General features: G+C 44.5%; 4 protein-coding genes across 10 annotated transcripts in view; 3 read left to right on the top strand and 1 right to left on the bottom strand.

Annotated features, from left to right (window-relative positions):
• The window catches only part of LRP8 (LDL receptor related protein 8), a 74639-nt gene extending 65509 nt beyond the window's left edge, over window positions 1–9130 (top strand). For 2 of the 3 annotated variants that reach the window (XM_044914032.1, XM_021683916.1), the window contains 3 exons: window positions 1557–1625; window positions 5372–5544; window positions 9010–9130. In XM_044914032.1, coding sequence (XP_044769967.1) covers window positions 1557–1625; window positions 5372–5544; window positions 9010–9048 — 281 coding nt within the window. In that variant the 3' untranslated portion in view covers window positions 9049–9130. Of the gene's footprint in view, window positions 1–1556; window positions 1626–5371; window positions 5545–6518; window positions 6696–9009 lie in introns of all 3 variants that reach the window. The other variant, XM_021683915.1, reaches the window with a different exon arrangement.
• Window positions 9131–17152: 8022 nt separating this feature from the next.
• Window positions 17153–28133, top strand: MAGOH (mago homolog, exon junction complex subunit). The gene is made up of 5 exons (XM_021683914.1): window positions 17153–17338; window positions 19246–19304; window positions 20496–20606; window positions 26015–26097; window positions 27891–28133. Exons 1-5 carry the CDS (start codon window positions 17251–17253, stop codon window positions 27988–27990), a joined length of 441 nt encoding a protein of 146 aa, XP_021539589.1. The 5' UTR covers window positions 17153–17250; the 3' UTR covers window positions 27991–28133.
• Window positions 28134–29843: 1710 nt separating this feature from the next.
• Window positions 29844–36981, top strand: CZIB (CXXC motif containing zinc binding protein). Of its 2 annotated transcripts, none has more exons than XM_021684325.1 (8): window positions 29844–29913; window positions 30127–30210; window positions 31528–31584; window positions 31936–32017; window positions 32228–32259; window positions 33767–33844; window positions 34530–34595; window positions 35470–36981. In XM_021684325.1, the coding sequence occupies exons 1-8, from the start codon at window positions 29908–29910 to the stop codon at window positions 35545–35547; spliced, it is 483 nt and encodes a 160-aa protein (XP_021540000.1). In that variant the 5' UTR covers window positions 29844–29907; the 3' UTR covers window positions 35548–36981. The 2 variants fall into 2 exon arrangements, with proteins under 2 accessions (XP_021540000.1, XP_021540001.1); XM_021684326.1 differs by having other exon boundaries at window positions 29857–29913; window positions 30127–30184.
• On the bottom strand, window positions 35960–62661 carry CPT2 (carnitine palmitoyltransferase 2). Of its 4 annotated transcripts, XM_021684323.2 has the most exons (6): window positions 62402–62613; window positions 55808–55888; window positions 54181–54287; window positions 49189–50493; window positions 47896–48234; window positions 36364–36388 (listed from the first exon to the last, which is right to left on the bottom strand). In XM_021684323.2, exons 1-5 carry the CDS (start codon window positions 62554–62556, stop codon window positions 47903–47905), a joined length of 1980 nt encoding a protein of 659 aa, XP_021539998.1. In that variant the 5' UTR covers window positions 62557–62613; the 3' UTR covers window positions 36364–36388; window positions 47896–47902. The 4 variants fall into 4 exon arrangements, with proteins under 4 accessions (XP_021539999.1, XP_021539998.1, XP_021539997.1 ...); XM_021684324.2 differs by lacking the exon at window positions 47896–48234 and having other exon boundaries at window positions 35960–36388; XM_021684322.2 differs by lacking the exon at window positions 36364–36388 and having other exon boundaries at window positions 47348–48234; window positions 62402–62661.
• Window positions 62662–64968: the final 2307 nt, after the last annotated feature.

Below are 64968 nucleotides of genomic sequence, written 5' to 3'. Positions count from 1 at the left end.
GGGGAGGGGGGGGGGGGGGGGGGGGGGGGTGGGATATGTGGAAGAAGAGATCATACCAGAGCAGAAACTTGGACCTCTCTGAGGAAGCAGGTAGAGGTGCCCACCTATGATTTAGGAGTCTCAGGTGCCCCTACCTTGTAGAGGGTCCTGTGGGAAGCCACCTCCCTATCTCTGAGCCTCAGTTTCTTCACCTACGAAGTGGGAATGATAATTACCCTTCCCCCTCCTGCTTCATGAGATTGCCTGGAGAGACAGAGGAGGTGGTGTAAACAGAAGGGCTCGCATGCAGAGCCTCTGCTCTCTCTGGGCGTGTGCCTGGCTTCACGTGGTACTGACCTGTGGATGTGGGGGTGTCCCTCTGGTCTGGAAACCTCAGAAGCTCTGGTCTCTCTTCTTAGCCCTCTCAGCCAGTTCCCCAGATGGTAATACCGTCACTATGGTCTGCTTGTGCCTCTTTCCAAACCCTGGCATGAAAATAATTATGTTCAGCACTTACGAAGTCATCGGGAGCAGTAACTGTCACGGCCAGAAATGTTCTGTCTCATTAGCCAGCAAATACCTTTTTAATTGAGTCACCTGCCAGGGCGAGTTCACTTAAGAAGATAAACCATCTTTAAAACTTCTTCCCACATGTGGCCCAGAAACCAAGCAGCTTGGTGGCACCTTTCTCATCGGGCCCATCCTGCTGGCAGACGCTGCCTTTGCAGAGTTGAGCGCTCACCCTGAAGTTCAGAGAGGCAGGTGGCGTGAGTTCCAGGCCCTCGCGGCTGGGGCAGAGCTTCGGGAGCTCAGGGTCTCCCCTCCGGCTTCCTGCCGCTCTGGGCCTGCCCCTCGCCGTCCGGGGCTTGCTCAGGCGCAGTGAGCGGGCGGCACTGTTGCTGCAGGCTTCCCAGGCAGGGCCCCCGCTTTGAAGCAGGCAAGGCTGTGCCAGGCACCGGGCGCAGGAAGCTCTCTACGTGAATTATCTCATTTGACCCTCACAGTGTCCCCAGGAGGTGGGTAACGTGCCCACACAAGCAGGAGCGCTGGGATTTGAACCCAGGATGTCTGACCCCGGGAGCCTGTGCTTTTGGTGTATCCCATTGAACTACTTATTGAAAATAAGCTGGTAATGCAGACGGACAGACAGACCGCCCAAGCAACGAGACAGAGCAATAGATATGGGCTGGAGAAGACCGTTGCCTCGGTCAGTCAGCAACATAGAGACCTAAGTGTTTAGTCCGCCAAGCGCCACCCGCACACACAGCTTCCTGGCACGTGGTACTGTGGGAAGGGTAAGGGACTCGGGGCACACGTCCCGGGTTTGGGTCCCAGCTCTGCAGCTTCTCTGTGAGTCCCCAGAACCCCAGTAAGACTCTGTTTCCCCGTGTGTGAAATGAAGATAACCTCTGTCCGAGTTTCGATAGGATCTGGAAAGACTGAATTGTTAGGCCTTAGCCAGGATCCTCACCTTGGAATGAGGGCAAGAAGCAGTTGGGTAGTTCTTACAGCTTGAAGTCAGCAAGGACTTGGGCTCACGGTGATGGAGCGTCATTCTGCACGTTTGTGTTTTGCAGATGGGAATGAAGGCGGCAAGATGGGCTCAACAGTCACTGCTGCGGTCATTGGGATCCTCGTGCCCATGGGTGAGTGTGGCCCCAAGTCTCTAGGGAGATGAGAAAACCCGAGCTCGGGCTCTCGGGAAAAGCACTAGCACGAAACACTTAGCACACTACCTGTCCCATTGAGGAAACTGTGGCTCAGACTTTTTCTGCCCCGGCAGCCTTCTTGCCCACTTCCCAGTGCTGTCATTTGGTTTCTTAGCTTGGCACTTAAGGCCCTTCTGGACCTGGCCCCAGGCAACCGTCCCAATGCTTGTGTAGCTTGTGTACTCTGAAGGGCTTGTGTACTCTGTTTCCCTGATAGAACCCCCTCCGCATGCCGGCCATGTGAAGGTGAACTGCTGGCTCCGTGGGGACAGGGCTGGCGCCTCTCTTGCTCGCCCCTCTCCCCAGCTCCTAGCAGTGGCTGGCACATGGTAGGAAATAAAATATTTGTTGAATTAATGAGGAGCGCTGCTTGCCATTCCTTTAGTAAATTGTGCTGTCTTGCTTCCTTTCTGTTTGGTTTTCAACAAACATTTATCAAGCAGCTGCGATGTAGCAGACTGTGATAAGTGGAGAAAAGGTGGTTAAAAACGAATAACACGGTTCCTGTCCTCCAGAAGTTTAGTCTTGTTGGAGAGACACGCATAACAGATAATTAATTGGACGATGACATGGGAAGTCTAAAATTAAGCCACAGGCAGTGGAAGCGCTGAGGAAGTACTTAACTTGGAATCGGAAGAGAAGGGAAGTGGGCAGGGAAGGTTTCCGAGTGGAAATGACGGGTAATGACTCACGCCAAGTCAGCCCAATGAAGAAGAACCCAGAGCAATCCAAGCAGTGAAAACAGCAGGAAGCAAAGCCAGGAAGGGGAAATAGCATGGGAGAGCGGGTGCGGGTGGGTTTGGAACTAGAAGTTTGATATGGCCAAAATACAACATTTGGTTAAAGCTCACAGAGAACCACAGAGGCTGATTTATTCTCTCCCACCCCGCTGTTCACATAGTGTCCTGAATATGCTGTCTCTTGGACCAGTCTCATCTCTTGGTGGGGTCTTCGAATTGCCACTGCCCATTCATAGGTTGATCTCCCTTGCTTGCCCACGGGCACCTCAGGGACGAGTTCTTTGCCCATTTATCTTGGAAATCCCCAGTGTAGTGGTGAGCTAGTGAGTGAATGTTTTCAAAACTTCTGCACTGTGCAGGGGACTCTGCTGAGTGCCAAGGATCCAGGGAAGAAGAAGATAAAAGACTTTAAGAGCCTTCAGTCTTTAATCAGACTTGGTCCTCAAAAGTGATGCAGGAGTGGTGTTAATGTGTGTTACACCATGCTGTAAGAGCAGCGTGATGCCCTGCTGAGGAGAGGGAGTGGTACTTCCCGAGAAGATGCCGTTTGAATTGGCCTTGAAAGGCTTTAACAGGAAAGATGATGGGGAGACTGTGGCGGGCTGATTTTGAGTAGAGTAAGCGGAAAATACCCTGAACATTGTTTAATGAAAGAGAAGCCCTTTCCTGCCATCCTCTACTCGATAGAAGGGCTTGTGTACTCTGTTTCCCTGATAGAACCCCCTCCGATATCATTAATAGTTTTAATTTCTGCTCTTCTGAGGGGTGAAAGATGAGTATTCCTTCCCTGGCATTTCCCTATGAGGTAGAGTATCTTTTCATAAGCTTAATGGCCATTTACATTTCCTCCTTAATGCATTGCTTATTCCTAGTCTTGTCTGGTTTTTCTGTTGGTTCTGGATCTTATTCTTATTTGTAGAAATATTTATACATAATGAATATTAAACCTTTGTAATATAGGGGTGCCTGGGTGGCTCAGTTGTTAAGCGTCTACCTTCGGCTCAGGTCATGATCCCAGGGTCCTGGGTTCGAGCCCCACATGGGGCTCCCTGCTCAGCAGGAGGCCTGCTTCTCCCTCTCCCACTCCCCCCTGCTTGTGTTCCCTCTCTCGCTGTGTCTCTCTCTGTCAAATAAATAAATAAAATCTAAATAAATAAATAAACCTTTGTAATATATGTTACAGATATTCTCTTCCATACTCCCACTTGATTTTTAAATATATTTGTGCTTCTTTTTGCCACACATAAATTTAAAAATTTTAAGTATCCGATCTGTTCATCTTTTGTGTTACGATTTTTGGGTTTCGTGTTTTGCTTAGGAAGGTCTGCCTCACTGTAAATTATTAAAATATCTCCCCATATATTTTTCTACTAAATATTATTTTATATTTAGACAGCAACCCATTTGGAATTTATTTTAGAGTATGCTGTGACGTAGAGATTTAACTATTTTTTTTCTACCAGCCTCTTTCATTTTCCCAAGACCATTATTGAATAATCCCTTCCTCTGATTTGAATTGTCATCTTTATTATAAACTACACGCCTATCCATACTTTGATCTGCTTCTGGGCTGTTCATTGTCCTTCACCAATTATCTGTCTGTTCTGTATACTGCAAGAACAACTTCACGCTAGGTTTTAATACCTAATAGAGCATTATTGTTCTTGCAATATTTTCTTAGATTTTTTTTTTTCAACTTCTCTTCTAGATAAACTTTAGAATCATCTTAATGATGGAATCTTAGTCTTTGGATATATAAGTTGATGTGGGGAGAATTCACATTTTTACAATATTGAAGCTTCCCATCCAGGAACATGACACTTCTCCCAATTTACTTGAGCCTTCTTTTATATCCTTCTGTAAAATTGTATAGATCAAATAGGACTTGCACAATTCTTGTTAGGTTATTCCAGGTATTTTATAGTTTTTCGTTAAGCTACTGTGAATGTGTTCTTATCCCATTCCATTTTCTAATTGGTTATTGCTGATTAATAAGAAAGCTATTGCCTTTTTTGTTAATTCTTGATGAACTGAAGTTATTTCTAATAGTTTTTCATCTGCTTTTCCAAGATTTTCTGAACATATGGAACTGATAATACTAACACTTTGGTTTCTCCCTCTCCCCTGTGTGTCTTCTTTCATTCCTGATCTGGTCTCACGCCAGAGCTAGGTCTCTGGAACAATAAACAGTAGCGGTGGTGACAGGTGTCCTGGCCTTGTTCCTGTCTTTAATGAGTATCAATGATCACAGTCTTACCAAAGTAAAAAAGTCCCTCTCGAGCAGCCTGGATAGCTGTCATCAGCCTCCACTTGAAAGCTCACAGTGATCCCCTACTATCTTGTGAAGCTGCTTGTCCCATTTTTGCCCAGCTGTGTTAGAGAATGTCCTCCTTTACTCATTCATATGTTCATCAGTTGCACGTCAGAGCCGGTGTCTCCCTGCTGTGTCCCCTTCTAGAGATGCTCCTCTTCTTACAGAGCCCCAGCCCACCATCCACCCTCCATCTGGGGAGAGAATGGTTTTCTCAGAGAATTCCAAGGAAGCCGCAGCGTTAGGACGAAGGTGTGGTGAAGAAATTCACTCATTCACTCAGTACACGTTACTGAGCGAGGCAGAGCGATGAAGACACAGTCCGTGCCCACAAAGAGCTCAGTCTGGTTGGGGGTACACACACATATAAAGTATAGTACCGTGGGCTGGGGGCACACAGGAGGGAGCAGCTGACTGTTCCTCTAGAAGCAGAGGAGACTTTGCGTTTGAGCTGGGTCTTGAAAGATGGGCAGTTAATAAAGGAAGATACAGGAAGCAGCAGAAAAAGGACATGCAGAACCACCTGAGGAACAAGGGGCAGGAAAGTTGGAGAGGGGGCGAGAAATGCCCTGACATCTGAGCGATGGGCTAGAGCCTACTGGAAGTTCAGCGTGCTGTGTCCCTTTCTCCAGCGGTAATAGCCCTGCTGTGCATGAGTGGCTACCTGATCTGGAGAAACTGGAAGCGGAAGAACACCAAAAGCATGAATTTCGACAACCCGGTGTACAGGAAAACAACAGAAGAAGAGGACGAAGATGAGCTCCACATAGGGAGAACTGCTCAGATTGGCCATGTCTATCCTGCAGTAAGTATCCCTTGCTGGAAGAATTCCTTCCTTTCCCCTTCCTTCCTTCCTTCCTCCCTCCCTACCTCCTTCCTTCCAACATTTATCAAGAACCTACCATGCGCCAGACACTATTCTAGGCCCTGGGGACACAGAAATGCTGGGGCAGGTGGTTGGGGTGGAAATGTATCAGGACCACCTCGTAGCTAGAGGCTGTTCCTAGGGTAAAGAAACCAAACGTCTTTCTTTCTGCTGAGTACGTTTTCAGAACCTTTGGCCTGGAAGGGTAACTGTGGCCATGCGATTGAGATGTGTTCATTTCACACAAACACTGTGTGCTGGCTGCAAGCCCAGCGCTGTCCCGGATATGCGCTGTGCACAAGGAAGGAAGCAATGTACCCACTTCCGAGGAGCTGGGGGTGGGTGAGAGTCACTTACTGTCGGACAGCTGTGTGCGAGTGCATTGGTGGAGCTCAGGAGTCTCTCTTCCAGGAAGCTTTCCCTGGTTTCTCTGTTCTTCCACAGCCTCTCTCCGTCCCAGCACCTGTCACACTGTAGTCAACTTGTCTTTTTGCTCATTGGTCTCCCGCCTAGACCGTGAACTCCTTGAGGCCAGGATCGTTGAATTCATCTGTTTCCCTGGGGCCCAGCACAGCATAGCGTACTGGGAGCCAGTACATATTTGCTGAGCAAACGCTGAGGGACCATCAACAAGGGAGCTGTCAATTCTGTTTGGGAAACCAGGCAGGGAATGTCTCCCAGAGGCTGTGATAGATGAACTGTATCCTTGAGAGGTTAATAGCAGTTTTTCAGCAAGAGAAGGAGGAAAATGGCATTCCAGAAAGAAGCAGGTGCAAAGGCTGAGGGGTACAATAGGGCCTGGCTTGTTGGGGGAGCGAGGACCGCCAAGTGTGTGGAGCGGATGTCGTGGTTGTATAGCAGAGTCAGGGGGCTGAGTGTGACCTCCTAGGTCATCCAGTCCATCCCCCTGTCAGGCAATCAGCAGCTTTGATCACCCACTGTGGGCAGAGCCCTGTCTTGGGGAGACCAGAGAACTGGAAGACCCAGCCCCTGCCCTCAAGGAGCTTTTTGTCTTGCCGGGGGAACCAAGGTCACAGCCGCACCAACTCCCGAAGAACCCTCTTTCCGAGCTGCCTGTCGTCAAGTGCAAGGTAGGGCAGCGCCACTCCGAGTCTGAGGGGCTGGTGAGTGAGGGCGTGAGCCTAGGCAGGTGCGGCCCATCCTAGAAGGCGTTCTGGTCCTGGAAGGCTGCAAATTGTAAGCTGGGTGTTGGGGCAAAGAGGAAAGAGGAGTTCACTGTAGTCCGAGGAAGTGGCCCGAGGAAGAAACGATCGCGTATGGAGCAGAGCAGACTGCCTTGCCATGGAAGCACATTATTCATGAAGGGGAGGCATGGGAAATGAAGTTGAGCAAGTGAGGAGGGCTGGCAGATGGCCTTGAGACTTAACTTCGGCCAATCACACAAATAGGTACTTGACCAAGTTTTACAGATTGGGGGTGGGGGGCAGTGGAAGAAGCGTTGAGCTTAGCCTGAGGAGGTGGCTCCCAGTTTCACTGCTCCGTAGCCTTGTGGCCTTAGTCACTTCTCTCTGCTCACTTCTATTTGTAAAGTAAGAATGATAACCCCCATTCTATCTGCTTCCTAAATTCATAGCGTTCAGGTGAGACAGCACAGACTCACTTTTGTGAGTTACAAAGCACTCTACACGCGTCAAGTGGCACTGTGTCCCAAGGAGCAAATAATGCCTCTGGAGGAGCCATTCCTGAGGCATCTAAGGCCCGAGGAATAAGCTCCTGCCGGCTGCAGAGAAATAGAGTAGGAAAGGGAGGAAATGGACATTTAGTGGGAACCTCCTGTGTGTCAGACACAGCTCGGTGTTTGATGTACATTTCCTTGTGTAGTCTTCACAGCAACTTTATAAAGTTGATATGATTAGCCCCATTTTGCAGATGAGGAAACTGAGACTAGAGAATTTGAGTAACTTGCCTAGGGTCACCACTAAGAAGTGGCAGAACCAGGACAAAAACTCCAGGCTGTATGTACACAAAAGTCCATGCTCTTTCCACTTACATCATGGGGTAAATAGCCTGGGAGCTCTGAGAATCGGTATCCTCAACAACCTGTTCTCCCTGCTGTCCTTTTCTCAGGTAGCTCCACCATCACTGCCTTTGGTCTAGAGATCTGTCCTGGAGAGAGAGGGAGGGTAACCGGACTAGAAGAAGAGAGTCTCATTGTCTCTATGTGCCTATGCTGGTAAAGCAAGGCCATGGCATTCACGCAAAACCACAAATAACCCAAAGATGATTTGAAAGGTAGTGGGGTCACTTTTTATTGTCTGTAGCCTGTCCACAGATGGGAAATGCTAGTCTGGTTCTATTTTATTATGCTGGCCAGGTTGATCTAGAATACTCTGGACCCCACGTGTGTTAAGCACTCTACAGAGATGCTCTCGTTTGGTTCCTCAACAACTCTATGTGGTAGGTCCTGTTCTTACTCCCATCTGACAGATGGTAAAACCAAGGTTCAGAGAGGTAAAGTGGTTAGCCCAAATTCACTTAGCTAGGAGGAAGATATTGAAACACCGGGGTCTGCCCAAAGGAGTGTACCCAGGAAATGGAAAAGTGGGAAACAGGATTACAACAGACCCAGTTGGGGAAAGCTAGATGTGTAGCCTGGAGGAGAAAACACTCAGAAGGAAAGGGAGGGAACTCAGACACTGTCTGCAGATTTCAAGGGTTGTCTGTATAGAACTCTCTTGAGTCTAAGAGAACCGGGGAACATCGGAATATTTAGAGAAAGAGATTTCTTGTCAGTAGAGGAAAGAGGTTAAGTCCACTGTCCACTCTTCCAATGGAATAGACCAGCTCAGGGGTTAATGGGCTCAGCCCACTAACGGTCAGCCATTTGTGACAGGGGAAGTCTAGCATCTAATGACTAAAAAGTAGGGTTGAGGGAAAGAGGAATTGAATTTAATTGACCTGTATTGCCTTCCGATTCTGTATAATCAGTTAAGAGGGTTGCGGCAGATCGCCTGCCTAATTGTGACTCACAAGCTAGAGACAAGTAGCTAATGGCCTGGTATTAAACATTTGCCAGAGCTAACCCACTAATGTTGAAAAAACCTAAAATCCTCTAAGGAAGGACTGAGAAACTTGAGATCTCCCCAGCACTCCTTGACAACGAGGCAGAAGAGAATGATGGAGAGAGCAACAGCTCTGGATTCACACAGGTCTGGGTTCAAATTTTAGTTCACCCACTTGCTATGTGATCCAGGACAAATGTTAAAGCTCATTGAGTCTCCGTTTCCTCATCTGTAAAATAAATATGACAAACCTGTCTCTTGGGCTAGTATGAAGATTATGGGAGCTAATGCCTATAAAGTCATAAAATGTCTGCTGCCTGGTGGGGACTCAGTAAATCGCTCCTGTGGGTCTAATGGTGATTTCTTTGCTCTGTCTCCCCAGCGAGTGGCATTAAGCCTTGAAGATGATGGACTGCCCTGAGGATGGGACCACTCCCTTCGTGCCTCATGGAATTCAGTCCCATGCACTACACTCTCTGGATGGTGTATGCCTGGATGAAGGGGTTTCTGTGTATGCGTGTGTGTGTGTGTGTGTGTGTGTGTGTGTGTGTGTGAGATTTCTTTTTAATTTATGTTGCGGAAAGGTAACCACAAAGTTATGATGAACTGCAAACATCCAAAGGATGTGAGAGTTTTTATATGTATAATGTTTTATACACTTTTTAACTGGTTGCACTACCCATGAGGATTTCATGGAATGGCTACTGCTGAGTGACTAACATGATGTACATAACCAAATGGGGCTGATGGTACAGTAGCTTACTCATCATTTTAAAACTATATTTACAGAGAGTATTTGGTTTGGGGGGAGCTTTTTTAGATTTTGCAGTTTTGGGTTTGATTTTTTTTTTTTTTTTTAGTATATAAAATGATTATGCTTTGTGGCTATCCATCAACATAAGTGAAAAAAAGGAGAAAACACTTCAACTCCCTCCCCCACTTAGATTATTTATTAACATATTTCAAAAAATAAGATTAGTCCTATAAATAATTTAGAGACACAAGAGTATTTATTTTTGGTATGATTGGCCCACCATGCAGACTCTGTGTGCGTTTACGTTTCTATGTGTATGTGTGTGAGAGAGACAGATCTGTAGAGAAGAGGCGCCCCTGGGGCTGTTCGAATCCATACAGAGAAAAACATGGGGAAACAGTCCACAGAGGGGTATTTGTAGTTTTCAGAGAAGCCTTTGGAAATTTGGCTCAAAAAAATGGGTGCCGTGGTTTGTGTAAACACGTAGTGGAAGAGGCAGATCTTTTCCACCTCTGGCAACTCCTGGGATCCTAGTCCATCAGGCATAGCCTTTCAGTTCCCCTATGGCTGCTGGGACTCCCGCTCGGGCTTTCTCTTCTGTGGCTGGGGCCAGTGCACAGACTTCACACGGTGCCAGAAGTTCTTGGGAGCTCAGGCGAGAACACGCCCAAACCTCGGCTCCTTGTTTTAAAGTTCGGCATTTCAAGTAACTTCCTTTTCCTTCAGGATGCTTGGGTTGAATTCATTATGTTTCCTCTGAAGCACTCCTAGGGTGCCATCCTTACTCGTGGAGAGCTAAGTGGAGACATTTCTAGAACAGCCCAAGTTTCCTGTAGAGACTGGCTCAGGCACTGAACCTCTGAGATAGGCAGTGGGTGAGGATAAGGACAGTGGAATAGGTTCTGTTATATCTCTGTTTCTCCCTTTCCCTTTCCCTTCCTCTCTGCCATTTCCTGTAAGTGGGGGAAACAACATAGGCTTGCTACCATCATGTGTTCATTTAGATGAAAGTAGGTTTTGGCTGAAGTCAGAGAAAGTGGCCAAACTTGAAGTCCTACAAGGGGGAAATGGCATATACAACATTATCGTATATTGGATATATATGTTCACACAGGGATTTGGTTTACTACTTTGTAAATAAAAGGAAAAACTCTGGGTATATGTATAGATTTTTTTTTCATTATGGACACTTTTCTTTGTTTTTCCTGGGCGTTGGGAGAGGTGGGAGAAGTGCTCTTTTCTCTTTGTGGGGTCTGCCATTGAAAACATAATCCTACCGTCCCAGAAGGAATTCTGTCCCCACCAGCTCTCTCTTCCAAGATCTGATCTTTTCTTAACTCTGCTGTTCTGCCACTTCACTCCCACCAGACAGCCAGGGACAAGACATGTGAACAAATTGAACAAATTCTGACACCCCTCCCCTCAGCAGCCCCCAACTCAGTGAAGCTTGGATATCTCACCAGCTTGATACCCTTCGCATTTCCAGGCAGGCATTCGGGAGTTCTATAACCCTGCTCCTAGAACCTTTCTTCACGTCACTCATGATCTCCTCACTTCCGAGAAAAACAACTGTGTTCTGGAGCCTTGGCCTTATGCTCTGCATAAACAAGCAATTTCCTCATGATATGCATGTGTTGTAGTCCTGAAACATTCATTGAGAGGCAATTGACCTAAAGACCAATACCAAATAGGATTTTAAGAACAGGTGGCCAACTCCTATGGAGCTTAATCACTTACTACTATTCTTTCAAGAATGGAAAGTAAAATTATTTTTGACTGGAGAAAAATGACAAAAACATTGAGATTTACACGAAACAAGCAACTTTTTCTATGACCCGTCTCCAAAGAAATAGAATTCCCTGGGGAAATGAGAACGGTGACTAATGTGTAGTTTCTAAACTGTTAGTCAGATCCTGGCCTTCCCAGAAAAAAAACAAAACAAAACAAAAAAAATGGAGTCAGGATGGTTCAGCCTGAGATCTCAAAAGGATGATGAGACACAACTTTCTCAGAGACATCCATGTTTCCTGAATATGCTACAGCTGCAGTTTGGAAGAGGCGGCTACGGAAGCAAGCTACGGAAGACCAACTGCAGAGTCCTCACGTGTCCGATGGTAGTCAGTAAGATGAAATCTGAGGAGGCCAGGTCCATCCTCCCTCTCTAGTCTTGGAGGCTTCTGAACCTCATTTTGAGGTATAATTGCATTTCTGTTGCCTTTTGCCCCTGTGCTGTCATGTACCTACAGCCAATAACAGATCATAGAGTCATCGGACTGTAGAGCCAGAAGGAAACCTAGACATGAGGCCAGGAGGGTAGAAGATTTATCAGACACTTTTTTTCTCTGTTTAAAAGAAACTGGTCCCAGACCTTTTCTTTCCTTTCCTTCTCTAGGAGACTACTTTGGGCTGCCTGAACATTGTACCAAACCCCTGCTATCTACTGGCCTATCTTTCCAGTGGAATTATGAAGACGCTGGTAGAAATAGCCTCCCAGAAACAGAAAACTAAAATTTTATTTATTTACTCTTGATAGCCTGATTATTTATAAAATAGGTTGAGGTAAACTTTAACCTCAAGATGAGATCGGAATTAAATTTATGGCAATAAGTACTATGATCCTTCCAATTTTCTCTGTGATTGCAGTATATCCATTCACTGAAACCATTTGCCAGGTACCAACTAAGTGCCGGGCACTGCAGATGGACGGGTCACTCAAGTGTTTTCTGTCCTTACGGAGTTCACTAACAGTAGAGGAGGACCTGTGGAAACAAAAAAGAAATAGATTCTTTTCAGAGTACTCTTAAGGCACAAAGGAGAGAGAGGTCATTTCTACATAAGGAGATAAGGAATGGGGTCAAGAAAGGCATTGTGGAAGTGACCTTATACTAAGTCTTGAAAACTAAGTCGGGGTGTCCGGGCTGCCCCAGGCAGAGGAGGACACGGAGACATGAAACAGCATGCGGACTAGAAGGAACTGCATGTAATTCATTGTAATGAGCAAAAGGCTCAAGGGGGACTTAGCAAGAAATGAGGCTGAATGGAAAGACAGGTTCAATGTAAGCACTTTATAGAATACTTATGTTTAATATCTGATTCAATTATGCAAACATTTCTTAGTCATTTATTGTGTACGAGGCACCAAGGGCATCATGGAGAGTTCATCAGGATGCATCGCCAGCACTTTGCAGACATGACAGTCTTTAGCCTGCAGCTTTCCAGTGGCCAAAGGGAAATAGTGACTGTGTTTCATGTTTGAGTTGACCCTTTTTTTGAATATAAGGGTAATGGGATTTTCACAGAAGCACTCCATGTTGTCAAGAGCCTCTGAGATTTTCTCAACACCAAGAAAACGAAATTTTGGAGATGGGTAGTCTGCAGAGGGAACCCCAAGCACTGTCTAGTCAGGTGCTGGTGGGAGTCGGGAGAGAGCACAGGAATGTGAGCCTCATTCCTCTCCCTAACTCCAGCCATACTATTTCACAGAATATAAATGAGTTAGGAATTAAAACATTCAGAGTAAATAACTTCCTTTCCCATCAATGCATGAAGATAGGAGTATCAGAGTGTTCTCACACTGTATTTTTAAGGTATTGGGGATTTTCAGGATACAGAGAACTTAGAGGTGGAGGAATTACAGCTTCAAATTTTCAGTTAATATAAGAAATCAGGAAGCTCTGTTCATTCAGGCTATGCACCATGTGCATAGTCAAGAATCAGCAGAAACCCTCTGCATTTGCAAACACTTTGTGCTATAAAAAGTAATTTTAAAAAAGCCACCTGTATATGTATATATATATTTAAAATCATGAAGGTTTTGATACTTTTTTACAAAAACTACAAGAGAAAACATACCTGTACGAACCATGTGTTTTAAAGTAGCATTTTGTTCTCTACAGCTGTTGTTCATTTGGGGGTGAAGTACTGGTTTGCAGACTCCATCACATTGTACCCAAATGAATTTTCCTTGTTTGTCTTCCCCCCAACACCCTCAAATGACCATATTTGATGTAACAGGCATGTTAGAATGTTGGGTCACACTAACGGTTTCTGCTCTTTTTGTCTTGTCATTCCAAGTTTCATTAGCTTCTGTACTCAGTGCCCTTTGCAGTCTGGTTTTTGTTCCAGAAGCAGAGGGTGGCGTGCTGCATCTCACTAGCTATACTGACATCATCTTGGTGAACGAAAAACCAAACGTGAACATTTGTAAAATCAGTGCACTGTTTCTAGAGAGAGATTAAATTCATTTTTTAAAATCTGAAGTGTTGTTTCATTGTGATGCTTTAATGAGGGGTGGGAGGGTAAGCTATCATTGATTGAGCCCCTAATGTGTACCCAGTATTCAACATAAATTATTTTAGCCTTCAACAATCCTATGAAATAAATACTATCAATAATATTGTTCCTATTCTGTAGATGAGGAAATGGGTGAAGGAACTACCCAAAGTCTCATGGTTACATTTAGTAATCCCCAAAGTATCTTCAGCGCATGCTACATGCAGCATTCTCTGCCTCTTCGTCGGGCTCACTCCTGCTTGTCCTTGATACTCCGCTTAAGACTCTTCCTCCACAAATCCTCCATTCTCAGACTCACACCTAACTCCTAGGGTTAGGTAGTTTCTGCTTCCACAACAAATTTTGCCTATTTGCATACCAATACTTCTGTCCTGCCTCCGCTTCCAGGCCACTGAGGTTGCTTTTACCAAAGACCTCCTTGATTATAAATCTTATAAATATCTTCAGTCTTTATCTTCCTTGACCTGGAAGAAGTATTTAACATTGTTGGCACTCTTTCTTGAAATACTCTTATTTTGGTTCACATGACACCATATTCCTGGTTTTTTCCTACCTCTCTGGCTACATCTTAATCTCCTTCGCCGCCCCTTACATTATGGTGTTTTGTCTCAAATCCATCCACATTTATCATCTCCATTGCCACTACCTGAGTACAGGTTACCATTATCTTGGACGATCATCATCATAGATTAGCAACTACATATCTGAACTTCATACTTTTTTTTTTTAAGATTTTATTTATTTACTTGACGGAGACACAGCAAGAGAGGGAAAACAAGCAGGGGGAGTGGGAGAGGGAGAGGCAGGCTTCCTGCGGAGCAGGGAGCCCGATTTGGGGCTCCATCCCAGGACCCTGGGATCATGACCTGAGCCGAAGGTAGACGCTTAATGACTGAGCCACCCAGGTGCCCCCTGAACTTCATACTTTTAATCTTTCCATTTTCCAATTTATTCTACAATATTGCAGCCAGAGTGATTTTTTCTAGAATGCAATAGGTCATGTCACCACCATCCTTTCTACTTTCCTGCTTAAAGCTCTTCATCTGTTTCCCCTGCATTAAAATCCAATACCTTTGGGTTTTAGCCCACACTCTTTAATATGGCTTGTAAGCCATTTGGCTTCTGCCCGTTCTCCAACCTCATTTCTATATGCACAACCTCATTCTGTATTCCAACCACACGGTCTGGGCCCTCTATTTGGAATATTTCCTTCAGGAAGACTTCCCTTAGGCCCCTCAATTGGATTAGGAACCATCCTGTGTGCTTCCATAGTATTCTGTGTTTCCCCTATTTGTAACCTTTATCTCTATATTATAATTCTTGTATGCCCCTTAATTGCCTCCTCTGCAAGTTCTGTAAAGGTCTGTCTTGCTCACCATCGTATTCCCAGCACATAGCACAGTAAAAGCGCAGTAAATTATGCTGAATTCAGGCACATCAAATACACAGACCGTGTTCTTTCAGCTATACCATGTTATCTCATGCCTGCAAACCTGGATCACTTTACAGCCTGACTGGAGTCCAGTGTCCTTTAAATTTTCTCAAAACTTTTGTTATTTGCCACATCTGCAGATGCTCAGATTCAGCAGTCACCTTATAATTTTTATAATTTCACTCTTGGACAATAACTTCGTGGTAATTACCTGATGAATCTATATACTTAATTGCAATTACCACTTCAAGATTGTTGTGAGGATTCAAAGAACAAACATTTGTAAATGGATTCATATTTATTAGGTGCTTAATACCTGGTGGTTCCCTTCTTTTTTTTTATACAATTCCCTTGTTACCACCCATATCCAGTGTTTCCTTTTTTTAAGATTTATTCATTTATTAGAGAGAGAGAGTGAGGAGGAGGGGCAAAGAGAGAGGGAGAGGATTCCAAGCAGACTCCCCCTGAGCACAGAGCCCAATTCAGGGCTTGATCCCAGGACCCCGAGATCATGACCTGAGCCAAAATCAAGAGTCCAATGTTCAACTGACTGAGCCACTCAGGTATCCCCCCAGTATTTTTTTAATAAAATGCCTTACGGTTTTATAACAGTTTATAGTTCGCAAAGTATTTTTCCTATTTCCAAGATACTGTTTCCTATCTTTACAACAGTCCTGCCAGATGTATAACATTATTTTTCTCATTTTAAAGATAAACTTGAGGTCCAAAATGTTAATCAGTTCACCTTCAGTCACAGTGAATCAAGTCGCACAAGGATTATTTTAACACAAGCTTCCGGTGATTTTCCCCTCTCACACCCACTCTACACTCTGCTACCCATTATGTGGGGGGGAGGGGGGGGGCGGGAATAAAAGGAGTAATGGTAAGACTGGGAATGAGAATCAAGAGACCACTGGCCTCAATACAGAACAGTACACAGTTAGCAGCCAGGCCCCAAGAATGATGCCATCTCAGCACTGTCTCTAGAACTGATTTCATTCTCCCCTCTGGTTGGAACTTTGATGAGCTAAAGCAGTCTTCTAATAATTAAGATTTTCATTGTCCTTTGCCTACTCAAGGAGGAAAATTTTTCCACAGCCAGAAAGACTTCACAGAGGTCAACCACTTTGGCCTGAAAAGACAAGGGCCTCTTGGGCATCAGTCCTCAATCGCAGCACATCTGGGGTGCTTTGCAAAAACATACCAACGCCTAGGTTCACCGCAAGAGAACCTGATTAATTGGTTTGGGGTGGGGCCCAAGCATCAGTATTTTTAAGATGCCCCCAAATGATTCCATTTGTGCAGCCAGGACTGAGAATCACTGCTGGGTAAGCAGTGCATAGAAAACGAGAATGGGAAATTAAACATTCAGTTTAACTTCTACTCACAGCACCTACTCTAGAGACCAGTGAAGCAGAAAGGGAAAAGTAGAAATAAAAAGAAAGATTAAAAGGGCTAAAATGGGAGATAAATTAGTTCCAGGGAAATGACAATCTCCACCGTGGATTCGGGAAAAGCGTCTCTGGGAACAGTTTCCTTGAACTGGTCCGTAAACAGCAAAGTTCAGTTGCAGCCAACTTCTGAAACATCGTGTGCTGAGCCCCGTGGGGTCAGGTCACTTAGCCTTTTTTTTTTTTTTTCCTGTGAGGTCAGCTCATTTAACCCCATTTTATTATCGAGACCTAGGTCCAGGGACGGTTATCAGCTTTGCCCGACGCACACAAGTCAGGTGTACTTAAATGGACGTCGAGGCTGAAAGGGCGCAGCATTCGGCGTGCTCAGCCGGAAGTCTCGAAGCAAGGTCTCCAGACCCGCCGCCCGAACCCCAGGGGTCCTCCAGTCGCCTTCGGCCTCCAGCTTGCGAGAACGCCGGGTGGCGAGCCTCAGCCTCGCTCCCGCCTCCGGCCGACGGGGCACGGCTCCACTGACCCCGCCCTCGGGTGAAAGGAGCCTTGTTTCCGCCGGGGAATGGGCCAGACTTGCCCCCACTTCCGGGAATGGGGGAGACCGGGGCCGCCTCGCCACGGCCGACGGCCTTGCCTTGACGTCACTTCCGCGCGCCCAGGTAAACGTCAGTGGTGGGCGCAAACAGCGGCGGCGGGGCTTGCTGGTAAAGTTTGGGCTTGGTACCCTCCTCGTGAACCATGGAGAGTGACTTTTATCTGCGTTACTACGTGGGTCATAAGGGCAAATTCGGCCATGAGTTCCTGGAGTTTGAGTTTCGACCCGACGGTAAGAGCGGCCTCTGGCCCCCTGGGACCGAGGACTGGGCCTGGGGTCGGGCGAGTGGGGAGGCCGGGGTTCCGGAATGTGCGAGGAGCTAGAAGAGGAAGGTATTGATGACTGCGGCGCGGATCTGAAACGATCACTCCTGTGACCGCTCCACTGGTTCTTTCCATGCGCAGGGACTTCTGTTTGGTGACATTTTTTACTAGAATGCCTCACTCAGCAAACATTGACTGCCTACCTTGTGCCAGGCTCTCTTTCACAATCTGGGATACGGGAGTGAACGACAGACAAGCTTCCTCTCATGGAACGTATATGCTGGTGCTGGGAGAGAGATAAACAACAACAACAAAAGACTCCAGATAGTGACCGGTGGTCAGAACATAAAACAAAATGATGGATTAAGTGCTGGTGGGCTGCTTTTAAGCAGGGTGGCCACTGGCGCGCTCTCTGAAAAAGTAGTATTCGAACTGAACCCTGATTGACAAGAAGCAGTCAGCCTTGTGAGGCTCAGGAAGAAGAGCATTCTGGACAGAGGGAGTAACAAGGGCTAAGGCTGTAGGGCATGAATGAGCTAGGAGGCATGTTTCGGGTAGCCAGTACGGCTGAGGAAGTAGTGAGCTCCGAGGAGAATAGTAGGAGACGATGTCAGATAAGTAGGCAGGGGCATACCATGTATGTCTTTATAGGCCATGGCAAAGAGCTTGGATTTTATTCTAAATGCAGCAGGAAGGGGCGCCTGGGTGGCTCAGTCGTTAAGCGTCTGCCTTCCGCTCAGGTCATGATCCCGGGGGGCCTGGGATTGAGCCCGGCATCAGGCTCCCTGCTGAGTGGGGAGCTTGCTTCTCCCTCTCCCACTCTCCCTGCTTATGCTCTCTGTCAAATAAATAAATAAAATCTTAAAATAAATGCAGCAGGAAGCAATTGGAAAGTTTTAAGGAGAGAAAGATGTGATCTCTAATCATTGGGTGCAAAATGGGCAAGACTGGAGACAGGGCTGCTTATTAAGAGACAGTTACAGTTGTCAAGACAAAAAGGATGTTGATTGGGCCTAGGGTGCTAGTAAAAGCAGATAGAAGGATTTAGGATACTATTGGAGGCAGAACCAATAGGACTTTGCTGTTTGCTAAGATCTGGGAGAAGGGCCACTGTGGTGAAGGAAAAGGAATCAGAGATGACAGAAAACTCCCACTAAATGGGGGCACAAAGATGAATCTGACAAACCCCAGTTATAAACAATGACAAGATACTGTGTTTGGTAGTGTGACAAGATAGCGTGTTTACATGTGTGCCTTCTATTCCAAGGGTAAAAACTCATGTGTTTCCTTCTCTCTTTTCCTTCATACCCAGCATATACCCAGATTACCCTTTTGGATGCACATATACACAAAGGGCCTTATATACCAAATATTACTGCTCAATAATAAAACCACAACTTTTCCATCACAGGAATAGATCAGAATGTTGCATGGTCACATGAATAGTATCTAAACAGCATTTTACAGTTTCCAAATTGCTTTCACGACTCATTTGAGCCTCAGGAGGCCCTGTGTGCAAGTAAGTTACCATCACTCTCCCTGTTTTCACCTGAGGACATTAACCTGCAGAGATATGATTTGCCAGAGTCACAAAAGAGTCTGCTTGTGTTCTTTTATCACACCTGAGCTGCCTTTTGCAAGAATTATAATTCAGTGTCAGCGGTATTTTTGGCTTTGAGGCTATTTAATAGCCTAAAGTGAAGAACTGACAAGACTGCCATTGTTGGAACACCAGAAGTACAGGTAGTAAATCTGGTAGTCACTGAAGGGAAAACTAGGATACGTTTGAAGCAACAGCTGATGGTCTTGGTGAGCTAATGATACTTTACTCATATGTTTTTAATATACACTGAATTTGTGTTTTGTTCCTCACAGGGAAATTGAGATATGCCAACAACAGCAATTACAAAAATGATGTCATGATCAGAAAAGAGGTAATGAGCCTTCTGAGAGCCTTTCTTTCACTAGAATTTAGCCTTTTGTCTTGTTTTTGTTCTTTCTGGGAGTAGTATTGGAAAAGAGAAGTATAGACCTATCTGTGGACACCTTCTAAATTTTTTCTCCCATCTTTTAGTTTATATTTTTTCACAGTGCTGAATCACTTACTGGTAATCATTTAAAGTCTTGCAAATCTTGGCTTAAACCCTGAATCTGCTACTTACTATGTGCCCCTGGGCAAATTCCCTGTTCTTTGTCTGCAGAAACAAATAATAAAACCTACCCCCCACTCTCCAGTGCTATCATAGAATTAAATACCTTATACTTAAAGTGTTTGGTATATTCCCTGGTGCATAGCTTTCAGTAGCGCTCTTTAATTTGCATTTGAATGGGGAACAGGGGCATGGGAAAGCAGTTCACATCATTGAATGCACGTTAGATGCCAGGCGTGGCACTTGGTATTTTATACACATAACGATTTTTATTTAACCCTGATTATAAACCTATTTGACGGGCGGTATTATATACCCTTTACAGTGAAGGCCCAGATATTAATTATGGGGCTTGTTCAAAGTCACCTCACCCTGGCCAGCAAGAGATGGCTGTGCCTGCCTCTGTCCAGTCTGTGCGTTCCATGTTGTATAACTTCTGCTGCGCTCTCGAGGCTTCATCAGAGCTTCTCTTTCCTTTTAACCACTTTGTCACATTTGAAAATGTCTTGTCAGTATATTTTCATACTATTATCTTTAACTAGCATTCAGGTTTATGTTTACCCACACATGTCAGCCTCCTTATATTTAATGTGGACTAATACGCAAAATGTATTTTTAAAGACATGTCTCTGCACTTCATAAGCATGTCATCTAGTTAGGAATAACCAGGGTTATTTACAGATCTTTTGTTCTGGGTTCAGGTGTGAGTTGGGTGTATAAGGAAGGAGAAGGTCCAAGTGAACAGGATGTGCCAAGAAGTAGAAACAAGTAGATGGGGTCTGAGATGTAGTCATTGGGCACTTCTGGCCCAGCCTTCTTCACACCTGAATGCCATCCCCCTTACAGAGGTGCCAGAAACTAGTTTTTAGGAGCAGGCTTTTTTTGTTTTTGTTTTTATCTTTCATCACTATCTATCTGAGTGAGAACACTTGCTTAGGGATGCAACTTAAATCCCATTTTTTAATTTGCTTTCAGGCTTATGTACATAAAAGTGTAATGGAGGAACTGAAGAGAATAATTGATGACAGTGAAATTACCAAAGAGGATGATGCCTTGTGGCCACCCCCTGACCGAGTGGGCCGGCAGGTGAGTGTTTTAGTAACTGTCCTATAGTGCAGAAGTCTTACAAGTAAGATGAGTTTTACTGCCATGCATATGACATTGAATCCGTGTGTGTGCGTGTGTGTGTGCGCCCTACACAAAGTAGATTACAGCACCTTTATCTAAGGAAGCAGTAATCCCACAGGGAGGAACAGAGAGAGCCAGTGGTACTCTCAACCACCTAGAGCCTAGCCCTGGATTTCCTCATGTGACTCTCCCCCCAGCCCTTCTCAGAGGTTTTGCTGCCCACCTCACATACTGAGTAACTACTATGGACAAAGCATTGTGAACATACAAAGAGAAATAGAACATGGTTATTTCAGCAATCTAATAGAAGGAAAATCATGCAAGCAGCTAGGTATATGTGTTTAAATTCATGGCTTTATATATATTCTGAAGACCATTATGGTAATGAAAATAAAGGCCATTATCATTTTTTTTTTTTTTTAAGATTTTATTTATTTGACAGAGAGCACAAGCAAGGGGAGGGGCAGAGGGTGAGGGAGAAACAGGATCCCCACTGAGCAGGGAACCAGATGCAGGACTCGATCCCAGGACCCTGGGATCATGAGCTGAGCCGAAGGCAGACGCTTAACTGACTGAGCCACCCAGGTGCCCCGCCACTGTCATATTTGAGTGTGTTAACAGGGAAGCTATTTCTCTCCACCTCAACTGCTACCTTCCTAATCTAGACTTGTAATTGATTTCCTTTTTTCTTTTGTCCTGTACAGCCTGTTTTTCCATCCTGAAACCAGACTAATCTTTTAAAATGAAATGTATTCCACTGATTTTAAGTTCTCCACTGCCTTCCCACTACATTAAAAATAAAATCCAGGACGACTGGGTGGCTCAGTCGGCTAAGAGTCTGCCTTTGGCTCAGGTCATGATCCCAGGGTTCTGGAATTGAGTCCTGCATCGGGCTCCTTTCTTGGTGGAGAGCCTACTTCTCCCTCTGCCTGCTGCTCCCCCTACTTGTGCTCTCTCTCTCTGACAAATAAATAAATAAAATATTAAAAATAAATAAAATCCGAACTCCCACCTTATCTTCTACCATTTTCACAATCTTTTACTGTGTTCAGACCTCACTGACCTTATTTCTGTTCCTCAGACACACCTAGGTTGTTCTTAGTTTAGGACATTTGCATTTGCTGCATCCTGCCTGGAATAGTCTATCCAATATTGTCTTTATTATTGCAGGTTTCAAACATCACTTCCTCAGTGATGTCTTGCCTATCCATCCAATCTAAAATGTCCTTTCCCGTTTTCTTTTTTTTTTTTAAATAAGATGTTTTATCTTCTTTGTAGCATTTATTATTGTCTGAAATTGTCTTGTTTGCTTTTCTTTATATATCCCTTTTCCTCCCCCCCACTGCAACAGATTTGCATATACCCCTGCAAGCTCCTTCAGTACAAGGATTTTACCTATTTTTTTCAGTGCTAAATCTCTAGTGACTAAAATAGTACCAGTGTGTAGTAAAAGCTCAATAATAATTATATTTATTAATATAAAAACCCATATAAGTTAATTCCTAATTCACCTCAAAATGGTGGACCAACTTTTATTTTTTTTGTAATCTAAATCCAACTTAGTTAACATATAGTGTTTTATTAGTTTCAGGAGTAGAATTTAGTAATTCATCTGATGCATATAACACCCAGTGCTCATTAAATCAAGTGCCCTCCTTAATGCCCATCACCTAGTTACTCCATCCCCCCACCCACCTCCCCTCCAGCAACCCTGTTTGTTCCTTTTTTTTTTTTTAAGATTTTATTTATTTATTTGACACAGAGAGATCACAAATAGGCAAGCAGGCAGGCAGAGGGAGAGGGAGAAGCAGGCTCCCCGCTGAGCATGGAGCCCGATGTGGGGCTCGATCCCAGGATGCCGGGATCATGACCTGAGCCGAAGGCAGACGCTTAACCAACTGAGCCACCCAGGCACCCCCTGTTTGTTCCTTATAGTTAAGAGTCTCTTAATGGTTTATCTTCCTGTTTTTATCTTCTTTTATTTTTCCTTCCCTTCCCCTATGTTCATCTGTTTTGTTTCTTGAATTTCACATGAGTGAAATCATACGGTATTTGTCTTTCTCTGACTTATTTTGCTTAGCATAATACTTTCTAGCTCCATTTACATCATTGCAAATGGCAAGATTTCATTCTTTTTGATGGCTAATATTCTATTGTATATATATACATATATATATATATATATACCACATTTTCTTTATCCATTCATCTGTAGATCGACATCTGGGCTCTTTCCATAGTTTGGCTATTGTGGACATTGCTGCTGTAAACATTGGGGTGCATGTGCCCCTTTGAATCACTATTTTTGTATCCTTTGGATAAATACCTAGTCTAACTCTTGAGAAAGAGTGAAAAGAAAATCCCATCCTGAGTACTTTCTAAAGTTAACTTTTTAATTTATGTCCATGGATTCTCAGTAAAATCATGTATATGTATTTTGCTTTACCATTAATTTTCAGCTCTATTAACTCATTCAGCAATCACAATAGTCCTGTGAAGAGAACAGGGCATACTCCCATACACTAACAACAACCTGTTGGATAAGGTAATTACAACAAAATTCCATTCATCATAGCAACAAAAGCTATAAAGAACTTGGGAGTAAATTTAATAAGATGTATAAAACTTAAAAGGGCTTTGGGGCGCCTGGGTGGCTCAGTCGTTAGGCGTCTGCCTTCCGCTCAGGTCATGATCCCAGGGTTCTGGGATTGAGCCCCACATTGGGCTCCCTGCTCGGCAGGAAGCCTGCTTCTCCCTCTCCCACTCCACCTGCTTTTCTTTATATATCCCTTTTCCTCTCTCACTGTGTCTCTCTCTGTCAAATAAATAAATAAAATCTTAAAAAAAAAAAACACCTAAAAGGGCTTTATAGAAGAAAATAAAAATATGTATCATTTTTATGGATGGAACAACTCAATTATTATATCAATTTTATTAAAATAATTGATAAATTCATTCCAATTCAAATCAAAATCACAACAGGATTTTTCCTAAAGCCTAAGAGAGCATTAAATTCATGGAAGATCAAAAGGACAAGAGTAACCAAGATAATTTTGAAGATTTCTTGAAAAGGTACAGTCATCTGTACTGTGATATTGCCTCAGAATTGACCAGTAAACAATGGAGCAGAACAGAGAGCCCAGAAACAAACCCATGAATATATGGGACCTCAGAGCAGGGTATGCCAGAGGTGAACTTTCAAATTAATAGAAAAAGGATGGATTGTTTAACAAATTGTATCAGTTGGCAGTGTGTTTATAGAATATTTTTCAGTTAGACCATTTGTAGAAATAAAACAAGATTTTAAAACAAAATATAGACTATCTTTTATTATTTTGGGTAGAGAAGGAATATTTTAAATTCCTCAAGGGAAAAGATTGATAAATGTGACTTCTTTAAAGTTAAAACTTCTGTTTAGCTAAAGACATCATGATAAAGTTGAAAGATAAGCCACAGACTGAAGGAAGATCTTTGCAAAACATACCTGGCAAAGGGTTTATATCTAGAATATATCAGGAACTGCAAATTAATAATAAAAAGATAACTGGGGGGAAAAAAAAGATGACCCAGTGGCAGAATGTGTAAAGGTTCTGAACAGGCAATTTACAAACTGGAAAAACAAGTGGCCAATAAATATATGAAAATATCTACATTTGGAAAGTGAAAATTAGGAAAATAATGAGATACCATTTCAGACCCATTAGAATAGCAAAAAGTGAGGGTGGGAGGCATCAAGTTTTAAAAAGGATATGAGAGGGGTGCCTGGGTGGCTCAGTCGTTAAGCGCCTGCCTTCGGCTCGGGTCATGATTCCAGGGTCCTGGGATCGAGCCCCGCATCGGGCTCCCTGCTCGGCGGGAAGCCTGCTTCTCCCTCACCCATTCCCCCTGCTTGTGTTCCTGCTCTCGCTATCTCTGTCTCTGTCAAATAAATAAATAAAATCTTTAAAACAATAAAAAGGATATGAGAAAGAAAAAGGGGATCTTATATACTAGTGGGAATAACATCAGTACAACCATTTTAGGAAATAATTTGGTAATAACTGGCAAAATTGAAAAAAACTTACACTTTCTAGGAATATTCGTAGAGACATTTTCACATGCATACAAGGAGATGCATAGAAGAATATTCTCACCACATTGTTTATAGTACAATAAATTGGGAACTTAATTCTGCTTCAATAAGGATATGAATGGAATATTCTAAAGCATTTAAAACTAATGAACTAGATCACATACAAAAACAGTGTTGAATGAAAAAAGCAGAAGGATGCATATAGTATGATCATTTATGTAAAAATTTAAAAACATACTACCAAATCTAAAAACATGCGTGGAAGGAATACACCTCAACTTCTGGGATGCAGGAGGGAGAATGGAATGGGAGGTGGACCTAAACTTTGTATGTGTAACGTTTTATTTCTTTAAAAAATCTGACACAAGTATGACAGCCTATTAACATTTTCACATCTGCGTGTTAAGAACATTGGTTTCATAGTTTTCTATATTTTCTGTTAGAATTCTTTTCATAATTGAAAACTATAAATCAAAAAGAAATAGGAAAAAATTAAGAAAAAAGAAGTAGGACTCACTAGATTGGCAGTTCCACGAGGGCCCAGACCTTTGGTGTTGCTGAGCTGTCGCACGCGCCGAGAACAATAGCCGGCACACGGTGAGCCTCCCACAGAAATTTTTTTTTTTTTTTTTTAAAGATTTTATTTATTTATTTGAGAGAGAGAGTGAGAGAGAGAAAGAGCACAAGAGGGGGGAGCGGGAGAGGGAGAAGCAGACTCCCTGCCGAGCAGGGAGCCCTATGCGGGACTCGATCCTGGGACTCCAGGATCATGACCTGAGCCGAAGGCAGTCGCTTAACCAACTGAGCCACCCAGGCGCCCCGCCTCCCACAGAAATTTTTTAAAGATTTGTGCTACTTGTGTCACTGTTGAAATTGAGACCCAAGAGCATTCGGCTGATAGTGACAAAGCTGGGATCAAACACAAGGTCTAGGCTTCTTCTCGTCCCATGTTGCCCAGAAAGGTTAGATTCCTGGTATTTTAAAACGTAAGATTTATACATGTTACTCCACTTTCTTAACAATGAAAACTCCTGTATAAAACTTGTAAATTCTTCCAAATCCCAGAAATGGTAGAGCCTCACAAACACATCTTCCTCTAAGAGTATGAGCTACTCAAGGACTAAACTAGTATCTAATTTCTCTCTTTGTTTCTAGACCCAGTACGTGTTAGTGCTCAGAGTGAATCGGCCTTGTTTATGTTGTAGAGTTTGTGTGATTTGACAGATGATAGATCCTCTGTGTGGTTGATGGGAAATCCAACTTGGCTTGACTTAGTTTTTTTAAATGTTTCTAGGAGCTTGAAATTGTCATTGGAGATGAACACATTTCTTTCACAACATCAAAAATTGGTTCTCTTATTGATGTCAATCAATCCAAGTAAGTGTATATGACCCTTATAGCCAGACGTGTCCGTTTTGAAGCTGACTGATACGAAACCCTTAACCAGATTGGGACCGTTATGGCAAGACAGAAGGGGTCGGGGCACCTGGGTGGCTGTTGGTTAAGCGTCCGACTCTTGGTTTCAGCTCAGGTTGTGATCTCAGGGTCATGAGATCAAGCCGCACGTCAAGCTCCACATTCAGTGCAGAGTCTGCTTAAGACTCTCTCTCCCTCTGCCCCCCACCCCCCCGCCCTGGTCTCTCTCACTCACTCAGTCTCTCTAAAATGAATAAATGTTAAAAAAAAAAAGGGGGGGGGGCGGGCAGCTTTGTTCTCATCATGAGAGACTTCAAATTATTCTCAAGGGCATTCTGTTGCTTTTGATGTTTTATTCAGTCAGTGTTACACAGAGCTTCTCAGTGACACACACACACAGAGTAATGTCATAGGAGCAGCCAGAGTAAGAATCTGGCCAGAACAGAAAATGAAATATGCCAAAACAGGTGCTTGAGATAAACTGTAGAGTCACTGGGTCGAGCTGAACACCTTTTCAGTGTTGGCCATTCAGACTAGCACATCTTATAGTCTGACAATGGTGAAACTTGAAATTATTTAGAATACAAACTTAAAAATTCATGTTGTCAGTAGGGCAGATTATAAAGCTGAGACATGAGTCTGTATGCTACGAAGAGTCCTTAGAATTTGACAGCCTCTGGGGGTGCCTAGATGACTCAATCGGTTAAGGGTCTGACTCTTGATCTCAGCTCAGCTCTTGAGTTCAAGCCCCATGTTGGGCTCCATGCTGGGCATGGAGCCTACCTAAAAAAAAAAAATTGGGCAACATCCAGCTCCTGTGTTTTGAGGATTTGGAATTAGATATGGCTCCCTTTTATTTTTATTTTTTAAAGATTTTATATATTTATGTGAGAGAGAGAGAGCATGAGCCGGGGAGAAGGAAAAGCAGGGAGCCTGACACAGGACTCAATCCCAGGACCCTGACATCACGAGCTGAGCCAAGGCAGACGCTTAACTGACTGAGCCACCCAGGTGCCCCAGTGGCTCACTTGTAGTCCATGCTGCATGTAATTGTCTTCCTTTGGACAATCTCCTTGTTCTTAGCCAGTTGTGCCGTAGTAATCTTTAGCCTCTTGGTCCTGCTTAGTACTTCTGGGTGGCCCAGTCAGTTAAGTGGCTGCCTTCAGCTCAGGTCATGATACCAGGATCCTGGGATCGAGTTCCGCATCGGGCTCTCTGTTCAGCAGGGAGCCTGCTTCTCCCTCTGCTTGTGCTCTTTCTCTCTCCATCAAATAAATAAATAAAATCTTTTTAAAAAATAAATAAAAAATAAAACAAGTTTTCCTAATTCTGAAAGTAATACATGCTCAGTATAGAAAATGCAGAAAAATAAAAGGGGGAAAATCACCTACAAACTTATCAATTAGACAACCATTAATATCTTGAAGTATTTCTGATCTATTTCGCATGCATTAAAAACTATTTAACTTTTAAAAAGCACAAAAAATATAATTGAGATCAGCAATCTGTTATTTTAATAATGATTTTTTCATTTAATAATAACTATTTCCCCATTAAAAACTAACATTTAAAATGATCTCGTTTAATATATAGCATATAGCCTTTTCCTTCTTTATGGACACTTGGTTGTTTTTAAAGTTTTAATTCTGTAAATGCCTTTATGTAAATAATGTGGGTTATTAAATGTTTTGTTTTTGGTTTTTTTTGCCAGTTTTTTCCAGCTTTTTAAACATGTTTTTCCTCTTGCATTATAGGGATCCAGAAGGCTTACGAGTTTTTTATTATCTTGTCCAGGACCTGAAGTGTTTGGTCTTCAGTCTTATTGGATTACACTTCAAGATTAAGCCAATCTAGATTGAAAATTGATGTGGACACAAGGGGGTTTGGGAGTACCTGTTTTTAATTACCATTATCAGGACATTTTTGTGTATATCAGGACAATATTTTTTTTATAAACTATAAATGACTGTCTTTAATAAATACATAACAAAATTGCAGTTTTTTGTAAAGACCTGAACATGTGAACTCTCCTCAGTTATTTTTTAAAACAGCCTATGTGAAGTATTGCCAAAAATCTATTAATCAACTATAGATATAACTACCAATTTACAGGAATAAGAGAATAGAAAAGTTAGAAAATACAATAGATTAAAAAGAAGAAGAAGAAAATACGATAGAAATCCAACCAATATCCAAAGGAAACTCCAGGGCAGAGGATCTGGCTTCTTCAATAAACACATTGCAAACATAAAATAGAGATGGTGTGGGAATTGGTAGATTAAAGGAGATTTAAGAAACACATAATCAGTACAGTTTGGACCCTATTTGGATCATGATTCAAAAAACAAAATTGACATCATTAGGAAATTTGAACACTGGGTATTTTATATTAATAAAGTATTTTCTAAAATTTTAGGTGTGAAATGGGTTTTTCCCCCTCTGGCTTTATTGAGATATAATTGAGGGGTTTTTTTAAATCCTCTTTTATAGATACATCTGTAGGTATTTCAGTATGGAGGAAAACATTTTGGTTTAGTACGATATAAGGGATAATGCTTGGTCGCAGAGAAGTTTTCTAATCATTTTAAAATCAATACCAACAGTCGTTAGGTATGGACAGTGTGGGAATTTGTTCAGTAGGTAGATCTGTTAGGACGTTTTCCTTGCTGCTAAATTGCACTGCTTCCTTAGGCAAATTGCTGGTTGACCAGATTGTGGGTGCTGAAAGGAACTGGGCTTGATAAATCTCATTTGTGGAGAGGTGATTAGGATAAGCTCATCCCACAAGACAGGCCAGCTTGGGACATGTCCCAAGTCTTTGGCCAGTGTTCCCTGCACCCCATGCCCCCGCACCCCCAATACACACAATCTGCCTCCTTCAAAGATAGCAGCAACTTAGGTCCAGATCTGGGACCAGAGATGTCAGGGTTCCTAACTCCAGTGCATCCCTCTCTATAGAAGGGTACCTGGGGCAATGAAGTAAGTTGATTAGGTAAAGTAGACAAGAATAGTAACTCCCAAATTTTAAATGACCGTGAGAACCTCAAAGGCTGTTTAAGTGTCGCACACCCACACCCACAGCTTCCATGTGGTCTCAGATGTGCCCTGGACAAAAGGACAGATGAAACAAGGTTCAGGTAATGTACAAGGATAAACCAGGAGCCCAGAGAAGAGCCCCCCTGAAAGGACGTGTCCAGTGTTGGGGACTGCAGCGAGAGACGTGTACACGGGGCAACCCTCTGAAAGGTCTCCTGGGGGAAAGAGGAAGGGGCAGTTTAGAGAAGAAGGGCCCCAATCCCTCAGATCTGCGAAGCTGGCCTAGGGCAGGCGGAACCGACGCGATCTAAAAAGCCTCAGAAGGCAAGCACGGACCGAGCGGTTGTCGGGTGAGAGAAGACCGAGTAGTGAAGAGGGGCAGGAAGAAGCCCTGGCAGAGGTTTAGCGCAGGGACGGGTTTGCTACGGTATCCCTCGAACTAGCATAGTGCCGGCACGAGATCGGCGTTCAGCAAATATCTGGAAGTAGGTTTCGGTGGGTCCGAGCTCCGGCTAATTGCGGACTCACGACACCTCTCCAGGTCCACTTAATCTTACAGAAAAGACAGCCCAGCGCGCGCGGTAAGCAGCAGCGCGCGAAGGCCCCGCCTTCCGCCCCGCCCGACGCACGCCGGAGGTCTGCACCCGGTGCGCTGGCGGCGCCCACCGTTTACGACGGGCCGGAAAGTAGCGGCCGCAGCTGTCGCCGGGCCGGGTCGTGCCGAACCAAGCCACTATGGGGGTGAGGCGGAGGCAAACTGCCGCCGGGGCAGGGACGGGGAGGTGGCGAGGACCTGGGAAGCGGCAGTTCGTGCCAGGACGAAATGAGAGAAGTGGGCTCGCGCTGAGAAGGAGCGGGGGAGGCAGAGCGCGAATCCAGGAGGGGCGGGGCCGGGGCTCGGTAGGGCTGCGCAGGCGCGGTTGATGCACTTGCTGAGGCCCTCCCTCTCTACAGAAAATTGCGCTGCAGCTCAAAGCCACGCTGGAGAATGTCACCAACCTCCGCCCCTTGGGTGAGGACTTCCGGTGGTACCTCAAGGTGCGGCTGGAGGGGCGGGACCCTAGGCGGGAGAAGGGAGGAGCATCGGAGGGGCTGTAGGTGCCGCGAGGTTCCGAGTGGGGGAGCGACTCCGGAACCGGGGTGCGCGGCAGGGGCGGGGCCCCGGTCCGGTGCTAAAGTCAGTTTCCAAGGGGAGCTTTGTCTCCAGCAAGATTGGAAATGTATAGCCATTAAATGTTATTTTCCTGAATAGAATTTGTTCGCTTTTCTAAATGTATTGGTTAATTCTTAACTGGTAATGTCTCGCAATTCTTTTTTTAATTTTTCCTCCGTGAAATATTTCATGTTTTGTAAACACTAAACGAAAGACGACTTGAAGGGGTTTTGGGATTGTTTAGTAAGGAGGGGAATTTCACCTTCTGTTTTATTTGTTGATTAAGCTTTATTTATCGTGAAATCGTTTTGTTTTTTTTTTTAAAGATTTTATTTATTTGAGAGAGAGAATGAGATAGAGAGAGAGAGCATGAGAGGGGGGAGGGTCAGAGGGAGAAGCAGGCTCCCTGCCGAGCAGGGAGCCCGATGCGGGACTCGATCCCGGGACTCCAGGATCATGACCTGAGCTGAAGGCAGTCGCTCAACCAACTGAGCCACCCAGGCGCCCTATCGTGAAATCGTTTTAATTTTGATCGTGGCTTCCTCCATCCCTCCCCACCCCATACTGGTGAATCTGGTACTCTGGTGGCTTGGTCTACAGAGTCCCCCCTCTTACCTGAGCAGTGTGAGGCCCTTCACTCTCCCAGATCTCAGAGCTTCTGCTCTATTTCCTTCCTCGTCAAAACCCCAGCATCCTTCAGAACCTGGCAAAAGCTCTATCCCTTTTAGGAAACTTTTTCTGGCCACCTTTACTACCAAATATTTTGAAGCTCGAATACGAGGGCTTATTTGAGGAATTGATGTTCTTCCACTTCAAAAAGCACAGAGTCTAGCAGAGGAGACAGAGAAATGGAGTAACAACAGCGATAAGTACTTTTACTAGGAACCTGCAAGGCCTGTGAGAACACAAGGGAAGCTCCAGACCCAACAAGGGTGCCATTTCTGCACTCAAGGAGCCTTGAATTTCTAGCCAGACTGGGTACTTCTTAGAGGGCGGGCAGGCACACCAGCAGGAGAAACACTTGACCTGTTCTTTGCCCAGAGAGAAATTTCAGTTATGTCCTTGGTGGGGCTGGTTGTAAAGATGAGGTGAAATTGTGGACAGGAAGGTAGGTTGAGCCTGCCTACGTCACACTTTTCTTGCCCTTCCCATCTGCCCAGCTGAGCCAACTACTTTACTAATCCTCTTTTGCCTCCCCCAAGATGAAATGTGGCAACTGTGGTGAGATTTCAGAGAAGTGGCAGTATATTCGGCTGATGGTAACTACTCCCCCTACCACCATACCCACACACAAACACACATAGGCCTCTGGGCAGGGATTTGGGGAGGGAACCTGTGGCCCTAATCTCTCAGGTCTTTGGACCCTGCTTTTTGTGGTTTGGAAGGGCAGCCATTAGTATGGTCAACACTGGGAAGAACAGGCTTCTTTGGAATGTAAGGCAGTTCAAAATCAAGGGGAGTCCCTTTCTTAGTCTCAAGAAGCTCCCCAGGATTCTTGTCCTAGCAGATGGCGCTCCCTGTTTGTCTTGGTCTCTTCACCTGTCTAATAAGTGGTAGAAGGGATCATGTCTAATTAATGTGTGACTAGAGATTCTGTTTACCCTTGCCAGGACAGTGTGGCACTGAAGGGAGGTCGTGGCAGTGCCTCCATGGTCCAGAAGTGCAAGCTGTGTGCGAGGGAAAACTCCATCGGTAGGTCAGGCCATGAATCCTGAGTTCTGCCAACTGGGGCTACATCTTCCTGGTACCAGAGCAAAAGCAGGCTCATGTTGCTGTGGGTGACCCAGGCCTGAGGTGCCCAGGCTGTGGCAGCCGACTCTTTTCCCCAGAGCCACGTTTGGGCACAGGGATGGGGGCAGAGTGTGGACTCAAGTTAACTTTGTCTTCTCTTTTACATTTCAGAGATTTTGAGCAGCACCATCAAATCTTACAATGTAAGTTTCCTGCTGTGGTGGCAGGTTTGGTGGGATTAAATCTAAGCTGGGAGCTAGGAGGCCTGGGTTCTAGAGTTTGTCTGCACCAGCGTGACTTGCTTTGGGACATTCATATACTCACTTGTTCACTCATTCACTCACTCACTCAGTCACTTATGCAGCATACACTGGCTGAGTGCCTGGTAGGCAGAAGATTCATAAACAGGCTGTTACAGTGTCTTCTCTAATAAGCACTGGGCTGTGGGAGCTCAGGGAACCTCTGGCCCAACCTGTCCACTCAGTTTCCATCACTGGGAGCCCTTGCCTTGTCTACACTGGGGGACTCCTGAGCTTTCTCTGGCACCCTTGATGTTGACATTAGCTAGTTATACATTACCGTGTAACAAATTAGTCCAAACGGTGGGGGAGGGAGTGTGTGCTTTGAGTCTCTTTGTTTAAAGGGTAGTTACTTGTATTCACCCATTCCTTACTTAGTATTTTTTTTTTTTAAGATTTTATTTATTTATTTGAGAGCGAGCACGAGCAGGGGCTGTGGTAAAGGGAGGGGGAGAGGGAGAAGCAGACTCCCCGCTAAGCACGCACCCTAACGCAGGGCTCAGTCCCAGGACCCTAAGATCATGACCTGAGCTGAAGTCATACACTTGACTGAGCCACCCAGGCACCCCCCTTACTTAGTATTTTTGAAACATGTCTGATTTATGCCAAATTCTCACCTTTGTTCTGAAGTTAAAGGGAGAAGTCGCGAGGACTTGTTTTCAAGTAAATGATACATCGTAAATAAGACACACCAGCAAACAAAAAGCAGACCAGGGCCAACAGAGTGCCTCATCCCTGCCAGGCACGTGACTGGTGTGAGGGACAGAATGATAGTGTGTGGGTGCGGTGCTTGGCATCTCTGAGCCCATGGGTCAGGTCGGCATGAATTTCCTCGTTACACCAGTCCCCTCAGAGGTGCCTCTTCCACATGAAAACCCCACCTCAAAGGCTTTTAAGTCCGCCTCCTGCCTCACAGCATGGCAGAGGTTTAGCAAAAGGCCGCAGTTAAGCATCCTGGGCCGTTGGGAAAATCTGGAGACTTTATAGCCTAACATTCTTGTTCATATTTTTTATTTCGATAATTTAATCTGCTGTTTATTGAGCATAGTGTCAGGCAGTACAGCCGGGCACCTGACACGTAGTTCAGATCTTCACAGCAAGCCTGTAGTGGTGTCCTCAGCCCCATCTGACAGTCTTAGGCCCAGCTGGGAGGAGAGGTAGAGCCGTCTGAGTTCATATCCAGGCAGGACGACTCCAGAACTCAGTCTGTCTTCTGCAGCAGCTGTGTCCAAGAAGGTCTCACGAGGAGCAGGTGCCCAATGCAGACTTCTTCCAGAAGAGGAGATATTGCTCCTGAGTCCCATTCTGGGCTCCCAGGGGTAGTAGGGCCCACTTGGCAGGAAGGGCAGGGGCAGTGAGATCTTCCCAAGGGCCCAATTGGGCCTGCCCCCTCAACACACTTCTTTTCTAGGCTGAAGACAATGAGAAGTTCAAGACAATCGTAGAATTTGAATGCCGAGGCCTTGAACCAGTTGATTTCCAGCCCCAGGTGCGTAACCTGTATCTTTGGGGGGTGCATATAGGAAGACACAACAGAACTTTGCTTCATCCAGAGACCAGGGACTAGGACTTCTCCTCTCTTACTAAGTGCCTGCTATATGTTGGGCATTGTGCTGCTCACATTTACTTATTACTTCATTTAATCCTCACAGTAACCCTGTGAAGTTATTCGTCCTGTTTTTCGGACAAGGAAAGAACTTGAGATTTTGCAACTTGCCCAGGGTGACAGTAAGCACTGAACGGTCATTTGAACCCAGGTCTATCTGATTTCAGAGCCAGCGCTCATCCCACTTTATTTATGCAGCTTTTGCACCTCACGACAAATCTATGAGGCAGGGAGACAAAACAGCATTCTCATCCCCCTATCCTAAACAAGAAAACCAAGGTCCAGAGAGGGGAATGACATGCCCAGGGGCTTTCAGGAGCTCAGGGGTAGTGGAAAGGTTTACCCCACCCCCCCTGCCTCTGGCCCAGGCCTTTAGAGGAACGACCGTAGGCCTGGGAAAGCTTCCAGCCCCAGGAAGTGCATTATTCCAGAACAGGTGCTCACACTGCATCTCTGTCCTCCCATCCCAAAGGTGGTATGAAAAGAGCCAGTTCCCTGGCCAGGCCTCACCGGCCAGACCAGTACCTCCTTTCCCCCAGACTAACCGCTGCCTTCCTGTCACCTCCAGGCTGGGTTTGCTGCTGAGGGTGTGGAATCGGGAACAGTCTTCAGTGATGTTAATCTGCAGGAGAAGGTACAGGACTTGGGGGCCTTGCGGGGTGCTGTAGGGTACCTGGTGGGAATTACCCTTTCAGTGAACAAAGATCAATAGAAAGATGATTCCACATTTTTAAAATTTTTGTTGGTGATTTTGGTGTTTAAATGGCCCCAAGTGTAGTGTTAAAGTGCTCCCTAGTGTTCCACAAGCAGGAAGGCTGCGATATACCTAATGGAGAAAATGCATTTAGATAAGCTTTGTGTAGGCATGAGTTCTAGTGCTGTTGGCTGGGAGTTCAATATTAATGAATCAACTATATATAAGGTATTTTTAAATGGAAACCTACCCAAAACAAGGTTGTATATTGATTGAAGAAAATGTGATCCAAGGTTTCCAAGAACCTAACCCTGTATTTCCCCTGGGAGCAGTGATTCGCTATTTACTAATTCAGTGTTTGTGGTGATTCTGTAGAATATAACTACCATGAATAATGAAAATCATTTGTATTACTGAACATGTTACTACCTTACATAAGCCTTGTGGTCAGGCTCAAAAGGAGGACAGAAACCTCCTTCAGTTTGCATAGCACCTAATAACAACAATAACTGGAATTTACTGAGCTCTTACATGTGCCTGACACTATGCTAAGTACTTTTACATGTGTTTCCTCATTTGCTTCTTTCAACATTCAACACGAAGTCTGTTCCTATTCCTTTTTTTAATAGAGGACAGACCTGAGGTGAGAAGTTAAGTGACTTGCCCAGAACGCACTCTAGCTCTGTTCCAGGTCCTACATATTCATGAATATCTCAGTAAGAGCCTGAACTGACCCTTTAAAGTCCCAGAGTGCCATTGTCCCCACCGTCTTAAGCCATCTCATGAGGTTGACAGGGCCATTTTTTCCCTACAGGACTGGACTGACTATGACGAAAAGGCTCAGGAATCTGTGGGAATCTACGAGGTCACCCACCAGTTTGTGAAGTGCTGAACCTTCTTCGTGCACACTTGCCTCTAAGAACTGAGAAGGGACAAAGGGACAATGTGCCCTGAGCAGCAGAGCCCCCTGAGGCGCGTCCCCTCATCCCTTGTCTCCTGGAAGCTATCCAAGCCCTCACAGCCTGCATGCTGGGCTCTGTCACAGCTTCCCAAGCCCCACCAATAAAGCCCCCGTTTGTGCTGCCCTGGTACATGGAGGCAGAGTCCGGCAACAGCAGCTCCCTCCACAGATAAGAAGTTGTGTTGGAAGTCTCTCATTGCTTCCTGGCACACTGCCACAGTATAGGATCCAATTTGCAAAATATGCAGGAGCACATAGCTTATAAGGGCTCTCCAGCTCTTGGGGAGCAGGTAGGTCAACTCAAGGGACCTAAGGTGTCAAGGCCAATGGTACAAAGGGCAGCTGGGCCTGTGGAATGATGCCATGAGCCCCATGGTCCTGAGCCAAAACACTACATTTACCACCTTGGCTCTTAAGTAAACCCAGGCATTTCTCGCTGGTGTCACTTCATATTCCAGGGCTAGCAGGGACTTTTTAGAGGCAACAGTCCAGTCCTGGCATGAATCTGCTCTGTGAAATTCCTGCTGGACGGTCATCAAGTCTTTGTCCATTTGCTGTGATGAGGCAATCCTCTCCCATCGGGAGTCAATATGAAAGTTCTTCCTTCTGCTAAGTCAGCCTCTGTGCTCCCTGGAGCTCCTGCTGGTCCTGGTTTGTCACCTTTGTGGTCATGCTTCCATGTTCTGCCCCTGGACAGCCCTGTGGAGGTCTGAAGACAGGAGTCACGGCCCTGTAAGTCTCATGGGCCTGGTTCCCTGGTTCTGAAGATCCCCTGCAGAGTAGAGAGAGTTATTCAGTGCACAGTTAGATCATGAGGGCACACTCAGCGTTCACCCTGGTGAGTCCACCATTTGGAAAACCTGTTACGAGAGACCTTACTTCTCCAGTGTTCTGCTGGAGCCAGAATTCTTTGGAAGTAAAAATGATTACCTTCATTTTCTGAGAGGCCCACTGGGAAAAAGTCTGCCCACTTCCAGACTGGTCGTGGGGGGCACTAGGAAGGGGCACTCCTACCTCAGATTTCAGGTAAAGCTGGCTGTGTCCAAGGGTGATAAAGCGATCCCTACCTTGTCCATTCTCCAGTCTGGCATCTACATCATGTTTCCTCTAGGTTCCCTGTGTTCCTGGCGCCTGGACCTGCTCTTTTCTGCATCTGACAGAGCAGAGCTGCTTTGGCCTGCCCTCAGCCAGCAGGTCTATCCAGTCTGTCACCCCCAGGGTCCAGTCCACTGCCCAGCCTGAAAGCAAATATGTGGAAGCAGCCTGAGTAAGCAGCCTTTCTGGGTTTTAGTCTGTTATGTAATAGCCAGTGTGTGTGAAGCTCACAAAGACAGACAATAAAAGGATTTCAAGGTTTTCTTTATATTTCAGATTATTTTCTCATTTTTCAGGAGGTAGAAGAACCCAAATAATCATTAACAGATTAAAGGAAAATTAGATAATGTCAACAGATGCAGAAAAAGTGTTCAGTAAAATTTAATACCCATTCAACAACAAAAACAACAAACTATAGAAACTCTTAGCAGACTGGGAAGAGAAAGGAACTACCCTCACCTCATGAAGTAGATCTACACAAAACGTAGAGCAAATGAAATGTGTGAAGTATTCCATTCAAGGTCAGGGTGAGCTGAGGATACCCTTGATCACTGCTACTCTTCCTTGTGTGGTCCCACCCAGTGCACTAATATGACAAAGAAAGTAAAGGGAAAGTATAGAAAAGGAAGAAACAACTCATTTTCACGGATTGTGATTTTCCACTTACAAAATACAAAAGCATTAATAGGTGCTGGATTTAAGATCAACATACAGAAATCAAATTCCATTTCAGTACGCTGATGACATGCAAAATGTAAATCAAGAAAAAACTACCATTTATAATAGTAACAAGAAAAAATACCTCCAAAAGTAAGTAGGAGTTAAATCTATCAAAAATGTTCATGACCTTAGTGTGAGAAAATTATTAAACTTCACTGAAAGGTGTTAAAGCCTAAATAAATGGAGACCTATACTATTACTGGTGGATAGGAAGACTTGCTATTATAATCCTTCTCAACAAATGTATTTATAAAGTTCTTGTCCAGATCGCAGCTATTTTTTAACAGAACCTACGTTGACTCTGAAATCTGATGCGACACGGGGGAGATCCCCCCCACCAGATGCCACAATGTAGTGACAGAGCAATGGCAATGAAGCCAGCGCCGTACTGGCACCGTGAGAGACAGACCAGTGGGACAGCAGACAGACCGCTGCATGTGTGAAAACTGGTTTAGGATAGGTGCTGTTGCAGATCAGTGGGGAAATCTTTTAACTCGCCAATAAATGGTGCTGGGCCAATTATTTAAATGTGTGCAGTAAATGATACTGGGACCCTGTTTCCCCTGCATAGGAAAGTCTATTCTAGGGGCGCCTGGGTGGTTCAGTTGGTTAAGCATCTACCTTTGGCTCAGGTCATGATTCCAGGGTCCTGGGATCGAGCCCCACGTCGGGCTCCCTGCTCAGCAGGAAGCCTGCTTCTCCCTGTCACTATCTCTATCCCTATCTGTGTCGCTCACTCTCAAATAAATAAATAAAATCTAAAAAAAAAAAAAGTCTATTCCAAGGTTAGTTATCTTGGGGGCTTTGGTGCAGCAGCATGTTGGGGTACAAGAACCCAAGGCTCAGTGTCTGGCTCACTGTAAACGCTGGGCAAGTACGGTCCCTCTCAGGACCCCATTTTCTCCATCAAAAAAAAGGGCACTTTCAGCTCTGACATTATGTTACTGGATAAAAATTAGTCAAAATGGTGGTGGCATGTCTGAGGCCTGCCCCTCATCACCAGGAAAGTTAGTTCCCTGCCCCACACTCCAGGACTGGCCTCCTGTCCAAGTAGTGAAGTTAAAGCTGCTAGATGCAGGGACAAGTGGAAGATGAGACCATCTGAGTCCTAAGTTCTCTGCCGTCTTGTTTGGACATTCCGCAAAGATCCTCAGTGTGCCCTTCTAACATTATCCTTGAACAGCTGTTTAAAAGGTACCATCTTTATCCAATAGCATTTTTTGAAGCTTGGCTTTTGGTGAATAACAGCGAGTTGAAGGTTGGGTAAGATTAAGCTGCATTCTCGTGGACAACAGTCATTTCTGTTCTTTCCCAGGAAGGGCAGAGGCCCCCAGGATCTCTGCCTGGCCAGGCAGCCTTATCATCTCACAATGCTGTCCCCATTCCTCTGTGAGCCAAGTCACCCTGGGCTGAGCCCTTTCCCTGGTTAGCTATCAGACCCCCAGAGAAAGCTGCATGCCTGGTCTTCAGAAAGTTCAGGACTCAAAACACCAACCATCTTCACTCTCCTGACACTGTGCATCTGAAATTTGATTCAGCCATCTTCCCTGGGGGCTTCTGCTGCAGCAAGCTCTACAGGGCGGAAGGTGAATGAGACCTAAGCTGTGCTGTTCAAGAGCCAAGCAACTATAAAAGTTACTCCCAAACAGGTGCACTGGATCCTGGGAAAACTTTTGAAAAAGACATTTCCTGGCCCCACTTCATTCCTACTGAATTAGAATCTCTGGGCTAAGACCTGAGATTTTCTTTTATTTAAAAGCATTCTTGAATGAATCTGATGTATCCAGACCACCAGAGCACACCCGGATTTCACAGCAGGGTTTGCTCTGGGCTGCTGCAGGGACTAAAGGAGATAATGAAGGCAACATGTTCAGCACAATGTCGGGGGCACCATACGGCAGGGAATGGAAGCAGTGACGACTTGGTTAGAAATGCAGACAGTCTGGGCTGTTCTCTAATGACCGACTAATCACATGTTGCTGCTTCCTAAACTGGGAATCAGCAGTGAATAACTAACGGTGCCCTAATTCCCCAAGTATGGCTGTTACAGCTCCCTCTTCTGAGCCTACTGCTTCCTATTGCGAAAGAATTGGTTTGGAACCAAAACATACAATCTAACAAGATAGGACAAATGCCCGCTGTTGATTATAAAAGCCAATTACTTAGATTTATAGCAGACATGGATTGAGTTGCATGTGAGAAAGACCTGTGGGCTTTGGGTTAGTCCATAATAAGCTCAACCTATGCCAACTGCAAACTGAATTAAAAGTGGTCATAGGCTAGAGCAAAAGAAATAATGGCAAGAGGTAGGGTGAGAGCAGCACTCTCCTCCCCATCGGTCAGTCCATGCTGTGGGGTTGTTTCACTGGTGCTCTGCACTTTAATGCAATTACAAACAAAACTCACTAGGCCTGGAGATGATTCCTGTGGGGTACACTGTGAGAACAGGAGAGGTTTATCCAGGAGAAAACACGAGGAAGCGTAAGGTGGGGCGGGGTGGGCAGACATGATCAGTCTTTATAGAGCTGAAGAATTCCCATACGGGAAAGGGCAAAGCCAGTTATACTCCATAGGGACAAACTAGCACCAAGTGTAGAGTTTCTGAAGCAGCCTCTTTTCTTCAAGAAGAAAAGATTATAAGGATTCAGACCTCACATGTGACTTAGACCAGATTTATCACATCAGAATTCCGGTTCTGATACATCCAGGCAGGAATTACTGGTCTAGACAATCCAAGGAATTTTACAACCTTAAGAATCGCTACTACTACAGACAAATATAGGGAGTTGAACTGTCAAAGACTAATCAGTGAGAAAACCAGAAACTTTTTTCTCCCTTTTGAAATATCCTAATAACAATGTTTTAACAATAACTAGAGAGGGAAATGAATTTGCAATCAATTCAATGAGCTAGCTTGTCTGGAAGACCTGGGCTCTCGCCAGGTTGGTGCCACTCTTCCTACTCACCTAGCATTAATATGGAGAGGCCGCTTCAGTACATTCTACGTATTTAACTGTAAGCACTATTGTTCACTCTCTCTGCCCAACTCCAGAACCTCTAAGCAACAGTCCCCATCCTGCTGTTCCACGTACTACACGGCTCATGTGCCACGCACTACGTTGAACATGGGGATGCATGATATAGCCCTCAGCCCTAAAGACGCTTGCTGCGACAGATAAACAGACAATCCCACTACAGGGCTTCAGAGGGATAATCAGTCAGTCAGTTCCCAAAATTTAACAAGCTCTGGGGGCCCTCTGGTTGCCCACAGTCTAACAGTGGAGAAAGTTGCAGAAACTGAAAAGTGCTGTGGGAAAGGAGAGACTGCCAAGACGTCTTAGGCATGCTCAAAAGGGGCACTAACTAATTCGGTCTCAGAGGATGGGGTGAGGGACAGTCTCCTAGAGGAAGTGAAATCTAGTTGAAACCTGAAAGTTGAGCAGAAGTTGAGCAAAAGGGCGGGGAAGGAGTTGTGTTCCAAGCAGAGGCAACAGCATGGCATGGCATCCCTGAGGAAGCGTAAGGCTTTAAGAGAGGTGAGGCTGAAAAGAGATCAGCTGGGTCAGCTCCATCAGAGACTCAACTGTCACATTAATGGGTATGAACTTCTTTCCAAGGTAATGAAAAACCATTTTAGAATTTTAAGCAGGGATATGATCAGGCTTGAACATGAGAAAAATCACTGGCTACAGTGAGGAGGGAGAATGGACTGGAGGGAATGAGTGGGGTCTAGGGGCAGGAGGGCCAGTTAGGAATGAAGAAATAGACTCCACCTCTTGATAGGAGGAGCCAAAAAATTACCTTCATAGGTATGGGTGTCAGGAGGGAACAAGAGAGCGATCTCCAGCAATAACCCAATATGTGTCAGGCTCCTTAATGGCTAAAACAGAAGTCAAAGCTAGGAGTAGGAGGATGGAGGACAGGATGACCCTGCAACACCATAACCTCCCTCACTTTCTCCATCCACCACCTGTCTCAGTCTCATGTCTACCTCCTCAAATCCTGGCTCCCATTCTTTGTCATTGTGTCACATGAAGGTAATTAGGGAGGTGTCACTAGATTTGGAAAGCATGTTTGATGTGGTCTAGCTTAAAACATAAGCTATTAGAAACCACAATGAAATACCACTTCACACCCACCAGAATGGCTATATGGCAAAAAAGACGGATGATAAGCACTGGTGAGCATGTGGAGAAACTGGAACCTGCATATTCTACTGGTGGAAATGTAAAATGGTGCAGCTACTGTGGAAAACACCCTAGCAGTTCCTTAAATGACTAAACAGAGCTACTACATGACTCAGCAATTCCATTCCTAGGTCTATACCCAGAAGAAATGAAAAAATGTTCACACAAAAACTTATACACAAATATTCACAGAAGAATTATTCATAATAGCCAAAGTATAGAGACTTATAAACTACCCAAACGGAACCAGGAAGAAATAGAAAACCTGAACAGACCCATAACCAGTAAGGAAATTGAAGCAGTAATGAAAAATCTCCCAACAAATAAGAGCCCAGGGCTAGATGGCTTCCCAGGGGAATTCTACCAAACATTTAAAGAAGAATTAATACCTATTCTTCTGAAACTGTTCCAAAAAATAGAAATGGAAGAAAAACTTCCAAACTCATTTTATGAGGCCGGCATTACCTTGATCCCAAAACCAGACAAAGACCCCATCGAAGAGGAGAATTACAGACCAATATCCCTGACAAACAGGGATGCAAAAATTCTCACCAAAATACTAGCCAATAGGATCCAACAGTACATTAAAAGGATTATTCACCACGACCAAGTGGGATTTATTCCTGGGCTGCAAGTTTGGTTCAACATCCACAAATCAATCAATGCGATACAATACATTAATAAAAGAACGAGAACCATATGAGCCTCTCAGTAGATGCAGAAAAAGCATTTGACAAAGTACAGCATCCTTTCTTGATTAAAACTCTTCAGAGTGTAGGGATAGAGGACACACACCTCAGTATCATAAAAGCCATCTATGAAAAACCCACAGCGAATATCATTCTCAATGGGGAAAAACTGAGAGCTTTCCCCCTAAGGTCAGGAACACGGCAGGGATGTCCACTATCACCACTGCTATTCAACATAGTACTAGAAGTCCTAGCCACAGCAATCAGACAACAAAAAGAAATAAAAGGCATCTGAATTGGCAAAGAAGAAGTCAAACTCTCACTCTTTGCAGATGATATGATACTTTATGTGGAAAACCCAAAAGACTCCACCCCAAACTACTAGAACTCATACAGGAATTCAGTAGAGTGGCAGGATATAAAATCAATCCCAGAAATCAGTGGCATTTCTATACACCAACAACAAGACAGAAGAAAGAGAAATTAAGGAGTCGATCCCATTTACAATCATACCCCAAACCTTAAGATACCTAGGAAAGTATCTTAGGCAAAGAATCTGTACTCAGAAAACTAGAATACTCGTGAAAGAAGTTGAGGAAGACACAAAGAAATGGAAAAACGTTCCATGCTCATGGATTGGAAGAACAAATATTGTGAAGATGTCAATGCTACCTAGAGCAATCTACACATTCAATGCAATCCCCATCAAAATACCATCCACTTTTTTCAAAGAAATGGAACAAATAATCCTAAAATTTGTATGGAACCAGGAAAGACCCTGGATAGCCAGAGGAATGTTGAAAAAGAAAAGCAAAGCTGGTGGCATCACAATTCCGGACTTCAAGCTCTATTACAAAGCTGTAATCATCACGACATTATGGTACTTGCACAAAAATAGACACATAGATCAATAGAACAGAATAGATAGCCCAGAAATGGACCCTCAACTCTATGGTCAACTAATCTTTGACAAAGCAGGAAAGAATGTCCAATGGAAAAAAGACAGTCTCTTCAACAAATGGTGTTGGGAAAATTGGACAGCCACATGCAGAAGAATGAAACTGGACCATTTCCTTACACCACACACAAAAATAGACTCAAAATGGATGAAAGACCTAAAGGTGAGACAGGAATCCATCAAAATAGAGAACATAGGCAGCAATCTCTTCTCCCTCAACTGCAGCAACTTCTTCCTAGACACATCGCCAAAGGCAAGGGAAGCAAGGGCAAAAATGAACTCTTGGGACTTCATCAAGATAAAAAGCTTTTGCACAGCAAAGGAAACAGTCAACAAAACCAAAAGACAACTGACAGAATGGGAGAAGATATTTGCAAATGACGTATCAGGTAAAGGGCTAATATCCAAAATCTATAAAGAACTTGTCAAACTCAACACCCAAAGAACAAATAATCCAATCAAGTAATGGGCAGAAGACATGAACAGACATTTCTGCGAAGTAGACATCCAAATGTCCAACAGACACACGAAAAAGTGCTCAACATCACGCGGCATCAGGGAAATCCAAATCAAAACCTCAGTGAGATACCACCTCACACCAGTCAGAATGGCTAAAATTAACAAGTCAGGAAACGACAGATGTGGGCAAGGATGCGGAGAAAGGGAAACCCTCCTACATTGTTAGTGAGAATGCAAGCTGGTGCAGCCACTCTGGAAAACAGTATGGAGGTTCCTCAAAAAGTTGAAAATAGAGCTACCATACAATCCAGCAATTGCACTACTGGGTATTTACCCTAAAGATACAAATGTAGGGATCCGAAGGGGTACGTGCACCCCAATGTTTATAGCAGCAATGTCCACAATAGCCAAACTATGGAAAGAGCCAAGATGTCCATCAACAGATGAATGGATAAAGAGATGTGGTATATATATACAACGGAATATTATGCAGCATCAAAAACAAAACACGAAATCTTGCCATTTGCACCAATGTGGATGGAACTAGAGGGTATTATGCTAAGCGAAATAAGTCAGTCAGAGAAAGACAATATTATATGATCTCACAGATAAGAGGAATTTGAGAAACAGAGGATCATAGGGGAAGGGAGGAAAAAATGAAACAAGATGAAACCAGAGAGGGAGACAAACCATAAGAGACTCTTAATCTCAGGTAACAAACTGAGGGTTGCTGGAGTGGTGGAGGGTGGGAGGGATGGGGTGGCTGGGTGATGGACACTGGGGAGGGTATGTGCTATGGTGAGCGCTATGAATTGTGTAAGACTGATGAATCACAGACCTATACCCCTGAAACAAATAATACATCATATGTTTAAAAAAAAAAAAGAAGTAGTAGGAAGGGCAAAATGAAGGGGGGAAATCGGAGGGGGAGACGAACCATGAGAGACTAGGACTCTGAGAAACAAACTGAGGGTTCTAGAGGGGAGGGGGGTGGGGGATGTGTTAGCCAGGTGATGGGTCTTAAGGAGGGCATGTACTGCATGGAGCACTAGTGTTATACGCAAACCATGAATCATGGAACACTACATCAAAAACTATGGTGACTAACATAACATAATAAAATAAAATTTAAAAAAATAATAATAGCCAAAAGTAGAACCCAAATGACCATCAACTGGTGAATGAATAAATAAAATGTGGTATATCCACAGGCTGAAATAGTATTCAGCAATAAAAAGAAAATACTGATACATACTAGAACATGGATAAACCTTGCAGACATTAGGCTAAGTGAAAGAAGTCAACCACAAAAGGCCTTACATATATAGTATATTTCCATTTATACGAAATGTCCAAAATAAAAAAATTACTATAGGGACAAGAAGTAGATTAGTGTTTTTAGTGTTTGGGGGAGCGGGGGGGAGTTGAGGGAAAAGGGGAATGACTGCTAATGGGTAGAGAGTTTCTTTTGGGGATGAAAATGTTCTAAAATTCATTGTAGTGATGGTTGCATAACTGTGGATATGCTAAAATGATTGACACATTTTAAATAAGTGGAATATATAATATGTGATGTATATCTCAATAAAGCTGTTTAAAAAAAATAAGCTACATGGTATCCACAAAACTCGCTTTGGGTGACCTGGGGGCACCTCAGTGAGAAGCAGATAATCTCCAGAGAGGCTGGTATGCTGTGAATCTGGAGATGTGCCACACTTGTTCTGGAGTCACGAAGAGAGAAAGCCACCTAGACAAAACTTGACTTCCCAAAGCCCACTCCTCACAAAGGAGACTCCACATGGGAGTTGCTTTAGGGTCAGGAGGAGCACGGATTCATTTAACAAAGTTCGTTCTCCTGAATCGGGAGGCCAGCTAGTTTAAGATGTAATTACTGGAAGCCTAGATGAACAGAAACATAATAAAAGAGCCTTGGACAAGGAATCAAAAGAGCCTGTCCTGATCCTACCACTTATCAAGTGACCTTCTTACATTCCCCAACTATCCATCTTCTGTATGTAAACTGGAGATAACAACTTCAGTCCATTCCAGAGTTGAGGGGATCAAATCAGCTGAATGCTTTACAAATGTGCAACACTTATGTATGAGCCCCAACTCGGTCGAGACTTAATAATTGTTTCTGCCATCCCAGGTACCACTGCAGAAGCCTTCCCAGGAGGAATCCAAGACCAGGAGGAAGGGGGGATAAGTTGTAAGTAGGAATGCTGAACACGGAGACAGACCACAGAAGAGATTCCTTTAAAGAACTTCATGTCCCCAAGGGGTGCTGCCCAAGGGTACATTCACCCTGAACATATGCATGAAATATTACATCTCAGCTCTGCAAGTTTCAACCAAGGTTTTGGTTTTAAGAGCTCATACTGTGGGGAGCTCGCTCTTCAAGTGAGGTCAACGCTTCGATAAGGAATGGAACAGCAGCAGCACAAACATCACACAGCAGCAAGAGAACACAGACTGAGCTTCAACCACTTGCCAGGTGCTTCATCTGTATCATTATTGCCAGTCCTCGTTACATCCCATGCCACAGGAACTGTCCTCGATTACAAAGAGGAACACACACCAGAGAAGCGGAGTAACTTGCCTTTGGTCATACAGGGAGGACATGGGAGAACCAGGATACCAGTTCAGGTGTTTTGGAGGGAGGGGTCACTATTTATCTGACAAATATCATACACCCATGATCCTCTCCTGTCAGAAGTTCTTTGAGACAACGCCGTCGGCCTTGGCCACTCAGAGTCACCTGACTCACCCACCCTGCAAATGGCCCCACACATAGCATAGGTTTTAAATTTGCCTTTGAACTTGCCTGTCGCTTTGTCAACCATTTCCTGAGCCCGCACAGGTGCACGAAGCCGCCAGCGTTGTTCGGCGGCCGAGAGCACAAGGCAGGCACCACGAAGAACAGAGAGCAGGAAGCAGAAGTGCGGCGCCCCGGCAGCGATACCGGCAGCGGGGTGGGACCTCGGCTAGTGCTTCCGGTGGCGCACGCGCGCGCAGCCAGGCTCCGGTTCGGGCTTCTTCATCAGGTTTTCTTGATCGTGCTTCATAGATGGGAACAACGTGATGTTCACATGCACTTGCAGCTATCGGCTGTCCCTCTCTGGTTAAACCACGGAATACGGGGGACCTGGTACCTGTTGGGTAGTCACTAAATAGTGATTACTGAGTGAAGGACCGGTGGAGTCGACTAAGAAGAGGTGCAGGCATATTTATGTGAACTGTAAGGAGAATTAAGTGAGATAATGCATTGGAAATGCTTTGTGACTGGCTCACACCAGAATTCAAATCCCAGCTGTGCAGTAAGTCCCTGGGAGATCCACACAAATGCAGCTAAAATTAAACACAAACAAAAACCCTTCCTTTTCAAAACACAAGACAGAACAGAACCAAACACCCTTCCTTTCATGTTACAGCAGCGTTCAACAACAGATTGTTAACAAAAATTCTGTGTTCACTCAAAACCAGATTTCAAACGTACCGAGTAGTCACGTGTACATTAGACCATAGATAGCATGAAAGATTCAACTGATTAAATACACACCAATTATAAATCATTTGGCTGGAATAGTCAAATAGTACTCCCCAAATCCATAGGAATACCCTTTGCTGCCGCAGGACTATCAGAATCAGGCACCAGCAGCCCACTTTCCAGAAAAATGAAGAGGATTTTTAGAGAGGATGTCCCAGGAGAGAGAGAAGTTAAAAGGGAGGATGAAACAGCACTTCCCACCTCACCTGAAGAGCCAGGAGCCAGTGGGAACTTACTGTTACCTGCACTTACAGAACTTAATGTTGGAAAGTTCTTTGTGGGGATTAGGAAATTAGGTTGAACAACAACTAAAAGGAACCACCTCCAAGCAACAATTAAATTTTATTTCTGCTTCAACAATAAATACACCTAAGTTATCCTTCCAAATCCCACCTCCTGATCAAATGCCCTTAAAATTGAAATCTCCCATTCTCTTTAGTTGTGATCTAGTCCCACTTGGCAATTATATATTTAGCTTTAAAACCATGACTTTAAAGGTCAAGCCTTGCAGCACTGACTGCTTAGGCACCTCATGATTAGTTTCCTTTGTATACAGAGTAGCACCTTTTGGCTACACAGGCCCCAATTTTCATGTCAATGAAGCGATGGAGGCTTTTCACCCACCCAGAAGCTAAGTTTTGAGGCATTTGCCTTCTATGGCATCAAATATGTCTTCTAAGGCCTTCTCTACACATTGGAGAAACTCCCGGGCATTGCGGCCTGGGTAGGAGGAGACGTTGCAGCCTATCCAGTTGTCATGAACAGCATACGCAATGCCAAAGCCATCAGGGACCACAGGGGCAAAGCCACCGATGTTCACTGCTGGGCTGGTCAGTGTGCTTGTGGACAGGATGTTGTGGTTTATCTGCCCATATGCAGGGTCCAGGTATAGCTCAGGCAGAACAATCCCCTTGGCTGCTGCCAGGTACCGCAGAGCAAATAAGTGTCGGTCAAAGCCCTGGCCTGTCAGAGACAAAATAGAAAACCAGAGTCTCAGAATCCCAGAACGGAAAGTGACCTTAGTAACCGTCCCCCCACCTGTAGTCGGAGTCCCCTTCACAGCATCTTTGAGAGTGGAAGAAGGCTCTGCCTGCTTATGCATGCACACCTCCAACTCACTAACCTCTGCAGCTGAGCCTAAAATGAAAGTATGATTTAAAAAAATTCTAAAACTGAATCAGTTTTTGACTCAAACGGTCAAAAAAAAAAAAAAAGAAAACATGAAGAGAGCTATGGATTCAAAAACTAAAATAAAATCCAAAGTCTAAGTCTAGTGTAAAAGACAAGATTGAGTCACTGGAACAAAATGGAAAGGGTTTTGACCAGCATTCTCATCTCAGTTTTACTGCTCATGTGTTGTGTAATGCTGAGCCAGTGGCCTCAGTTTCCTACCCCTAAAATGGAGATCGAGACCAGAATGTCTCAGAGATCTCTTTTACTTCCAGGACTTTTGGCTGCATGATGTGATCTTCCAGGTCCTTTCTAGGTCTTGAATTTTACCACAGAGAGGTAAAGGAAGGATGACAGATTTGGGAAGAGCTTTTGAGATGGCTTATTTATAGGAAGCCAACACATTGCAAGTGAGGTGAAGTAAGAGGGGCTACAGGCTTAGAAATCCTGAACTGTCAAAAGTGAGACAGATGACCAATAAATAAGAAAAAGAGAATCGTGTGTCACAGCTGAAAGTGACCTTAAATGAGGACGAAGTTAGATCCATTTCTCTATCCCTGCGCAGGAGGAAAGAACATTCTGATCCCTAATGGCTAATCTGGCTGTTTAGACTGCTAGTGTAGACAATAATCATCATCTGGGGATTGGCAGATGGACTGAACCGGTGAGCGGTGGAAATCAGACACGGAGGAGGATATGACTGAGGCTTACGCCAGAGCGGAGGGCAGGCTCCCCACCCCCACTCACCCATTGCTGCTTCTTTGGTCAGTTGGCCATGATACTTGGAGCACTCGGCCATCATCTGCTGAAGCTCTCCAGCACTATGTTGGGAGGGCTCCCTGACAAAGGCCTCGGAACACCTCTTCGTGAAGACGGAGGCCGGGCGAATGGTCTCAGTGCGGCCGTGCTTGAATGCTGCGGTGCTACAGGACTCGTAGGTGGCCACGGTCTGCCCGTACTGCCGCAGGAAGGCCATCTGGAAGGCCAGCTGAGCTACCGAGTCAGGACTCAGCTTCTGCTTCTTCAAGAACTCTTTGCCCCCTCTGCGAAACTGGATGAAGCTGATGGTGAGGGTTTTCACGATGGCATCGAACTTTTCCTTGGCGGAGCTGATGCCAGTCTTCAAAGCATCATTCAGCTTGAAGTTCAGTTTCTGCACGGCAGCAGGGGAATCCGTGCGGGCCGGCTGGCTCTGGGGGCTGACAGCAGGGGCCTGAACGCTATCTTTAAACATTTCGTTTAAAAGCCTGAGCACTGCCACCCCGTCGCCCCAAGCATGCTCAAAGTGGACGGCGGCAGTGCCATCCTTGGCTATAATGAGGTTAAAGGACTTATCAAACCAGCGGTTGGTGCCGTCACCATGCAGCATGTTGTGAGACAAGTGGACAAGGTCCTTCATGGGGAAGTCATCTAGGCAGAGACAGAACACGGCAGAGTCCACTTTCCTCAGGGTCTCCTCATTGCCACCACTCACCAGCTTCTGCCTGAGCTCTGCCCAGACGTCTCGGTTCTCAGTGGTCAGATATGCCACAGGAAACGTGGGGGCCGGGCTGTCGTCTGAGAGAATGTACTTCAGATGAGCCTGGATTTCTGAGGCGCTCACAATGTTTCCATCTTGATCCAGGACATCAAAAACATAGAACTGTCCTTTTCTTAGGACGAGGAGGTGCCTAGCCTTCTCATCAGTAACAAGCTCATCCCGAATGGGTCTGGGTAAACGAGTTGAATTGAAAAGCCGAAAATACTGGGACATATCCAGGGGATATGCATTAACCAAGTAGGCACCATACCAGGACAGGAAGGAAGGCACAAAGCGTATGAGTTTCTTGAAGGTTTCAGTGTCACTTTTGGCAGGGTTCAAATGGAAAACCTCTGGCTCCAAAAGACCAGCCCGGAGTGTCTTCAGAAACCGGATGGCAGAAACAGTCATGTTGGTTGCCCTGGTGAGCTGGTCGTTATACTCAGACTTTGGGTCAGGATTGAATGCCATGAATGGATTAAAGTTCAAGACGATGGAGTCTCGAGCACTTAGGTACATATCAAACCAGGGGCCTAAAAGATAAAGTAAAAAAGAACATCATAAAAAGTTAATGCAGTCCCTAAAAATAAAATTTAAGAACGAAAAATAATCAAGCATATGCAGAAAAAATGACGTCAACCTCCAGAGGGTGAAATTTCCTAATTATTTTTTTGATCTACAATAATTCATGGCATATAAATGGGACCACAGAATATGTGGTCTTTTGCATCTGGCTTCTATCATTTACTATGTTTTTGAGGTTCAGCCAGGTTGTAGCATGTATCAGTTCTTCACTTTTTTGTATTGCTGAAAAATGTCCCATTACGTGGATACACCACATTTTGTTTATCCATTCATCTGTTGGTAGACCTTAGGTTGTTTCCACTTTTTGGTTATTATGAATAATGCTGGTATGTACAAGTTTTTGTGTGGATGGATGTTCTCAATTCTCTTGGGGAAACAGCTAGAAGTGGAATTGCTAGAACATGTCGTAAGTCTAAGTTTAACGTTTTGAGGAACTGCCAGGTTGTCTTCCAAAGTGGCTGCACCATTACCACCAGCAGTATATGAGGGTTCTAGTTTTGCCACGTCCTGGGCAACATTTATTATTGTTACTGTCTGTCTTTTTGACTAGAGCCATTCTGGTGGGTATATTATTGTGGTTTGGATTTGCATTTCCCTAGGTTTATTGCTTTTTCTTCCTCATTGTTTCCTTTCTTGACTCTTAAAGAAATACAGTAACACCTCACTTTCATTCATCTCGAACAGAACAGCTGTTAATTCTCACCCCCTTTCCTTAGGTTTCTCTTGTTTCATCACTTTCAGGGACAACATTCACCATCATTCTATATACTCTGTACATTTGTGCACTTGCTCTTTTTTTTTTAAGATTTTATTTATTTATTTATTTATTTGACAGAGAGAGACACAGCGAGAGAGGGAACACAAGCAGGGGGAGTGGGAGAGGGAGAAGCAGGCTTCCCGCCGAGCAGGGAGCCTGATGCGGGGCTCGACCCCAGGACCCTGGGACCATGACCTGAGCTGAAGGCAGACGCTTAACGACTGAGCCACCCAGGCGCCCCTGCACTTGCTCTTTTAAGAAATGTTTGAAAAGCAATTACAAATAACAATCAGTTCATGTGGATCATCCAAACTAGCCTTCTGCATTCCTGTGGATTCTTTACCTGTAAAAATTCCAGAAGCAATGTTTTATCAGAAAATGTGTCTTCCAGGGAAGTTCCTGTTGAGATTAGCAAGCACGGATAAAGTCTACAAATAAAAACCATCTCCCACTGGAGGAAATAATTTTCACATGTAAAGCACTGGGGAAGGGATTAATGGACACACATTTATCTGTTATTCATTTGTTGGTCCATTCATTCCATTTCATTCTTCAAGAACATGCTGTGCCAGGCCCTGCAGAGTCTGGGGGATAGAAAGAGGAATAGGACATGCACTCTGATCTGGATGATGGATACTCTCTGGTGAAGGATACCAACAGAATTAAAACATGATGTAATACACTGAAATGGCAAGAGAAAAAGTACTGGGGTAAGATCCATTTGATGAAAGAAGACATGAATTTATGTCTCTGATCGCTCCAGTAAAAGAATTTTAAACAGATATAATCCAATACGGCAAAGAGAATGAAACAGGAGACAAGAGCAAAAACTGGAAGTCCCAAAGCATTGAGACAACTGGTAATGACTAAGGCAGACTCGAGAACGCCAGCCCTGGGCCAGGAGATAACATGACATACACAGCAGAACCCCCAGAGTGCTCAGGAATTGGCAGCCTTGATATATCTGGTTGAAAGGCTATTTAATTAGACCCCAACTCCCACCCCCTCCCCCACTTCCCTTCCTGCGCCAATTGCAGACTGAAGTTTTCCTCTCTGGAGAAAGTATAACTGGGGGACAGAAGTCATAGCTGAGATCTCAAGCCTTCTTCCCTTACCCTACTCCTTCAACAGTAGTAGCAAGTGGCAGTTTAATGGAAAAGCCTTTCCTGGGACTCTAACCCAGAGACATTAACATTAGGGGCCCCCCAAGGAAACGGTTTAGTCAGGTCACATTACAGTAAGGCTGTGATGGACCAGCTCCACCCTCCTCCACAGAGCTTCCAAAAGCTTTTTAATATCTCACTCAAATCTAAGACAACAGAGAAGGAATACAAAGGATCTGAACAAAGAAAAGAGGACAAAACAAATAGGAAAAAAAGCACCTTGGAGATAAACTATGAAGGAAGATGAGAGCGTAAAAAAACTTCCCCAATAAATTATTAAGCACAGAGAAAACTAAAGAAAGCATAAGATTATTATTAACTTCAGGGGAAAAGTGTTCACACAAGAACAGGAAAGACAATTTCAATAGGCCCCACGGCTCAGCTGACAACAGTGTTTATATGGTCCTAATAGTATAAACACTAAGTATCGAGGGAACTAAAATAACAAGTGAGCACCGTGATAATCACGGAACCGGACGTGTGCACGCATGTGGTGGGGAGATGAGAGACTGCCCGACTCTGGTCTTCCACAATGAGACGTCAGAGACCATGCCTCCAACTGAAAAAGTGAAAACGCAGTGGTAACAGGCATGTGATTTGGAGGATGGGGGTATAGGTCAGAAGAAGGAGCAGCTGAAAGCGAGGAGCAGGAAACTAGGGGAGGGTCAGGAACTTGCTGTTTTTCCAAACCAGCCTGGTAGAACTATTTGATTCTTTAAACTATGTGCATGTATAACCTTATTAAAATATAAACTAAATGAAAAGAAGTGCTGTGGGAACAGAGGCAGAAACAACCAGCTCTGGATGGAGAGGGAGGAGGACTGAAAGGTTTCCTGGAAAAATCATCCCACCCGAGTTGTTTTTTTTTTTCTTTTCTTTTTAAAATAGAGATGTAACTGACATAAAACATGATATTACTTTCAGGTGTACAACCCAATGATTTGGTATCTGTATATATTGTACAATGATCAGCACAATAGGTCTAGTTAACATCCGTCACCACACACTGTCACAAAATTGTCTTTTCTTGTGATGACAGTTTTTAAGATTTATACTCTTAGCGGCTTTCAAATATACAATACAGTATTATTAACTATAGTCACGCTGCTGTACGTTATACCCCATGACTTCTTTCTTTTATAACTGGAAGTTTGTACCTTTTTGACCCCTTTCACCCAATTTGCCCACCACCACCTCCCACCCCCACCAGCATCGATGGCAACCACATACTTGGGTCTTAAAGAAAGAATTTATTAGGTTAAAAAATGGTAGTGAGAACAACATGGACAAAGGCACAGAAGAATGAAAGACTAAAGGGTTGAGGGAACAGTGAGTTGTCAAGTTTTGCTGAGGCAGGAGAGTGTCAGGGTAATACAAGTGATGAGGCTGGAGAGGGCAGTTATGCCAGAGTGTGAAGGATCTAGGATGACACACAGAGGGTACAGGACTTAATCCTGCAACCTTTTCACAGAACCAATGATTAGGCTCTGCCTGGATCCTACCTGCAGAGAAGGCAAGACATTGCTCTTCAGCACAAACTCCAGGTACGATCTTAGTGGAGGAGGGCCTCACTCTGCCTTAAAGCTTACCTCGGAAAGAGTGGATGAGGCATTACACTAGTGGGCTGGTCTCACCAAAAATATTTTGAAACCAAAACCTTACTTTCCATTGTGGAGGGCTTGGGGGCTATCATGCCCACAGCCCAGCCCGCCTACCTGAAATGTAGCTCGTACGTTTATTCTGCTTGTCCTGAGCAACCAGCTGCTCATGCAGCTCTTTTCCAATCCCATTTTCAAAACTCTTGCAAAACTGTTCTGTTTTCCTGAAATGTTCACGAAAAGACAGAATCAGTCCATGACAGGGAATACATGATTTCTAGACTCATGGCCAAGAACTCTTACACTGAGATTTGGGTCCCCAGTAGCATATCCCTCAAACCTAGGACTGAGATCAGAAAGTCCCTTTGATCAGAAGAACAGCAATCAATCCAAAGCAGACAAATTTAGGATATCTTCTTAAAATGACGGATCAGGAAGATCAATCATCATCTCATAAAGCAATCTGTAATCTAGGAGGTAGCTTGGCATGGAGAAAAGGAGATAGGCTTTAGAGTCCAGAAGAGCTGAGTTTTAATTCTAGCTTTGTCACTGTCAAACTACGTGACCCTGGACACGTTACTTCATCTCTCTGAGTCTCAGTTTCTTTATGTGTAAACCAGAGATAATATACCACCTTACAAGGATAAAAAATATTTTTAAAGCTAAGGATTCAGGATAGTTTGAAACATGATACTTAGTAACTGGTAGCTATTAAATCATTACCATGTCAAGAGAAGCTTCAAGTGACTAATACAGAATATTTAAAAGCAGAGGACTAGATTATGAACAATTCATCTATATTTCCCACCACTATCCAGGGAAGGACTCTGTGATTCCAATGACAATGCCAGTTATCTGCACAAAACCTTCCAATATGGAAAAAGTGAACTGCGCTGGGATACAAGAGCTTAACGCAACCCACTTTTGACAATATCCAATATTACTGTCCAATTCCATGCTGAATTAGCTTCCTAGGACCGCCATAACATCCACAAACTGCATGGCTTCAAACAATAGAAATTTATGCTCTCATGGTTCTTTGAAGTACAAAATTAAGGTGTTGACAGGACCATATTCTCCCTCAAGACTCTAGGGGAGACTGTTCTCTTTGTTCCTGGTGTTACCAGCTATCCTTGGCATTCCTTGGTTTATTGATGCATTCCAATTCTGCCTCCATCGTCAATGGCTGTGGCTCTGTCTCTTCTCCTCTTCTCACAAGGACACCAGTCATACGAGATTAAGGACCCACCCTACTCCAGTATGACCTCACCTTAATTAATTACACCTGCACAATCCTATTTCCAAGTAAAGTCACATACTAAGGTTCCAAGAAGGGAATGAATCTGGGGGGCATACTATCTAACTCAGTACACATGCTCACCAAGCAGACTTTTGGCCTGCCATATGCTCTTGTCAATGAACTCCCTACCAAGAGCACATGCCCTCCGCCAATGACCAGTGCCAGCTAGCCTCCAGGTCCACCTGACAAGATACAGTACAAATTTGGCATTCTGGCTTAGAAACCATTGCCTGTTGAGTCTGGTCAGAGAGAATCTCACTTCAGGGCTTGCTCAGTCGTTCCTGAGTGAAAATCTATTTCCTGAACTTGAAAATGTCAGGACTAGGTCCCAGGTCCCTGGAGACCCAACTAAATCACAGACACTCCCTGAAGCTTGGTCCGCTAGTACTTGCCAGCCTCTCTTGAACCACCCAACCAAGGTCATCTGGGGTTCTCAGCATTTACCTGAACTGGCCATCATCTAAGAGAGGTTTCTGCGCACGGAGGTATCTCTTAACGGTGTCTTCAAGCTTGGGAATAGGCAGCCTGGGAAAAAAATAAGTGTAAGGGTGACAATATGTGGAAGAGGTCAGTTAGCTTCATAACCCAAACTAATAAATAATTACTGGGTCGTGAATTTCCTTCCCCAAAAAACCAATAATGGGAAGCCACAGGCCAATCAGAATAGAAGGATTTACTAATGCGAGTATCAATGGTAACTTTTTTTAAAGCAAAATAAGAACTTTTTAATGTCTTAATGATGAATTTTACAAGCAAAATAAATATTCAAATAATAGATTCAAAATGGGGAAGCAGAAGCTGCCCGAAGCATTCTTGTTTCCTACTCACAATTACGATACCTCTGCTAACCCTGTATTGGCACTGATTTTAATCCTACCCTTAGTTTGAACAACTGCAGTTTTCTCCCCCAAGATGAAAAAAGAAAGTTCTATTTTTAAATTGCCTTGTGCATTTTATGACAGAGAATCATACAGAAATGAAACACAGGTCTGTCCAAGGGCCAGCCAAATACAGGATCGACCATTAAGCCATGCCCGGTCACCAAGAGTCCTATGGGAGAACCAGATCTTCCTGTTTGCTTCCGTACTCATCATTCTCTACCAGTGCATTCCCAAAGACAGCGATGGTAATGGAGTTACTGGTCCACAGTGAAATGAAAACACATGGACAGCATAGTGAGGTGCACTTGCTTTTTCATGTCAGTAATTTAACTGAATGATATATCCTGTAGTACCAAAACTTACTCATAGTTTGCCAAGTTCGTGCTGCCAACCTAAAATTAATACTGATACATTCAATACATCTAAATACAGCAGCCATTTAGGAAAACTGGAAAGTTATCCATAAAACATAGCTTAAAACCCCACTATAAGATATACTGTGATTCTTCAGTTTATTTTTCAATGCATGTTTATAAAAAACAGGATGTCAAAATTAATCTGAATTACTTACAGTCATTATGGACTTAGGCTGTACTGAGTAACTACTCACAACACTTTAACATTGTGAGTACTGTCCTTATATTCATGGACTTACACAGAAATCCCAAATACTACCTCAGTTACCTCATAATTACAAAGTTACCTACTTACCCTTCTCAAGACTTTGTTTTAATAGGGACACTAACAAAAGTTCCTCTCTTTAAACAAAATTCTCAATTAGATGCAATGACAGTTTTATAAAAAACAGTCCTTATTGAAAGCTCAAGTGTTAACCCTAGCCTGAACTTACTTTAGTGGGGAAAAGCAAGTTTTCAGAATGATGATTTCTTTTGGGGTTATTAATACAACAGAAACTGAATTTTCTCAGTGGAACTAAATTAAGGCAGTATGGATTAAAAAAATATAAACTTTTTATCATGGATACCAGTTTTCTGTAAATCACCTGTTTTCTGTATAAAAATTGTTTTGAGGATTTTATTTATTTATTTGAGAGAGAGTGAATGAGAGGGAGAGAGAATCTGAAGCAGACTCCCTACTGAGCACAGAGCCCCACGGCAGGGCTTGATCCCATAACCTCGAGATCATGACCTGAGCTGAAACCAAGAGTCAGACACTTAACCAAGTGAGCCACCTAGGCACCCCTCTATATAAAAAAATTTTTAAAAGATAATAAATATGGGGCACCTGGGTGGCTCAGTTGGTTAAGCGACTGCCTTCGGCTCGGGTCATGATCCTGGAGTCCCGGGATCGAGTCCCACATCAGGCTCCCTGCTCAGCAGGGAGTCTGCTTCTCCCTCTGACCCTCCTCCCTCTCATGCTCTCTGTCTCTCATTCTCTCTCTCTCAAATAAATAAATAAAATCTTTAAAATAAATAAATAAATAAATAAAATAAAAATAAAAATCCTTTAAAAAAAAAAAGATAACAAATATGTCAAATTTACCAGGTTTTCATTTTTGCCTTATATAAAATGCCTTCAGTGTAAATGCCAAATAGCAATACCGTCCACATCACTGGATTATCTAATACTTTGGCAGATGATGGCCACGTTTATGAAATTACTGGTTCACAGTGAAATGAAAAAACATGGACAGTATAGTGAGCTTTTCACAAAGCTAAACGTACTTCATTTAGAAGTCTGCCCTTAATTCTGAGATTGTCTCACTTTTTTTGGATGGGGGACGGGAGTCACTAAAGGTCCTTTCTTTTAAGAAATAATGTCAACAATATTTTCCCCCCATAATTTTAATGATCTGTGAAATGTAGAAGGGTAAGAACTACTGCCACAGTGGAAAGAGAATGAGATGGAGACCCAGGCTTGAGTCACAGCTCTGCCACTGCATTTCTAGTTATAGGGTGACAGGTGGCAAATTTCTTGATGTCCCAGGCAGGAGATGGAGAGGAACGGCCTCACAGAGAGATCTGAAATCCTATCTATCAAGTTCCAGGTCCATCTAGCATAGGTTTATCACCAACATGTCTAGTATATGGAGAGGTGAAGTTCACAGCCTTTGGAATCCCACAGATCTGGGTTTGCACCCAAACCGTCACTTACTATTCATGTAATCTCAGTCAAATTTCTTATCTCTTTGCCCCCCTCTTTTGCCATTTGTTAATAGCTCACTGGGCTACTATGAGGATCAAGTGAAGTATTATCAAGAACTTAGCAATGTATTATCTATTTCCTTCCATCAGCTCAGCAACATCCAGTTTGGCCCCGACTAGCTATTATTCTTCACTAGCCACTCCCACTAGGTCTTTTATGTATTTATTTTTTAAGTTTCTTTTTTAAAGATTTTATTTCTTTATTTGGGAGAGAGAGAGAGAGAACGTGTGGTGGAGAGGGGCAGAAGGAGAGAGAGAGAGAGAAAGAAGCAGACTCCCTGCTCAGTAGGAAGCCTGATGTGAGGCTCATTCCCAGGACCCAGAGATCATGACCTGAGCCGAAGGCAGGCAGACGCTTAACCGACTGAGCCATCCAGGCATCCCTGGAGCCATTTTAAAATGGAGTTGGAGCAGCCATTGTGGAGAAACCGCCTTACTTGCTTTTGTTTGAACTGGCCAAAACCTTCTGGACAAAACGGTAATTGTCTTAAGCAACTGAGAAGTCAACAGAACAAACACCCTGATCAAAAGACTGATGGTTATGGACTTCCTGGGAAAAAAAAAAGTCAGCAGTTAACGTATAACCGGAGTAGTTTGGCTTGTAAACATGCATAGAAAACATTTTTCCCCCTTTTATTCAACTCATGTAATTGCCCCCTTCCTCTTCCTCATAAAAACCTGTTGCTTTCACCCTACAAGTAGGAATCCTATTTGGGTATTTACTTGAATTTGTGCTCCCCACACAGTGATTCTTTAATCCCAAATAAACATTCATTTGCCTCTCACTGCAGCTCTTTATTTTCAGGATGACAATCATGAAATGCTGCTTCCCATTTATCACATTTTATCTTAACTATCTGTTTACCTGTCAAATCTTCCCCACTGTATGGTATGCTCCTCACCATGACTGATTGGTCTCCAAATCCATACCAATAAATGTTTCTCAAATTAATAATGTGAATGAGTAGGTCAGGTTGATCCACCCTTTGTCCCCTCAGGACGTGCAGTTTTATATTCTGAGGTTAACTGTTCAGTGTATATAAATATGGCCCTTAAAAGTAACACCTAACTGAACTATACATCTAAAAGTAGTTAACATATATACAATGGAATATTACTCAGCCATCAGAAAAGATGAATACCCAATCTTTACATCAACATGGATGGGACTGGAGGAGATTATGCTAAGTGAAATAAGTCAAGCAGAGAAAGTCAATTATCATATGGTTTCACTTATTTGTGGAACATAAGAAATGGCATGGAGGACATTAGGAGAAGGAAGGGGAAAATGGGGGGGGGGAATTGGAGGGAGAGATGAACCATGAGAGACTATGGACCTGAGAAACAAACGGTTTTAGAGGGGAGGGGGGAGGGGGGATTGGTTAGCCCGGTGATGGGTATTAAGGAGGGCACGTACTGCATGGAGCACTGGGTGTTATACGAAAACAATGGATCGTGGATCACCACATCAAAAACTAATGATGTATTGTACGGTGACTAACATAACATAATAAAATTTTTAAAAAATAAAAATAAAAATAAAATAATAAAAGTTAAAATGCTAAATTTTATATGACGTATATTTGAGCACACTAAAAAGGAGCAAAGAAAAAATCATTAACACTTAAAACAAATAAATGACAGTGCACGGGTACCTAGAGGAAAATGGTCAAAAGGCAGCAGTGATGGGGGCGCCTGGGTGGCTCAGTCGGTTGAGCGTCTGCCTTCGGTTCAGGTCGTGATCTCCAGGTCCTGGGATTGAGCCCTGCGTGGGGCTCCCTGCTCAGTGGGGAGCCTGCTTCTCCCTCTCCCTCTGCCGCTTCCCCCAGCTCATGATCACTCTCTGTCTCTCTCAAATAAATAAATAAAATCTTTAAAAAAAAAAAAAGGCAGCAGTGATATGACAGGAACAGGAAGAGGGAGGGAGGGAGGGAGATCCAGTTGGACTACCACAAAGGGACTAGTCCTTCCCAGGAAAACTAATTAGGATAGTTCCCTATTGTTGGCATCTTACCTCACTCTGCTCACAATAGTGAGTGTTTCATTCCTACCTCGCTGGTAAGAACTGTGGCTCAAAGAAGTTAACTGAATTGCCTGAAGTTACTAAGTGTCACATCTAGAATCTGAAACCAAGTTCTACTAGACTTCAAAGGCAGGGCTTTTCACCAAGTGGGACATCAAAATGAGTGCCAAAGATAATACATTTTACCAGTCTAGAATCTGAGATAAAAGGAATCTCATCTTATTTAACCACCAATTTACAGCTAAGGTAATGGAGGCCTGGTGGTCCTTGTTCAAAGTTATGCATGGGTGAGGACTCAGTACTACTGTTTTTAGCTCAATTCCTACAGATTTTTTGTGCTGTAGGTTGGAGGAAATGATCTTGAGTATTACTCCCAGCTTTCCAATTCTAAAATGGAGAAAATCCCTCTGATATTAAACCTGACTGGAGCCCAGGCCTGCCAGAAAGTCAAATACTACTGGGCTTGGCAAGTGAAGACAGGTTCTGTCATTTCTCACCCTTCACCCACATACAGGCTCAGCTCACACACAGGCTGGTAAGGAGGAGGTAAGTTCCAGGCTTCACCCAGAGGCACTTTTCTTTTCTCCCTTCCTCCTGCCAAATTTAAGCAGTGGGGTTGGGGCTAGATAATCTCATTTTAGCCCACTTTAGATGTCTGGACACTGTTATTTCACAATAATCACCTCAGATGCTATTCCTGAGAGGGTGGGGGTGGGCAAAGATGACAGTGGGTTACACAGTTGCCGGATGTGGAGAAAAACAGCAACCTGGTAGTTGGGGGTGACGCCTGTGACACACAATCTTTGTTTTGTTCATGGGGTGGGGAGCCCTGGCCTCCAGGTCCTGGACTGGGAGATCCCTGGTGGCAGTTTGGTGAGAAAGGAAGTGAGAAGGGTCTTTGAGACAATTTTGGGACTTGGCACCGGGAACTAACTGGTGAGTAAGCAGAGAAGTTAAAGTCTGGTTTTCTAACATTGGAAAAGGAGCCTTGGCTGGCTCAGATTAAGGCTGGGAGTTCAAAGACTGGGAAAACTGGGAAGTCAAATTAAAGAAAATACCAGGTGGGAAAAGAAAAGAAAATACTGAATGAGGGAAAAGGAGAGGAAGATTTATTGGGACTGTTTTCATAGGGGAAGTAGACTCTGGGCAAAGTGTTAGAAGGAGGGAGTAAGCTCAGGTGAGGAAGAACACAGAAAAATTTGGGGGGTGGGTTTGGATCTAAGCTGAATTAGAGTTTGGGAGGGGCACTGAGGGTAGCGTCTAGAATTCTGCGAGGGGGCTGAAGCTGCAGAAGATAATGTGTGTTAGGGAGGATATATTAGGGAGAGAAACCTCGCGGGTAGTTGAGGAAGTTTTGGAAGGTGAAGGCCTCCAGGTGAAGACAGGACTCCTTGGAGTGATGAGGTTGGAGGAGGGTAAGGTGAGCACTTGAGAATGTGCTGGGTGACCCATGGGCTGCTAAAAGAGCAGAGTATTGGAGGCATGGTGAGTGGGGCTGAGCAACAGGCCTGAAGATGGAGTGCTGGGAAAAGTTGAGGGAGAGTAACTACTATGTATCAGGAATTGGCCTGTCCATATTCTGGGCAGGAACGGGGGCGGGGGGGGGGGCAGTCATGAAAGTACATCAGGGGACACCCTAGTTGGAGGGGTAAGGGTGGTGCTGGAGATATGCAGGGTGGGCATTTTTCAGGAAGAAATGTGAGGGACTCTCCGGTATCTGGATGGAAGCTGGGTTACTGGAGAGAGAATCTGAGCAAGCAATGGGGGGTTCTGGTAGGGAATGCCAAAGTTCTGAGATTCCTGTGCCAGGAGATTCTCAAAGTGAAGGATTTCTAGATTTCGCGTTGCGACAGCGTCCCAGGTAGGAGTTTGGGGGGTGGGAACGGGTTCAGTACAAGAGTCGTGAGTGACTGGTGTGAAGGTTGGGGCCGATCCCAGCGGGCGACGGGGACCGGGAGGCCGGGCTCACCTGGGCAGGCTGTCCTGGAAGTGCATAGTGGGCACGATGCTGAGCTGCAGGTACTCGCGGGACCCCGAGCCTGAGCTAAGGGGCCGACACAGGGGTCCCGGGCCAACTGCAGGGCCCCGGGGCCAGGCGCGCAGCAGCAGCAGGCGGGCCACCATCGTCCCGGGAGGCTGCGGCGGCTGGAAGGATGGGGGGATGGGAGTTCGCGAGGACAAGACAAGGCCGCCAACCCCAGGCCCACGCGTCGCTGCGTCAGGGACACCCGCCCGGCTCGCGGGACTTCCGGCCCCTGGCCCCGCCCACGGGAGCGCCCGCCCCGCCCCGCGCGCACCAATAGCTCCCAGGGTTCAGCCCACTGGGGGGCGTCCCCACTCGGCTGCTCTTGCTGCGGGTCTCCCTGCGGCTCCCGAGGCGGCGGGAAACGGAGCTCCGAAGCCACTCCCTTCTCCTGTTTCGGCGCAAGATAGAAGCTGGAGCTGAGGGAAAAGAAAGGAAGGAAAAAGAAAAGAAGGAAACAAGAATCTAATAAACCCTAAATTTGATCTAGGCTCCCTCCCAAGGAGATCGTGGGCACCATTTTAAACCTATGTTTCCTCGTCTAAGAAATAGAGGTTTATGAGCGATCATTCAACGTACCTTTCACGATCCTAGATCTGAAATGAGGTAACTTGGTATGTACAGTGCCTGGCGCTGCGAGCAGTAAATGGCGATGACGGTTGTTGTTGTTACTGGGACTCGTGACGTACACCCTATGGAAGATCTCTGACCTCCCAGGGTTAACACCGCCCAGCTGCCCTGCGGCCTCGCCTGAGCCGGTATTAGAGGAGCCTGAAGCGTGGAGCCGCCCGTCCAGCCACCTGTTCTGTGCAGAACGCCCCTTTTGAGCAGGATCTCTTCAGCTTGAACATGCTTTCTCAGCTTGAATACTTCCAAAGGCAGGAAGCTCTGCCGCGGTTCTAGGGAGTATTCCGTACTCTGGACTGCATGAGGCTGCCTGTCACCACAAATCACCTCCAAGTTTCCTTCCGACTCTGACTCTAAGATTATAGGACTGGGGGCGCCTGGGTGGCTCAGTCCGTTAAGCGTCTGCCTTGGGCTCGGGTCATGATCCCTAGGTCTTAGGATGGAACCCTGCATCGGGCTCCCTGCTCAGCGGGGAGCCTGCTTCTCCCTCTCCCTCTGCCCTCCCCCCGTGCTTGCTCTCTCTCATGCTCTTTGTCGCTCTCTCTCTCTCTCTCAAATAAATAAAAAAAAATCTTTTTTAAAAAGATTATAGGACTGGAACAGAGATCTGTTGTCCCTCACCCATCACAAGACAAATAACCCCATCACACTCCAATCCCCGCTCTCAGCTGCAGCTGAGCTATTAGGTAGGCTCTGCTCCCATTTCACAGAAGGAAGAAGTATCAAAAGACATAAAACCATGTTGGCTGCTTTGAGGTACAGAATTCCATTCTGGGAACTTGGACTTTTCTTAGCTGCAGCTCTCTCAGTCAGGGCCCTGTGTGTCTGAGGTAGCGGTACATTTGGTCCGGCCCATAGCTGGCTAAGCAGTGCCAGAAGCTGGAGCACATTAGAAAGAGCACTGGACTGGAAGTCAAAAGACCAGAGTTTTTGTCTCAGCTCTGTCTTTAGTCAGGTACCCCTGGTAGAACAGAAAGATCACCAACCAGCTCTGACACTTACTCGGTGGTGACTACAAATCCTTAAGAACTGAACATAAAACTCGAAAATGCTGAATATCTAATCCTCCTTCCCTGAGGGGAGAACAGACAAAGCTGACCCAAACCTAAAACATCAGTGCCATTTGCCTACAGTGCATAGGGCCAGAGAGAGAATATAAAATTTTTTCTTAAAAAGATCATTCCACCAGGGGTACCTGGGTAGCTTAGTCAGTTAAATTTCCAACTCTTGACCTCAGTTCAGGTCTTGATCTCAGGTCTGTGAGTTCAAGCCCCTTGTTGGGCTCCACACTGGGCATGAAGCCTACTTAAAAAACATAATAATAATAATAATTCCACCAAATCCAGACAGTTTTCAAAGCCTTGAAACCTGAACCAAACATTAGGAGCTATGTAGAGCTAAGGGGATCTGAGGACCCAGAAGAAACAGAGGACCCAACAGAAGAGCAGTGGCTTACTTCTAGAGACAGAAGGCCAAGGAATAGTGTTCATCCAATATAACAGCTGAAAGAGGGGCTCAAAAGCCTTCCATAGGTGCATGGCTGATAGGAACAAATCTAACCCCTCACACCAGTGGCCAAGGCCTTCTAATTCTGGCCCTCACCTGCTTTTCCAGTTCCCACTGTAGGGTCAAAGGCAGGCCACCCCAAGATGGGCCACTCTGACATGAATGTTATTTTGAGCTGAAAGCAATCAAGACCCTGCAGGCTCAAGAGAAACTTTTGCCCCCCCCCCCCTTTAACTACATAGAAGAATCTAAATTGAGGGGTTTTCCCAGAATAAGCGCTTTTAGCAGAGGTAAATTTTATCTGCGTGATCCACCTGTATTACAGAACATACATCTAATTTACCAAACATCTGCTCTTCTTCTTATTGCCCTGTGAATTG

This window comes from Neomonachus schauinslandi, chromosome 4, assembly GCF_002201575.2.
Source record: "Neomonachus schauinslandi chromosome 4, ASM220157v2, whole genome shotgun sequence".
In the NCBI taxonomy this organism is placed as follows: Eukaryota; Metazoa; Chordata; class Mammalia; order Carnivora; family Phocidae; genus Neomonachus; species Neomonachus schauinslandi.
This window is presented reverse-complemented; position numbering and strand designations above follow the sequence as displayed.

Bases quoted from the DNA above. Each gene is read 5' to 3' on its own strand.
- MAGOH (XM_021683914.1), top strand. From the start codon at position 17,251: ATGGAGAGTGACTTTTATCTGCGTTACTACGTGGGTCATAAGGGCAAA. The intron at 17,339-19,245 runs GTAAGAGCGGCC...TGTTCCTCACAG, and splicing joins GTTTGAGTTTCGACCCGACG to GGAAATTGAGATATGCCAAC. The intron at 19,305-20,495 runs GTAATGAGCCTT...ATTTGCTTTCAG, and splicing joins ATGTCATGATCAGAAAAGAG to GCTTATGTACATAAAAGTGT.
- CZIB (XM_021684325.1), top strand. The intron at 31,585-31,935 runs GTAACTACTCCC...TACCCTTGCCAG, and splicing joins GGCAGTATATTCGGCTGATG to GACAGTGTGGCACTGAAGGG. The intron at 34,596-35,469 runs GTACAGGACTTG...TTTTCCCTACAG, and splicing joins ATGTTAATCTGCAGGAGAAG to GACTGGACTGACTATGACGA.
- CPT2 (XM_021684322.2), bottom strand. From the start codon at position 62,556: ATGGTGGCCCGCCTGCTGCTGCTGCGCGCCTGGCCCCGGGGCCCTGCA. The intron at 55,889-62,401 runs GTGAGCCCGGCC...TTTTTTTCCCAG, and splicing joins TTCCAGGACAGCCTGCCCAG to GCTGCCTATTCCCAAGCTTG. The intron at 50,494-54,180 runs GTAGGCGGGCTG...TTTATCTTTTAG, and splicing joins ACGTACGAGCTACATTTCAG to GCCCCTGGTTTGATATGTAC.